Source organism: Paramacrobiotus metropolitanus, unplaced genomic scaffold (assembly GCF_019649055.1).
Source record: "Paramacrobiotus metropolitanus isolate TYO unplaced genomic scaffold, Prichtersi_v1.0 Parri_scaffold0000162, whole genome shotgun sequence".
NCBI lineage: Eukaryota > Metazoa > Tardigrada > Eutardigrada > Parachela > Macrobiotidae > Paramacrobiotus > Paramacrobiotus metropolitanus.
The window spans coordinates 143308-212535 of NW_026570382.1; the positions used below are offsets into that span (position 1 = coordinate 143308).

At 44.0% G+C, this 69228-nt stretch overlaps 8 protein-coding genes across 14 annotated transcripts; 4 read left to right on the forward strand and 4 right to left on the reverse strand.

Annotated features, from left to right (window-relative positions):
- Window positions 1-464: 464 nt before the first annotated feature.
- LOC129600038 (uncharacterized) lies at window positions 465-5410 on the reverse strand. Of its 3 annotated transcripts, none has more exons than XR_008692010.1 (3): window positions 5224-5410; window positions 1998-3840; window positions 465-1942 (listed from the first exon to the last, which is right to left on the reverse strand). XR_008692010.1 is itself a non-coding variant. In XM_055498426.1 (2 exons), the coding sequence occupies exons 1-2, from the start codon at window positions 5288-5290 to the stop codon at window positions 2837-2839; spliced, it is 1071 nt and encodes a 356-aa protein (XP_055354401.1). In that variant the 5' UTR covers window positions 5291-5410; the 3' UTR covers window positions 465-2836. The 3 variants fall into 3 exon arrangements, 1 of the variants encoding a protein (XP_055354401.1); XR_008692009.1 differs by having other exon boundaries at window positions 465-1945; XM_055498426.1 differs by having other exon boundaries at window positions 465-3840.
- A 10144-nt stretch (window positions 5411-15554) lies between these two features.
- Window positions 15555-16214, forward strand: LOC129600069 (speckle-type POZ protein-like). Its single transcript, XM_055498460.1, has one exon. The coding sequence runs from the start codon at window positions 15555-15557 to the stop codon at window positions 16212-16214; it is 660 nt and encodes a 219-aa protein (XP_055354435.1).
- A 428-nt stretch (window positions 16215-16642) lies between these two features.
- Window positions 16643-18546, forward strand: LOC129600042 (uncharacterized). The gene is made up of 2 exons (XM_055498434.1): window positions 16643-16859; window positions 17138-18546. Exons 1-2 carry the CDS (start codon window positions 16802-16804, stop codon window positions 17785-17787), a joined length of 708 nt encoding a protein of 235 aa, XP_055354409.1. The 5' UTR covers window positions 16643-16801; the 3' UTR covers window positions 17788-18546.
- Window positions 18417-20223, reverse strand: LOC129600041 (uncharacterized). 4 transcript variants are annotated; one of them, XM_055498431.1, is made up of 3 exons: window positions 20104-20223; window positions 19455-19760; window positions 18417-19357 (listed from the first exon to the last, which is right to left on the reverse strand). In XM_055498431.1, exons 2-3 carry the CDS (start codon window positions 19757-19759, stop codon window positions 18673-18675), a joined length of 990 nt encoding a protein of 329 aa, XP_055354406.1. In that variant the 5' UTR covers window position 19760; window positions 20104-20223; the 3' UTR covers window positions 18417-18672. The 4 variants fall into 4 exon arrangements, with proteins under 4 accessions (XP_055354406.1, XP_055354408.1, XP_055354407.1 ...); XM_055498433.1 differs by having other exon boundaries at window positions 20093-20223; XM_055498432.1 differs by having other exon boundaries at window positions 20026-20131.
- Window positions 20224-20771: 548 nt separating this feature from the next.
- LOC129600050 (uncharacterized) lies at window positions 20772-22371 on the reverse strand. Its single transcript, XM_055498442.1, has 2 exons — window positions 22116-22371; window positions 20772-22024 (listed from the first exon to the last, which is right to left on the reverse strand). Exons 1-2 carry the CDS (start codon window positions 22165-22167, stop codon window positions 21033-21035), a joined length of 1044 nt encoding a protein of 347 aa, XP_055354417.1. The 5' UTR covers window positions 22168-22371; the 3' UTR covers window positions 20772-21032.
- A 702-nt stretch (window positions 22372-23073) lies between these two features.
- LOC129600048 (uncharacterized) lies at window positions 23074-26415 on the reverse strand. Its single transcript, XM_055498439.1, has 12 exons — window positions 26301-26415; window positions 25815-26031; window positions 25482-25740; window positions 25213-25285; window positions 24942-25074; window positions 24623-24762; window positions 24390-24555; window positions 24204-24313; window positions 24001-24150; window positions 23773-23904; window positions 23528-23697; window positions 23074-23453 (listed from the first exon to the last, which is right to left on the reverse strand). The coding sequence occupies exons 3-12, from the start codon at window positions 25709-25711 to the stop codon at window positions 23294-23296; spliced, it is 1464 nt and encodes a 487-aa protein (XP_055354414.1). The 5' UTR covers window positions 25712-25740; window positions 25815-26031; window positions 26301-26415; the 3' UTR covers window positions 23074-23293.
- Window positions 26416-26999: 584 nt separating this feature from the next.
- LOC129600052 (uncharacterized) lies at window positions 27000-28582 on the forward strand. 2 transcript variants are annotated; one of them, XR_008692011.1, is made up of 2 exons: window positions 27000-27184; window positions 27325-28582. XR_008692011.1 is itself a non-coding variant. In XM_055498444.1 (2 exons), the coding sequence occupies exons 1-2, from the start codon at window positions 27142-27144 to the stop codon at window positions 28347-28349; spliced, it is 1041 nt and encodes a 346-aa protein (XP_055354419.1). In that variant the 5' UTR covers window positions 27000-27141; the 3' UTR covers window positions 28350-28582. The 2 variants fall into 2 exon arrangements, 1 of the variants encoding a protein (XP_055354419.1); XM_055498444.1 differs by having other exon boundaries at window positions 27352-28582.
- A 24007-nt stretch (window positions 28583-52589) lies between these two features.
- On the forward strand, window positions 52590-60905 carry LOC129600035 (vacuolar protein sorting-associated protein 16 homolog). The gene is made up of 6 exons (XM_055498421.1): window positions 52590-53282; window positions 54028-54489; window positions 55734-56236; window positions 57749-58141; window positions 58940-59272; window positions 60232-60905. Exons 1-6 carry the CDS (start codon window positions 52781-52783, stop codon window positions 60589-60591), a joined length of 2553 nt encoding a protein of 850 aa, XP_055354396.1. The 5' UTR covers window positions 52590-52780; the 3' UTR covers window positions 60592-60905.
- The last annotated feature ends 8323 nt before the right edge of the window (window positions 60906-69228 follow it).

Genomic DNA, 69228 nt, shown 5'->3' on the forward strand with positions numbered 1-69228 from the left:
TCAGTGTACAACTGGATCGCATCACAGCGAGTCCAGTCAGGTTCAAGAAATTATGCTGAACCGTTCTATTTCGGGAGGAATTCTAGCCACCAGTCAATATCTCGCTGGAAATCTTCGTCGAGCCTAACTTCATTCTGAGTTGCACTATTGACCAGTGACAATTGCGAAATAAGCCGTCTTGTAAACAGCCGACCAACCGGCACGCATTTGGAGGCGAACATAAGAGAGCCTATTAAGCTTTGCAGTTCTGTACGGTTGCATGCGGTTTTAGACTTCCACATGGTAAGGATAGCAATGATTTCGTTCAGTTTTCCATGCGGTAAACTAAGTGTTTGTGGAACGGAATCAAGTACAATTCCAAGAAATTTCAAAGCGGTGGACGGGCCTTCGGTTTTTTTAGCAGCCAGAGGGACACCAAGCGCTGTGCACAATTTTCAGTAAATTTAATCATAAGCGTGGAGCAGAGTTGCTTATTAGGTGGTGTTGCAAGAAAGAAATCATCAACGTACAGTAGTGCAACATAAAGATATGGCCGCTGACATTCACAAAAATCCAGTGTACTGCATCTGAGATTAGACAGAATAGAAACGGTGAAGAGCGAGAACCGGAAGGAAGTACAATATCGAAATAGTAATAACCACTGCACATACAGCCCAATAAGTGCCAGTCAGCAGATCTGACAGGGACAAGCCGAAAAGCATGCTGAAGATCAAACTTTGCCATGAACGCGCCTACCCCCAGCTTTATAAGCATGCGTACCGCATCATCCACAGTGCAGAACGCAAGAGTATAGTCGTCCTTGCTGATGTAGTCATTAACACTTTCACCTGCCGGCCGAGACGTCCATTAATATGCAGAATTTGCCGTCCGGCTTCGGCCGCACAACTAACGAGTTAACAATGAAGACTGGGAATGGTAAATGGACCCACTAAATGCAATAAGGATATCTCTGTATTAATTTGCGCTTGTTAATGTTCCGAATACATGCGTGCAGATGCAGCATTAGGCGTGGACAAGCTTCGATTGATAGCCGATATCTGTTCCATGTCGTAATATGTGCAGTACATGTGTGACGTACTCCTGATCTGGGTGTTCGATGAGGTGGCTTGCAAGGCTTCGGCTTTCAACGGTGTATTAATATTACTGGGTACTGTTGCTTGCTTTTGATTTGCACTGGAAATCGCGGTGTTCACGTTGACCACACTTTGCGCACCGGTATTGACGACCGGATCGGCAGAACAAGCCGGTAGTGCAGTGACCTTTATTCCAGAGGTGGCACACTTCGTCAACTTTTGCTCCCCCGCTACCAGCGGGGAGGCTGAGAAACGACTGCCCAACCCATGAAGAACGACGGTTGCTGGCGCTGTTGTGCAATGCCGGACATTCAGGTCTGATGTGTCCGAATTCTAAACAATTATAGCACTGAACCACAGTATTTTTCACTACATCGCATGTGCGTTGACCAGCGTCATGCCCAAGTGGTTGCATTAAATACTCAGTATAAACATCATCGTTTCTGCGTGACCACTGCATTGCATCGTTCGGATTACGGCACACAGCTAACCGGAACTGCCGGTCGTAGGCAAGCCACTGGTCAGTAGTGATTCCTTTCAGTACCGCTATCTGCGCGATGTGGTTTACGTACTTCATCATGGGTAAGTCCAGCTCAGGGTATATGGCACACCGATACATTTTCAGCACTGAAAACGCTCTCATCCACTGAATGGAGTCTCGAATCTGCACACTTTTACCGGCTGGATTTTTTTATGTAGACGGCACTTGAGGAGCACAGCTGAGCAGTAGTAGATCGGGAAGATGGACGAATTCCTTTTTGCTGAACAGCTTTGGCAGCAGAGTGTTTTCAACTGGTAGCAAGAGACTCTTAACGTTCTGCGGTAAAGCCTCAAGTACTGCTGCAGCTTTCCGGGTTACGGCTGTAGCACTACTAGTACCAATGAATTCGATCTCAGTAATGCCATCTGTATTGAAATCTTTACCTGGATCGGAAACAGGAGGCATGTCCCATAGGTGGAGCTGCGGTGCATTGACTTTGCCGGCATCCTGGATTCGAATCTTGCGAGTTCCTGGTGAGAAGGATCGAACGCTATCGTCAACAGCAGGGACGACGGTCGCTACCGACGCCGATAGGTCCGAAATTTGCTTTTTAGCTGAGCAAGTTCTTCTTCCACCGTTGGTTTCTTTTTTGTGACACCTTGAGTAACACCCACACGTCTTCCTGCAATCCGCTTGCTTCGCGTAATCCCGCGACCGGTGCCACGTGGTCGCCCGCGTCCAGTTAAATGTGAAATATATACTGTATATATTATATTATATATATGAAATATATATATATATTAAATGTGAAATATAGAGATAAATATCGACCAGTTAAATGTGAAATATCTTGGTATAAGCAGAAATATATAGCTGGAACTTGTGCAAAAAAAACCATGCAAACCAGAACTACATAAATTCAGGATGCAGCCACAACTGTTCTGAGACTTTGAATAACTTAACTATCTGTATGCACGTTTCTGGAGTACAACCCACAACAGGACTGTTGCTAAGCAAAGAGCGCCAGTAGAATACAAAAGAATCACTTCCGCTCAAGAAAATTAACCATAATTAAATGCCACATTTAATTGTACATTAACTGTAAGCGATGTTCTTGAAGTTCAGTGAACGCTGGAAGACCGGTAGGGCTGTTTTTCCAAAAAAAAATTGTTTTCCCCTTGAAGACCAAACCGTGAACTTCAATTAGGGAACGTCTATTATTACTTTGCGCCAGAGTGAAATTAAATTTTGTCGTATTGCTTAACGAGGAAAGGTCAGGCTGTCAGCGGCAGGATAAATTGTAACAGGACGTATTGTATGCGAAATGCAAGTCACCGTTACTATTGTTGTAGGTCAACTCTCGCGCGCAGTCCACACTGAGCATCTCTGGACTTGCACTTTCCTGGGTGAAAACAAAAGGTGAATAGAAGTTGCCAACAACAAATACTTCACCCTCCCCTTTATGGGAAACGAGATGCGGCCTTCGCTTCAGAAAATTCCGGAGCCAGGCAAACGAACAGTCACAATGCAGACGTCGCACTTTCTGAATATCCTCGCTGCTGATCAGTCCATACTCATAGGGTCGACCTCGGTTACGTTGTGCGTACTTTTCTTTACGGTACAACGCAAAACTGATCTCCTTCTCCAGCACCAAACTTTCCAGAGCCGGCAAATCCATAAACGTGTAACGCTCCAGTGTGTCGATGATGGAGGACTTGAAGCATATCATCCGTACTTCCGGCATGCGGGAAAAATCTCTCTTTTTCACATCCAAATTATTGCCATATTGCACTTCGAAACGGAGCAATCTTGGCAAGATACCGGCTTCGAAGACCTTGTAGGTTGTGGCTGACGTATTCGAGAGGACGGCCAGCTCAACGATTTGTTGTCGAATGGGTTCGATGACGTCTGAATGTACCGGGTGGCTTGCGCCGCCTTTTTCTGATAGTAGGATTGTCACAGCACGATTGGGACTAATGCTGCTGATATTACGCGTTAATTCCAGCATGTCTGAACGATTTGCCCCTTGACACTCGAATTTCAGATAAGTTCTGGACATGGCATGATATTTGTAGTAATAATCGTCTTTGGCAACATTGCAAGCCTCAATTTTCCACTCAAGTGAGCACGCCTTTTCTTCACCGAGGGTGGCAAAAGTAATACATTCTTCCTTCGTCAATAAATCTGTGAGGAAAGGAAAAAAAACGGGGACGGTTGGCACTTTGGTAATTCCCCCATCGTCTTGGGTCAACACACTGCAGTCTTGTTCGAGCTCCGTGCCGGAACCTGCGTAGCAGCGCGATTAGGTTACTATTGTGCGAATTATTTATAGACTCTTCATGTAGTGCTTTAAAGCTAACCATAACAGCGTAGCTGAAGAGCAACAAACCTTGTACTCACCCAGCGCGACTACCATTAGAGTAAACAATCTAATTGCAAGTATTTTTAGATACTCCATGAACCATTTCTCTTAACAAGAAATAAATCAGGTTCTTGTTAATTCACATTTGATGAGAATGTAATGTCATTTAGATGAGAATGTAAATTTTAGAGCTGTAAGCATAACTTTTGGATGCTCGCGGCTGCCGACATGTTAAGAGCAAGTTATAATAATCAAGCGGTTTCGCACGAAAACTTCTCAGCAGACAGCAGCTGCTCCACAGTGCGCTACCTGAATAAGCAGTTTGCACCATACTTTAACTTGTTCTGAATTTTACCTTTCCTGAACCCAAGGTGAGCCGCAAACACCAAAAAATTTATTTTAAAAGATTGGAGACCCAGTGGGGAAACCGGGTGTTAATGTATCATGTATTTGCTGCATGTATTAACTATAAAATTTTATTTAATAACCACTCAACGCATACGAATACGATACATGTACATATAGCTACCCACTAAATACATATAGCTACATCGCTATAAACTGCTATGTTCGATTTCTGCGCACGTAGTAACACTTAGAGATCAATCAAGAATATTTTTGTTCAGATGCACTTCCGACAATGGTGATAACGGCAGTCTAAAGTACTTTGGAGGGGACCTTTAGTTTTCCCTTTATACATTACGGGAAACCTTGTGTTCCTCCGCTCATATGATGCCGCACACAATTGACTCTACAGTTTAAAACCCAGTCTACAGCTTTTACACGGTCAGTAATGAAGTTTCATATCAGACATTTTTGGTATCATGTAATCCAAAAATTTCATCTCGACATTCGCGAGCTTATATTAACCAACACTAGTTTTTCGTGGTTTCGTTAATCTCGTTATGCAAAGTATAAAGTAACGAATTATTTTCTGATGCAGCCGCTTTTATCGTCGTAAATGCTTAACCATTTGCCATTTTTTAAAATTGTAATAATTATTTTAACTCGTTCTTCAGTTGAATTGTATTCAAGCAATTTAATTCTTAACGTAACATATAAGCACATCAGCTGACATTATGGACTTGTGGGAACTTTTTAGAACATACTAAAATGTAACATGACAAAGAATTTTTAATTGTTTCACATTATGTATTGCAGTGTGAAATGTTTCTGAATCTCCCTGAATATTTGTACAGCGTATTGCCGCTCGGTAACGCATCTGACCGCTACAATGGGTATCACAAGTACACATATTATAAGCTCTATTATTTAATTAACTGCGTGAACCTTCATTATTGACTTACCTGTTTCACCGGATGTAAAACGAAACATACAAGATATAACAAAAATAAACCACAGTGAGCGCCTCATGACTGAATTTTCATAAAAGTCTGATAAACAACACTCACTCACAGCGTTTGCCGAATAAAAAAAACATACTAAGCGAGTTACCAACTGGCAGTTCACCAACTGTTACTAGTACAGCGTACTATAATTGTACCCTGTCGGTTTTATAATTACAAAATTGGAGCGTTCAGCCAGGAAAGAGTTCTGCTTTCACTCACCTCGGCCTTTCACCTTGATAAAATCTGGAGCAACACATATCAGAAAATATGACCAGGGTACTCATAAGATACGTTATCCGTATACGTTTTGTTGTCGAGTGTAGAAAGCCGTGCGAATTGTAGGAAGACTTATATAGTTGTCGCCGGCACCCTTCCTCGGATTGTTTACAGAGCATAACCTCTTAGTACAGTACTGTACGGCAGTACGCGTATTTTATAGTCCACATGAAATTCAGTTTTATCGCGGTTCAATATTATTTATTAGCTTTCCATGCAGTGTGAATAATTCGAAGAAGGCGGTTAACACCACGCGAAGCGCCCGCTGCCATCAAAGAGCGCGGATGCTTTTCCGACATGCACGGCCCACATGACTGGCAAAGAAAGGTGGAATCACCTTCGACGCTAAATTAGGATCAATACTTTCACCAAAGTCAAAAGACTGTTTATTTTTAAAAAAAGCAGAGCGCTAATAATTAATATAATGATTATGCTTCGTTAGAATGATTGCTTGTAAAGTGGTAAATGGTAGCTATAACACAAGCTGATGCCAACTGTCTTTTTCACAAACAGGGATGACATGGTAAATCGTTAGACAGTTAAGCCTGTACAGTGAATTCTTGTATTGCATCGGTGTCATCACATGTCAAAATTACGACACTGCTGATACATTCCATATTAAATGTATCAGCAGTGTCGTAATTTTGGGCTATGGCTATTTTACCCCAGTATTCTGCAGTGTGGCAAAATAGCCTTTTGCTATTTTGCCCCACACTAAGTTCAAATAGCCTTCTGCTATTTTGCCCCACTATGCGTTACATAAGCGTTTTTGTATTTTGCCGCAGTATGGTCGGCAAAATACCTCGTGGCTAGTTTGCCGCAGTATGAATTACGGTCATCTAGCACGTTGTCGCTTATTTCAGTGCCTTCGTGGGGAAGTGGGAGAAAGTGGGAGGAATGGGAAATTGTCGTTCGGCCACCAACAACTAAAATACGAGTGATTCGGCACCATGGCAATGCTTTGGCGTAACAAAAACTGTGCAATTAAGCAATTGCCAAATACTTTACAATTTTTAAGTAAACTATCGCGTGTGTAACCGTCCAAAACGAACAGTCGTCTGAGACGACCGCCGGTCGTTTCAGCCTCTAAACCGTCCGAAACGACCGAGGGCCGCCAAAACGACCGCCGTAAATTTTGCTCTATCGGTCGTAAACAAAACAAATGAATGTAAATTTGTATACGGTCGTTTCCGCCGGTGTGTAATTTCGTGCCCGGTCGTTTCTGCCCAAGTGTAATTTCGTGTCCGGTCGTTTCTGCCGGAGTGTAATTTCGTGCCCGGTCGTTTCTGCCGCAGCGTAATTTTGTATCCGGTCGAATTAATCAGTCGGTCGAATTTGAATTCTGCACTAATTAGACTCCGACAGAAACGACCGGGCACGAAATTTCAATCAGGCAGAAACGACCTGACACGAAATTACGTTCCGGCTGAAACTATAGTATACAAATTTACATTCATTTGTTTTATTTACGACCGATAGAGCGAAAAAACTGGTAGGGCAAAATTTGGGGCGGTCGTTTTGGCGGCCCCTGGTCGTTTCGGACGGTTTAGAGGCTGTAACGACCGGCGGTCGCCTCAGACGACTGGTCGTTTTGGACGGTTACACGCGTGCTCCCATCCCCAGCCTATTTTTCTGTCACTCTCTCTGAGTGGGGAATGGGGACTATTAGGTCACCTGGGTAGACCGGTGAGTCTGGTTACATCACCCGGTCCGGCGAAATTCTCCGGAAAAAATGCGCAATTTCGCGTCCCGTCTGCTTTGGCTGCTGGGACCGGTTATTGCCGGGTTCATTAGGTTACCCTACTAGGTTACCCCGGTTATTAATATAGGAAATACTCCCCAACGCGATGTTCCGATAATCCGATTCGTGGTTGATTCTTTCGGATAAAGTACCTGTTTTCTGAGGTTCCGCCCGGGCGGAACCTGTCCGGGTTAGTCCTGGGTTGTGGTAGCAGACAGTGAATAAGCGAAATGAGTCAAGAAGCCATCCGTTTTTCCGGGATTTTTGTCCGAGAAAAACCCGTATTTTCATCTCCGACCCCCTGACTGGACATCGAAGTAGCGCAAATGTTTGACAGATCTGTTCAAAAGTTTGAAAAACCAGTTCGTCCGGTGCATTTGGGTTTTACCCGGGTAAGTCCGGTCACCTAACGGCAGCTGATCGTAGCTGTCGGATTTGCTCAAACCTGGATATCCGTCCCGACCGAAACCGCCAATTCATGTCACGTCGCCAATTCAATGTGTATTAGGAAACAGGGGTTGTTAGGCCGCTAATTGTTGATTCGGGTAACTCCGGGGAGATCGATCCGGGTGGCTCCATTTGCCCCATTCGAGTGTGGTAAAGCGGTCTGCTGAATCCACTTTCCTATGTTTATCCGGACAAAGCCCTCGAGCTTCCCTTCCGGATACACCTAATTGGGTAGCTGACTCAGATTTGTAACGGACAACTCGGGCCCATAGGGCTATTCCACCGAGTCGCTACGGGTAAGTCCGGCTAGCTAGATTACCCAGGGTTCGCTGACCGGGTACCTCTATTGTAAGTCCTCCGGTAGCAAAACGTGGTTGAGCGGTCGACTTTAACCGCCCAAAACGACTGGTCGTTTCAGCCTCTAAGCCGCCCGAAACAACCGGGGGCCGCCGAAACGACCGCCGTAAATAAATTACGATCCCGCAGAAACGGCTGGATACGAATTTACATTTCGGCAGAAACGATCGGCTGCGAATTTACACTCTGACAGAACACACACTCCCGGCTGTGCCAGCTCCCGGCTGTGCCAGCTCCCGGCTGTGCCAGCTCCCGGCTGTGCCAGCTCCCGGCTGTGCCAGCTCCCGGCTGTGCCAGCTCCCGGCTGTGCCAGCTCCCGGCTGTGCCAGCTCCCGGCTGTGCCAGCTCCCGGCTGTGCCAGCTCCCGGCTGTGCCAGCTCCCGGCTGTGCCAGCTCCCGGCTGTGCAAGCTCCCGGCTGTGCCAGCTCCCGGCTGTGCCAGCTCCCGGCTGTGCCAGCTCCCGGCTGTGCCAGCTCCCGGCTGTGCCAGCTCCCGGCTGTGCCAGCTCCCGGCTGTGCCAGCTCCCGGCTGTGCCAGCTCCCGGCTGTGCCGTTCCCGGCATCGTAGCGAGTATCCCCCAGCTGATTGCCTGTGACCACCGGGTACCGTTTTAAGTGTAACGACTGGGCTGACGTAGATTGATGGGTAAATCTATCCGACGGTTTTACGTGCAGAACGGCCAACTGGATAAAGCCAACATGACTAAACCGGAAGCAGCATTTTCCGGCTCCGTCCTGGAGTGGTACGAGAACCATTCGACTCTCGAGCGTGAAGAAAGTTGGCCCGTCAATGAATGGCTGGACAGATTTAGCGACCGATTTGCGAAACGCAAGCAGGTTAACGCTACACAGGAGATGAGCAACCACATCTACCGCTTGGGGGCAGGGGATAAAAGGTGGCAGTGGCACCTGCCACTGGCAACTGCCACCGGCAGTGGCATTTGCCACTACGCGTTCTGGCAAGCGATAAAACATGGCAGCTGCCAAAAATTCAGAATTAGCTAGAGACGATTCTGCCATCCAAGGATAAGGTCTAGAGGGAGAATCTTTGCATTTTCCCAGATCGTCTCCATAGAACTTATCCATGAAAACTTCAGCCAGAGTCGTGTGTCCGCGCGTGGACCAAGTCAGGCACAACAAACCGAAATTATGAAAAACAATCCAAATACGAGGGATGCCGAGCCAACTGAATGTCGAGTGTTGGTCCTCTGATCCAAAACTGATAAAAAAATTGAACTCAGCCAGAATAAAAAAATATGTTTCTGTAGTCAACCTATCGAAATCATCAGACGTAGTCACTGTCACGGAATACATCTGTAGTACGGACTAGTACCTGTTGCACATAAACAATTATAAGCAGACGAGCAGCTTGTCTGCCAGAATCATCCGCGCTGGCCTTTCCCCCGTCGTTGTTCTGCCACCACAATCTGGATCGGAAATAAAGCCTTTGAACAATCTCAGACGGCGCTTTGTACGCCAATGCGGCCACAAGTGCCCCATTCATCAGTTAACAAAGGCGCTCCGGCTTGCAATGCGTCCACTGCGGCAGCGGCTCTGATTGCGCTCTCGAATGATTTTCAGCATGTCTTCACTATTTACAGAGATTTGCACACCCGACTACAGCGTTCGTGTTGAACGAACGCTGTAGTCGAGTAGCCTTAGGCATCCGTATCAGTTTAAGTACAGCACCGAATCAAAAATTTGAACGATAGACAATGACTTTGTTAACTTTTCGTTTGGTTTTATGACAAATATAGCATCGTCGTCAAACATGCTTGTTTTAGACTGCGTTTACCTACAGACTACAGCTCAAAGAATAGTCAATTATTCAATAGACCTTCAGGATATGTCATGTGTCATCCAAGGTTTGCCGAATTGGCTGCTCTTATCTGAATGGACGCTTTTATAATACTGTCGCAGTGTCGCACTACCGTGTTTCGGTCATGAGCGGAACTGATTCTGGGTGTACAAATTCTGGATTCTGGGTGTTATGTATTCTGTGACAGCTGCGCTTGCTGAGCAGCGCTTGTTGCACTGAAAAGCGCGGGCACGACTCCGGCTACGGGCTCCATGGATAAATTCTATAGAGTCGATCTGGGATAATACAAGATTTCCCCTATACATGGAACTTGTCGTTGTTTGACAGAATCGTCTCTCGCGGAATTTTAATTTTTGGTAGTTGCCATGTTTTATCGCTTGCCAGAACGCGTAGTGGCAAATGCCAATGCCGGTGGCAGTTGCCAGTGGCAGGTGCCACTGCCACCTTTTATCCCCTGCCCCGCTTGGGGCAAGAAACGCCTGAGCAATACTTCGATGGGCAGGGGATAAAAGGTGGCAGTGGCACCTGCCAGTGGCAATTGCCACTGGCAGTGGCATCTGCCATTACAAGGTCTGGCAAACGATGAAACGTGGCAGTTGCCAGAAATCTAAAATATATTCGGGATGATTCTGTCAGAATCATATACAATCGGCACAAATATACATGCAGAAATTACTGAAACGTGATTGTCTTCGAAACAGTTATGAAGCTGTATGGCAGCTTGGCCAGTCCGAGCCGTCAAAGTCACCAGAAGCCTTACCACTAGTGGTAATAGTATCGGACTACCTCGATCGACTGCTTCGATCGTTTACTCTATCCGTCCGCAGAGCCACAGACCACAGAGTGTGGTGTAGTGCATTTCGGCTTCGCTAAATGCGGCCCAAAGTTTTAGGCCTCTGTTCACTTTACACGTCACATAACATTTCTCTTAACACACTCGCCTTCCATCCATTTTGCCTACATTTAAAATAAATTCTCTTTTAAATAAAATTCGATAATGCAGATCTTCAAAAACGTCTCTAGAATTCAAGTTTACAAATCCTATTTACAATTAATGTTCATCAGGCTTATCTCAACTCATGCATAGCAGCATGATTGGCATTCCCGTTGACACTAACCTCACCGCAAACCGCCTTCCTCTGCCGACCGAGTATCGATCTGACTAACCAAAGCTCCCTAAGAAACCTGAAAATTTACGCTAAATTAGAACTCTCAAAAACTTTGAACCAAAACCTTTGAACAAAAAAAAAGAAAAAATTTGAAGACCTAAGAAACACTAAGAAAAGCTAAGAAAAACGTAAGAAACCTAAGAAATCTCAGAAACCTAGGAATAAAACCTAAACTACCTAATAAATCTAAAAAAACTTATGAAAAACGAATGTTTCCTCAGGTGTCTTAAGACAACTTAAAAGACAATTGAGAACGTTGTGGCACAATAAACCCAGAAAATTTGTTAACGCGAGTCGTGTGACAAATTTATAGAAGCCGAAATAAGCAGTACCCGAATTGAGCTAGAGCATGAGCCGAAAAGAGCGTTGCCCAAAGTGACTGCATCTCGGACGCAAGACGACATTGTATAGCATATAGCATATAGCATATTGCTTTACGACATTCGGACATTGTATAGCATATGCATAATCGAAAAAGGAAAAAGTCGAAGAATCGGATGAGCCAAATATTGCAAGCTTTTTGCACTTCCCACAAAGCGTTACAACGCTTTAATTTTGTGACACCAAATTTTGTGCTGGTCAGAGTGAGCACCGGTCGACATAACTGCGTGTGGCCGAAATTTAACACGGTCGAAGTGATCGAACGCGACCAAATTCGCCTGCGACGGATTTCGGTATTGTGGCAGCTGCCACTTTTTATCGCTTGCCACTATGCTGCCATTGCCAGTGGCAATTGCCAGTGGCAGGTGTCACCTTTTATCCCCTGCCCCAGAGCACACAGCCCGCTAAGTGAGCGAGTGACCGAAGTATCGTTACTGTACAGAGCACACAGCCCGTTAGGTGAACGAGTGACCGAAGTACCGCTACTGCCCAGAGCACACAGCCCGCTAAGTGAACGAGTGACCGAAGCATCGTTACTGTCCAGGGCACACATCCCGTTAGGTAAACAGTTAACCAAAGTACCATTACTGTCCAGCACACGTAGCCCGCTAGGTGGTTGAGTGACCCAACTACCACCAGCATCCATTGCAAGCATTCCTTAGGTTGAAATTTAGTACCTGGTAGACTCAGAGTCGGGATGGAAAAGTTAACAAAATCCCCTCTCAGTCAACGTGAATGCGTCTGAGTGCAGAAAAGCCATAAATTCACTTTTTATCCTATCTGCGTTTTAGCGCTATTTTCAGACCATTTTGTTTCGCTGAAGGAATAAGCTATTAACTAAATAACTTATCGAAATCATTTGAATAACCCAGCCGTAGACTGGGGACCACAAGAAACGCGGAGGCGAAGCCGAGGCTGTTTCTTGTGAACACATAATATAGTATATTCCTTTGCCACAAGAAGGCTGAAAACAACATTTTGATACAGCAGCTCAGATTTGCTGGGCTGTACTCTACTCTGGCAAATACGGTCGGAGGTGCCTTCCCAAAAACCAGGAAAATGCTCGGCATTTCTTGGTTTCTGTAATAGCTGTTTCACATGCTTGCTAAGAACGCATCACATAGCGACGGGCTACGCCAGTAACTGACATTCTAAAATGATATCCGGCTTATGTGTACTGGTTCGTATCCGCTTTTTTTGCCCATTCATTCTGACAAGGACGGTGGAGCTTATTTCCAGGTCATTGATGCTAAAACTACTCGTATCAAGGGCATGTGAGCAGAGAAGCGGCTCACGTAAAGCGACAAAATCTTTCAAAGGATTTCAACGTATTGCGCCGTGGTGCAGTGGTACTGCCTACGCGGATCTAACGACGTAGCCGGGGTTGGATTCCCCCATCGGCGCCTTTTTCAGCCGTTTCTCTGTTTCCCTCGGATTGCGCCCTGCTTAGATGGTAGCAGATCGTGGTTCGATCACGGACCTATGGTATGAGACTGGTGTGCTAACCTCGAACGGGAGGAACAGAGCAAAAACGAATAAAAGGATAAAATGAATGGAGGATGCGGTGAGCCGGAGCCGCCGCTTGAAGGATCGCTTCATCACGCTACGAGGACGTAGCGAAAGCTGCAAAGGGGGTGTGAGGAGAGAAGCGGCTCACGTACAGCGACAAAATCTTTCAAAGGATTTCAACATATTGCGCCGTGGTGCAGTGGTACTGCCTACGCGGATCTAACGACGTAGCCGGGGTTCGATTCCCCCATCGGCGCCTTTTTCAGCCGTTTCTCTGTTTCCCTCGGATTGCGCCCTGCTTAGAGGCATATAATTCTTTGAATGTTTGCAGTTTGCGCTCGGAACTTAACAGTTAACATGACAGAAATTGGTGTAAAATTGAAACTTGTTTAATCGGGAATTCTAATGCGCTACTTCTGATTCCATAGAGCATACTGAATACATATTTGAATGCCATGTTTAACATCGACCACCCCCAGTTTGACAAGCGTTCTTCAGTTGCATTCTGAACAGCTCCGAAATCTGCCTTGCGTTTGTGTTCCAGTCATCACAATGCAGCTAGAATCTAAGAATATCGTTGTGCACGAGTATCTGTACAGTAATCATCAACAGGTAAAGTTTACAATGCGATGGACTATCGAGGATTTTTCACTGCACCGCGGTATTTATGAGATCTTGTTTAACGACGGCATCACCATGGAAGAGCTGGGTTTCGGAAACTGCGAGGGGCGCTGGCGTATGGGGATTATTCCATGTAAATGGTCAGGCATGGGGGATCTTTACGATGAAGACCCGGCAAACTACGCTCAGGCTGTTTACTTATCGTTGACTGATAAGGAATTCCCTGCCATGAAGTACACAGGACAGCAACAATTTCTTGTAGCATTTGAAATCAGGTCAGTTATTTGTGCAAATACGTCGTGATATGTGAAATGTAAAGTAGATTCGTGGACATACACTGCACTTAACCGCATCCCAGGAAAAAATATATTTGCAATAATACGAGTAGTATTTCTTAGCGTTTTCTAAATGACAAAACTTTCGGTGCACTGCATTGATTATGCACATATTTAAAAAAGATCACTTCTATGCGCCAGTAAATTCGCCGCCAAAAATTAAAATTTATACTTTTAAATTGCAGTATTAATGCAGTATTGATAACCCAGTACTGTCACTTTGTAAGAATCCAGCCTCTGTATGATCCCGTTGGTCACCATTTCGTGACCCTCAGAGCGTGCTGGTTCCCGCCACAGAAAATTTCAATTCTGGACACGCTAGGCTGGGAACCAACAGACTGGATCAAGTTGCAAACCTGGATACTCTGCAGTCAGGGTGACGAAATGCGGATTGAATGTCTTTCTGTCCCGCAACAAGGCGGCGGATCGAATAATTGCGGAGTACAGATCTGCATATGCAGCAGCATTCTGCACTGACCACATCCTTTCAAAGAAGCCGGCTGTCGAAACGCAAACTACGTCGACGAGGGTGAATTTCGAGAGCGATTAGACGACGTTGTTCAATCGGAGACGCTGAAGAAACCTCCCAGAAACGAGGTACCAACAACTAGTACTATGCCAGAACCGAGCCGAAAAAGAACCAAGTGACTGTTACCTCTAAGGAAATAGCAGAAATACGAAAACGCAGGAACGTTCCAGAGAGAGTCCGTCTGGATGAAAAAGACGGCGTGCCTGTTATTGCTTAAAGCTGACAAATTTACAGGCAATGTAAAAAAATTTCCAATTCCCCATTTACTCCGGCTTTACAAAAGCCGTCTTTACAAAAGAAAGTCGTAAAGAAACGGACTGTAATCGTAATAAGACGTATGGGTTATGATTAAATATTGTAAAACGACCTTAACAAATTAAAAAACAATCAAATTTTAATTTTGCGGAAAAAATTTCCTGGCGCATAGTAAATTGACTATGCGCCGAGATTTTTCCTGGCGCATAGCACTTTCGTTTAAAAAAACAAAGGTGAGTTTTCTTAGTGGATGCAACATAATGGTAACAGCATTGTTTTTAGAACGGCATTGAAAGAGCTAAGGACGACAAACATACAGGTTTTTAAACTGCGCCGTTGGAAGCCTATTTTGCGCAGTTTAAAATCTAGTGAGCAGATTATTAATTTTGCTCTCCGGCCCGTAAGCTCAGGGCAAAACTATTTCCCGGTCAATTACAGAAGATTTAGTATTTGTAATTACAGGAGCTTATCCTGAACAAAATACTGTAGCGACCCTAACGAGTCAGACTACAGAACTGTTGGTGCACGGCAACTACCACCAACAATGCGAGTAGCTCGTTATGTACACCAAGCCTATGGTCTATTATGTACATAACTTGTGAGGATTGCTACAGCAAAATAGACTCTTTTTAGCTTGTATACTGTAACTAACTGGACGATCTATGCGGCAAATCATTTTCATTCCCCATTGTGAAGTGCCGGCAGGATACTATACGAGTGCGGCTGCTTCATGGGGCCGACACGGCATTATCAACCACGCGGAATTATTCGACCAGTTAGAAGACGAGTCGTTGACTATCTCTTTCAACGTACGGCTCGCGCTCATATCGGAGACATTTCGCGTATGCAATATGCAACCGGATCCAGAAATCTATCGGCAGCAGTTTTGTCGGCGCTTAACCGAAATGCACCATGAACCGGATCTGCACCCAGCCGATTTTGTTATTCGTTCTAGCGAAGGCACAGACTTCCCTGTCCATCGTTGTATTCTGGCAACCCATTCGCCGGTCTTTGCCGCCATGTTGGCGCACGATTCCACGGAGAAGAAACAAGCACTGTGCGAACTGGATGATATTGATGGGGAAAGTGTGGACATCCTGTGTGATTACGTGTACGGTTGCGAATTGGGAAAAGTCAACCGCGATAATGCGGAAAAGATCTTGATTACGGCGGATAAGTACGATGTTGCGGATTTGCGTGCGTTCTGTGAACGGCTGCTAGCCAGCACTCTCACTGTCGAGAAGGCAGCCAGGTATCTTGCTCTCGCCGAGCAGCGTGGATTGGGCACACTGATGGAGGAAGCGCTGTTCCTGCTTAAGACACACCGTACACGGAAATACACAACAGGAAATCATGAAGTGCCGGCCAACGCCTGCCACTGCGGTCCAAATACATCTAAAGAAGACGGCAGAACTCTAACTCTTGCGCCGACGGGGGCTGGATTTTTGGCGGTGGCCATAGGCAGTGGTGCTCTAGCAATTTTCTGTGCAAAGATTAGCAGAATTTTTTAAAAGTGTTTTATTGTGGTCTTGTCACTTGCTTTTGTAACACGAGTTATCGATGTTGATAATACAAAGGTCACCGGATGGAATCTTCTGTTTTCGATAAGCACGTTTTCGAGGCTAAGGCAAAATCTGGAATTTTCGTGTGGTTTTACTATGTTTCGCTTCGTTATGTGTGCTTCTAGAAAACATGATTGACAATGATTGCGTATGTATGTACAGATATTATTTTAATAATAACACTTCTAGCATCGAGTATTTTCTGTAATGAAATATGGCCAAATACGAGGGCAATTCGTTAACTGTGGTACTTTTGCATAAGATTATATCAAAGAGATTGCTCAGTGCGATAGCATTTTAAGTTTTTAACATGCGGTTGCAATTTTGCTTTCGAATGCTGGGACCTTCTTTTCCAACTGTTGGCTGTTGCACGCTTCCCGGTATACATACTCGGTTTATGTAATGGTCCAGGAAAATGATTGTCCAGTATTTTTCTCATTTCACTGCACTGTAGTACGACACACAATACATTTACCTACATCGTGCCTACACTGTTGCCTGTAATTTCGAAGTAATGATTTGTAAACTCTAAAAAAATGACACTCCTGATCTCGTTCGCCTTGATAGCTGCCGGTTTACCTGACTTGTATTTATGTAAGTAGACGAACATAAACACATGAACAATTCTTGAAGCAAACGTTAGCTGTCTGGATTGGTTTACTATATGCTGTCTATATCGTACGGTAGTTCTTAGTTATACAAAAATTAGATGATTAAAAAGTGGTTTAAAACGATTGCACTGAGTGTGCAGCATCTTTAATTGAAAAATTTTAATTCAAAAAGTATCCGTATACTTCAAGTGCAGTATAAAAGAAAGACTTGCTACAACAATTTTGTGAATAATTCAAGCAACTTACGCCTGTAACCGGTAGGTTGGGAGACTGACTGGGAAACCGACTGCTACTCGCCAACCCGACCACAAGCCGTTCAAAACCATTCATTTTCAGCTGTTAGCTTTCCCCTTCGCACTGACAAGCTAACGGTGAAGGAATGTCTACGCTACGCTGAAATGGGACGACTAAACAGTTCTTATGCACCCCTCCGACAAACGTGTTCTCCTTTTATCGACGCTGATGAATGTGAAGATACTGAGGATCCGTCATACTTCAGCTTGTTTAAAAAAACCTACCTCAGTATAGGATGCGGATGGGAAGAAGCCACTATTCTGGGCGAAAGCAACCGAAACGTCAGAGTCATCAGTCCCAATCGCGCTGTGCTTGTTACGCTCAAGTCAGGACGGCATGACGGAAGCAATGTGGTGCACTGTGACGTTGTGAACCCGATTCGCCATCAGATCCTCGATCTGAAAATTAGTGGATGTGATAACAACAATATCACGGCCAAGGTATACGATATGGGTATTTTTCCGAATTTATTGTGTTTCGGTGTCACAAGATGTGCCGCAGTTAATATGCGCAAGCATGACTTTTCGCGCATGCCCCAACTCCGAATAATTTATTACAAGGAAGTTATTATCGAAGACATGGAGCCGTACACTTTCACCGATATAGCACAACTGTAGATCTTGGCACTGGAAGCTGATGTTTTCTACGAGTTGTCACTTTTCGGGTATGATTTAAGCGACGAAAACGTGGAGACTCAGAGTGTGCGCCGGCTATATTGCGACTGCTCCGTTGCCTGGTTTCGTAATTTTCTCAAGGAAAAGCCATTTCTTATTGCCGACAAGGTAAAAGGGGAAGTATTTCGTTTAGGAGACTACTTCTCGTCCCAGGTGCCCCCAGCGCGTTCAATATATGTGCGGGAGCCGCTGAGCGTTGATTGTGCTAAACCGCTGAATCGCAATAATCTGCATAATGGTGCACAATTTTTTTATAACTCGTCGTGTTACCACTTGACTTGCTGAACACTTCAGTAATCGGACAATTGGTGACCCCAAAATCGGAGTCCTTAAGACACAGCTGCCGCCATTCACTTGCATTGCATAAAATTATTGACAAATAATAGCTGCTGTGTTGACACAGTACCCTTGCACATTTGAACGCCCTTATATGTTTTCTCAGTTAATACCTAAGATTTCTGTTTTCGTTTCGTGATTTATTCGTGGATCCTGTTGTATTCGTGGAGGTTTTTTCAGCCTATGCACGCGTTAGCTCTAGTTTAGTCTGCCAGAAAGTTGATCCGGCTGCCATTGTTCTGCACTTTATTTCTTCTCGACAGATGATATTAAAATCAGATATTTTATCTTCGTTTTACAGACGCTACAATGAAGCTAGTCTTACCGCTTCAGCTATGATGATAACCGGCAAATTTCGGATGTTTAGGAATCATTTTCTATTAGGTTTTTTCTCTCAGCTGTAAACACTTGGATGCGACACTCTTTGTAAATTACGCCGCTCTCGTGTGCTCGTACCTTTTCAAACCATTATTATCAACTACATTAAATGAATTAGATGTCGCTGGCATGCTCCCCGATGAACTTTGCCGCCGTAAATTTCAAATCCTGCAGACCTCGCTCCTTGGCAAATACCAGATAGTGCATGGCATTCTCCACGTCGATGGCATCGATCATCTTTTTCTCGCAGTGCACTCGCAGGTCATCCATATCGTACTTATCCGCAGCGTCGTACAGTTGCGGGAGACTTGCAGGCGGAAGCTGCGACGTAGCGCATGAATAGGCAAATTTCAGGAGTGCCTGCAGAACGGGCCCATCGATATCTTTCAGGACGCACTCTCCCGTCAACTTCTCTTTCATCTCGTTTTCGAACATGGCAGCAAACACCGATGACTGTGCGGCCAATATGGCACGGTGCGCGGTAAATTGCTGTTCATCCCGGGAGACCAGTTTGCAGTCCGCTACCTTCCCACTCTCCAGTAAGGCACCGATTCGCGTTACCAGACGGTGCTGGTACGCGGGCAGAAATTCATGATCGGAATTCGCTGGGTAGAACACTACTCTCACGTAAATAACGCTCCCTTCATACAATACATACCTTTCCGTTCCGTAGTAATCATAGCTGATGCTTTGCAAAAGCATCGACAAAGAACGACTGGATAAATCCGTTCGATTGACCATAACGTCTGCCCACCCTTTCGGATCAATGGTTATTTCATACGCATCCCCGTATTGAGCACTGAAAAATTACAAATGCATATTCTTAAAATAGTGTACAGCATGAATTACTTTTTGTTGCGATGTATGGTCAACCGCATTATGTACGAAGTACGAACCCAGTTCCGCTAACGGAGCACTCAATACGCAGCGGCATTTCGCTGACAAGCAGCTCCTTGCTGCAGGCTGGCACAATCTTGTAGAAGGCGGTGTTCGGGGTGGTATTGGTCATAAGTGTCACTCTCCAAGATACTGTCGGGATACCGAAATGCTTTTCCGCATCCGTCACTGCGAATTTCACGGTTGCCGTATATGTCGTTGAGGATTGCTGTGATGTTTTCTCGAAGAGCTCCACTGGGAACTTAAAGACCGAAGTAATAGGGCGAAGACTAACACTGGATTTTAGTAATGCTCCGTCAGCCATTCTGCAGATCAGGATAATAAAAACTCTGACAAAAGTTTTTAAAAATCTGTGCACTAAAAACGGTATCAAAATAATAGTAGCATACAGTCTTTTTAATTGTGGTTACTTACGATATGTCGACAGTGAAACAATAAAGTGTTGCTGTATGGAAAGCTTATTGGGTACAGTAGTGCCGATACGCAGTGGTGTAAGGGGTTATGGGACCGCTAAGTAATATGTATTGTACATATATCGCCCACTGCACAGTATTAACTTTTACGGTTTACCACATGGATACGTGCAGTCATTCTAGGCCGTGAGAAAGTGGCGCCAGTTAAACATCGTAGTCCTTACGAGTAGCAGACCTATTTTCCACTGGTTTCTCATCTTGCTTTATGTGTCGTGCACATCACAACGTGCGCTTTGCCGTGCCCGCATAAAAACGAGCACGACACTACAATACCCACTATAAACCCCAAAGCAATGGCAAACAGCAATAAAAGTCAGAATGCCGCATGCGCTCTGATAACAGAATCGTGCTAACGATTTTGATCTAAATTTGATTTCAGTAGTGATACGCCCTGAACGCCAGATTTTTGTGCTGATTGTTGACATTGTATTCTGTATTTAACGTTTTTTTATTAAAGGCAATAAAGTAATTTGTTGAGCTCAGATCATTATGATTATACTAATGTACGGTGTACGTCTTGCAACGGAAGGACGTGTTGCGTACAATATAAAGCGAATAGAAGTACTACTAATATAAACTTTGCAGACTCGCAGCAAGTTTTTTTCAGCTGGCAGTCATCACATCACGCTTGAGTTGTCGCTGAAATTAATGATTATTTTGGTTTGAGGTACATAATTATCGAAATGTGTGTACTGACTGCTGTATAAATTTTTTTTTCAAGACCTCAAACCTGAGTACTTGGACTCTGGCCCTGCGCTTGAAGGAAATTTGTACAGTGCAGCCATTCGCACTTATACTATTCACAATTTACGATCCGTATTCACGATTCACAACTGGCTTACGATTTACGTTCGTTTTGCTGCAATATGATATTTCACTAAAACAAGAGCGAAAAGTAGTGATACAGTTGAACTAGGACAGACTTTTAGACCATTAAAAAATTGTAATTGGTAATACGGCTTCTTATGAAGCAGTATTACAATTTGCGGGTATTAACTGTTCAGAATCTCCACAATACGACAATCATCTGGGTAAAATCAACGTCTGGAAAGGCGATCACTTGACCGGTCGGTCCAGGCGATTTATTGTTTTGCGTTCACCGGATTAGCATTTGAGGTTATAGCAGGTTGTGTTGTAAGAGAACTCCGTACCAACAGCCGTGTTGTTGAACGTTAACGGTCGCGAGCAATCTACACTGAGAACCGATGGCCGATACGTGACGCTGGTGAGCCTGGTCGGCGATACATAGTTGCCCACAACAAATACCTCCCCTTCCCTTTTCACCGCCGTGAGATGGGGCTTTCCTTTCAGGAAATTTCGGAACCAGGCAAAGGAACAATCGCAGTGTAGCCTCCGCACTCGTTCAACATCTGCTGGATTAAAATCCGCGAACAGGTCACCATCGTCTGGGTACAGTTCATACCGTCGCAATTCGTACGCGATTTCGTCTTCCAGTACCAAACTCTCTAGATTCAGTAAATCCATAAAGGTCCCCGTCTCCAGAGTGCCGATGCTGGAGCGCGTGAAAGAAATCATCTGCACCTGCGGCATCCTTCCAAAATCCCTCTTGTGCATTTGCAAATTTTCACCGTCGTATATTTCTAGCGTCAGCAGATTGGCAAGCAAACCAACATCGTACAACTTTCCGGTAACTTTTGTGGTAGCACATCCGCGAATCTCTAAAGCAATTAAATTATTACGAATTGGTTCGATAACCTCCAGATGTACTGGGTCAGTGGTATTGTTTTTCTCATATATGGAAAGCGTTACCGCCCGATTGTTGACCATTTGGGACACCAGCTGTGTAGTCACAGATATTTCTGACTGTGAATACTGTTTTCTGCATCGTAACTTAAGGTATGTCCGCATTATAGGATTTTCCGTCGGATCGGGTTCGGTTCTATCACAACTGCGGTTATCTTCGACAGGATTACAAGGCCCCTCACGATAGAAGAGCAACCGGTACACGTCACATTCGGTCTTGGTTAGAGCGGTATTGCGGAACACCAACCCTTGTGGGGGACTTGACGCCGCCGAAATTGTTGCATCTGTCTGCAACGTGGAATTACAATCGGTTTCCAGTTTTGGGAACGAGCCTAAAATGTTACCATTAGCGCCGCCCAAACAACAGTCAGCTGAATTGCAAGAGAATACCATGCTAACAAGTGAATCACGAAGGTTGCTTACCTGTAACGACGGCCGATAAAACGAAAAAAAGAATTAAGAAAATACAAGGCATTGCAAAGCTACAAAGCTAAGAACTGTAAAAAAAATGAATAATCCACAGAAAGGTATGATGGGTTAGTGAGCGTTCGCTTCTTCTCTTTGTGTGAATAATAAAACCGGTTCACCGATATTTATATGACAATTAACGAGTTAATTGATGTTAATGTTAGCTGGAGGACATGCGCCCCCGCTCTTTCTCCTTTCCCCACGTGTAGCAAGTTACGTGAGTCCGTGGGTGGCGCTGCGCGTCGCCGTGGCGCTTAGATCAAAGCGGCCGCCGTCTTGCACGGGCATGCTGTTTGCGCTTGGCACTGTTCGTGCGCTCGCACTGGTTTTGCATTTCTACATTGCTGTTTGTCACTGCTCCTTCGAGTCGTGTGCGCGCGAGTGATCTCTGTTCTTTAACCACCCGCCACACCCTACTGTCTTCTTCAGCTGTTATTTCGCACTTGCTCAATAAAGGGGCCTTCGGTTGCGCAGGGCACTGGTCGCTCTCTTCCGCCGACCCCGGTCGGCCGGCTTTTCGCTGACCCACGGTCACCGCACACAGCCGATCACCGAGAGCACCAGCCTCCCAGCAGCCGGGGCTCCAGCGCCCTCAGTGGAGTCCGGAATGCGGTAACATTAAATACTCGTTTACAACTCAACGTTAAACATAAGTTTAGATTGAACCTAACAGAAACATTAAATCATCGGTGCCGTTTTTGACTTTTTCGGCATATTTCTCGGGACCGATGCGTGATATGTCGCTAGCTCGGAATAAATTCACCGAAAAGTACAAGTGTTATTGTTTGCTTAAAACCTCGTCACGTTTGGCATGATGAGTCTGCAAACTTTCGAGATATAATCTTCGTGTTACAAAGTGCAGGACTATACAGATAGCTGTGCCGCCTGTGCTCATAGTCAATATGCTGCAAAAGTTTATGAAAAGGTAACAGTACGATGAAGAAATTACAAACGGGAACAACATGCAGAACTGTTATACAGTTTGGCGTTTGGAAAAAGCAAGTGCAAGTCGTCACTGTTGGACAAAAAGGTTGTTTAATGATCACATTATGGCGGTGTTCAAGTCAGAGCACATGGAAACTTGGCCGTACAAAGAGCTGATCAGATGTATATAAGGTCATTTTTATTTGGTTTTACTTCTTTTCAAATAATTCAGCCACATTGCCAGGCATTGCTTCTATTTTCGTGCCATAGAACTGCTCTATGTCCTTCAAAAAATGGAGATCGTTGTTTGTGACAAAAGTAATAGCACAACCCTTCCGTTCTCTGCACTCCCGACCGCCAAATTCCATCCTGTTTATCGGGGCATAAAAGAAACGCAAGAGATAACGTTAGATAAGGAGGTTGTATTCTGAGCTTATTCTTACCGGTTGATATAGTGATCTCGATTGCTCGGCATATCATAGCTGATGACCAAATTCACCTCCCGTTCGAATACGCTACGTGCATAACGATCCGTGGTCACCACAATGGGAAGCGCACCCTGGCGAAACTTTTGAAAAACTATAACCCGGTCTCTCTCAGGCATTTCTCCATGCTAATCAAACACAAACGGAAAGCGTTTGTATCAACTATATGGTTTTGATGCCAAGCTGAATCTGAAATCACTTACTATGGCGGCAAGCGTGTGTTTCCGCTGTTGGTGGGCAAGGTAATCAACCTCCCGCCTCGTGTTACAGAAAATCACGGTCTGCGGAACATGGATATTTTCCAGAAGATCGCACAGTGTCTGCAGTTTCCAGTCCTGCGAATGCCATAAGAAAGACACTTTGTTTGACATTTGTTGGGGCTGCAGTGACGATTTTTTTAATTTGCAGTACTCTGTATATGCAGACGGTACCTTTCTATCCACTATCAGGAAAAACTGTCGAACTGCGTTTAATGGTCTTTCCCGTGGATCGGCCTGAATCACGATCTGCACGGGATCGCGCATGAAACGCCTTGTCACTTCCGTGATATGTGGTGATATTGCCCGGGTTGCCAACAAAACCTAAACGTGAGCGGTTGATAAAAGCGCTTATGCACACAACAACGAAAGCTAACCTGAACACCTTTTGGCAAGCTTGTTAAAATATCGCGTAGCTGGTCCGTTAAGCCTCGGCTGAGAAGCGCATCGGCATCATCCATCACAACCATTTGGATATCATTCGTCTCTACAGAAATATTCTGCAATCTTAATTATTGGAGGAAGCGACGACTTACGGCTGTTTCAGACGCAGTAGTGCTTACTTAACACTCTTCGTAATATCATGTCTTGGATACGACCGGGCGTTCCAACAACAATGTGTCGGCCTTTGCTGAGCTCCATCATGTCACTCAGAACATTGGTACCACCGACACAAAGACGACACTTCGTTTCCGTAAATTTAGCCAGGTCCAGGACGATTTGCTTAATCTAAAAGATTTGTTGGAAACTACTATGCGGTATTTTATGGAAGAAAACACAACATACACAAGCACACCTCTTCCGCTGTCTCTTTATATGGTGCCACAATCAAAGCTTGGCATTCCGCGCTTTCGATGTCTATTTTTTGTAAAACAGAAATCACAAAGGATGTCTTCTGCCCGCTTCTCGTGTGGCCTTGGACCACTACATCGCGACCTGCAATAAGACATTTTAATCAGTCGTTAGATTAAAACGACCATGCAAATATGTATGTATATTGGGCACCGCAATCTTTTAGCGAAACTTAAGCCAAAAGCGCTTCCTTAGCACGCAGTTTTATTATTGACGGTAAATCTGCATAGTGGCTGAACTTTTCAAATGAAATTTGAAAGTACCTTTAAGATATGGTAAGATTGCTAGCTGCTGAAGAGGATACGGTCTAAAAAACCCACATTCCGAAACGCCTCGAAGGAGGGCAGGCTTTAAATGCATGTCAATGAACGTCTCGGCAAACTCCTCCCTATTCGACTACAAACAGAATATCGTGATTATAAAAAAATAAAGTCAGATGCAGCATATGATGATGAATAGCTTCGCTGTTTCCGAACTTAACGAGAGCCGGGCAAAACTTTTTTAGTAAATAAATCTAATCGAGTAAATACACACTTCTGGTTTCTGGGCATAAGAATCCTGGTTTGCAGAATAGAAATGGCTGTTTCCGCTTGAAGTTTTCTCCTGTCTGCGAAACGACATGCGTAATCGATGTGACCAAGTTCCACGATCAAAGCAAGTGACATTTGCAACATTATCGTAACTGAAAAGCTGAGCTGCTTCATTATAGCTACGTGGTAGGTAAGTGTAAACTATACAGCACGGTTAAATACTGCGCTTAAAATACTGTTTAACACTTTTTTATGCCTATCGACTAAAGTTACTTTGCAGTTTTTACTGCCGCCATTAGGTTGGCCTCCTCGGCATTGAATAACGCCGTATGATGCTGCGCAGATCCCGGAGGCTTTCTTGCTTGGCGTTGTGATGTACTTGTTTCATCCATGGCATCCTGATACTCCGGAGGATCATCATTTTCTTCCTCAGTTTTTCCGGGCGAGTTGGATTGTTCCCGACTGATCTGCTGCTTATCCAGATCGTCAGATAAACGATCCATTAACCCCTAATTTCACTGAATTTAATTGCCTGTGAAGCAGTTAGAAATGCCGTCAGCCCCTGTACGTTGCAGAGCAGTGTGGAAGTACATATGCGCTACGAACCAAATATTCAAAGGTCCTCGCCATCATATCACTCTGCTTTTTAAATACAGCCGTCATGCACACTTTTTCCACTTCGTCAATCCAAGATTTGTAACCCTTTTCGATGTCATCAGGAACGGGGGAACATAACGCGTCCGTCATGTTTGGCAAGGTAGCTTTCGATTTTTGCCGTAACCAGATTAACCGATTTGAAATTTATAACATCAGTTTGTAGATGCTACGAGTACATAGGTGTACGGAGTCCATCGAAGCGGCTGCATTTTATCACTTGCGCTGGGGCTTGAATGTGCTTGGTCATATCGTTTGCCTGGTGTCACTTCAGACTAATTTTAATTAGCTGATTAGATAAATAATTCATTTTCGTTATCCAGAGTATGCTGCGGAGCTCATTATTGAATGTAAATAGCTTAAAGCCTACTAACTGCTGATGTCAGATGATTTCATTCAAAGCCCCTCGCGCGTGCTAGGCTGTTTTACTATACTTACCAAGTACTGGTATTTACCATGTCTGTAAAAATGCGCATCCCCGCAAGTGACCGCAAATTTGATTAAAGATTTAAACAAACGGCACAAAGAAAATTTTTACAAGGTTCTTTTCATCATAATTTACAGGGTCCTTGTTGTCAACGCAATAATACAGTACGAAGGCAACAACTGCTGTTTTATCATACATAATTAAAACATCTGGTACTGCCTCTTATCACTGGGCAGCATATGCAGTTTCGGGACGAAGTGTCTCGGGGCGGTGGTAATAATTGCCCAACAGTAGAGACTGTGTAATTATATGACATTCAACCTTATGGTTCACTGTAGATAGAATTGGGCGGTAGTAGAAGCTGCATCTACGGTAAATAACAATTGCGCGTTACACGACGTGAATCCCAAAGAACGTTGAAACCAAGCAATATGCCACCAATTAAGAAGTCAGCCGCACATATGGTAGATTAATCAACGTATGTATTGTCATTATTTTAAAACGCGTTTTTCTTGTTGTGATTCTTGGATCGGGTAGGATTAAATGGTGTATGTGGGTGGTGCTTTATGGTGGGCGAGTCTTGAGACAAGCGAAAGGTTAAAGTACGGCGCATGCTGATTGTTTCCACAGTTGTTGTGGAACGCTGCCAGCAAGCATGCTGTAGGAACTTGCTATAATTTATCTTGTCTTTACATCGTTGCAAACGCGAACACATAATCTATGTACCGGTACTTGCCGTACACACCATTAAAAACTTCGTTACCATTGACATGTACGTTCACCGGCGAAACGTGATATATAAACTCGTATCATAATCAGTCTTCGGATCCTGAATTTATTAATATTTTCGAAATGTTGGTAATCGGATTATTGTCAGTATTAGCCGTCGTATCAGGTAAGTATCATTTTGTAGCTTCTTGCTACCAGTAAGTGCCAATACATACAAGTAGCAACGCAAATGTGCACTAATCTGTTTAGCTTATATGCACAATTATGAGCAGTTATTATGTTATTTTCTGTTTTCCATAAATGCAGGTGTAACACGGTGACACCGTTACACAGGTTTCGGTACTGATCTCGAAAAAGACTGCAATAATCCCACTCACGACTATGAAAGCATTAGCAAACTGCCAAGCACCGTGATTTCCTTTCCTTTTCAAACTGATTTGCTGACGAAAGAAGAATGCATTGCTTTTGCTACCATCGGGGAAGAAGATGCCTGCAGACTAGTGTTAAACATCGAGAACTGCGATATTACCGTACAAGATTATTACTACAGATATCATGCGGTGTCAAGAACATACCTGAAAGTCGACTGTTATCGGCAAAAACGTTCCGATATGCGGGATTTAACGAGAAACATTAGCAGAATTAGCCCGAACCGAGCTGTCACCATTCTCTTAGTCGAAAAAAGCAACACGGTACATTCTGAAGTTGCTGAACCCATTCGGCAACAAATCATTGAGCTGAGCGTTGAGTCTAATACATCTGTCACCACACGTAAGGTTTACGAAGCCGGTATCTTGCCGAAATTATTGCGTTTTGAAGTGCAGTATGGCTCCGATCTGAGTGTTAACAAGCAGGATTTTTCACGCATGCCGGAAGTGCGGATGATCTGCTTTATGTCGTCTATCATTGATACACTGGAACGTTACACATTTATGGACTTGCCGCATTTGAAGAGCCTGATGCTGGAGAAGGAGATTAGTTCTGAGTTGGCCCGAAAGGAATGGCTTGCAGAGGTTTCCTCAAATCGCACCTATGAGTCAAAGCTCATCAGCATCAACGATGTCCAGAAAGTGCGACGCTTGCATTGTGACTGCTCGTTTGCCTGGTTCCGGAATTTCTTGCAGCTGAAGCCACACCTCATTGCCTACAGAGAAGCTGGGGAGGTGTTTATTGTGGGCAATTATTTGTCGCCCTACGCACTCTCCCTAAGACGTGTGGACCCGCAAATGATGAGCGTGGATTGTGCGCGGGAGCTGACGTACAACAATACTCGCGTTGGCAAACATTTTGCTTACAATACATACTGCAACAATTTAATTTGTAACCTTTAGACGCGCGGTTCGACAACTGGCATCCCATTACCCGGTTCTAATACCGGATCACCGTAGCGTAACGGTACTAATGTAAGCAGTGGAATGCAGTAAATATGTCATATGTTTAACATACTAATTCCGTTGTGAGCGTTGCAAAACGCTCAGATCATTTGCGTACAACATCGAAGGATGTGACATTTCAAGTAAAAGATACTTAAGAAAGGATGTCCGTGATAAACAGTCCGCTTACTGATTACGGTGCTTACTAATATTTAACCAATATTCGGCATTGACTTGTTTCGGTGCCACCCATCGAAATCCGTATTAAAAAGGGACAAGATGAACACTGCAATCACCACGCCTTATCGAGAACCTACTAGAACGTCGAGTGCCAACATGCAAATCGCACAGACACGATGGAATAAGCGTGAAAATCGGTAAACTCCATAACGTACATACTTCAGCACTTTGGTCTACCTTGTAATACTTCCACCTAGAGCAGGAGCAATAGTCTACAGAATAGGTTTATGTAGTCGGAAATGGCTAGCAAAAATTGGTCATAAATACATATGCACCTTAGCAAATTCCAGGCACCGATTGTAAAAAGACTGCGATCCAGTTTATCCATTGCTTAAGCTGCGCTGCAGGACTTCCTGATCCCGTAAGTATTCCGCAACGGTAAGAAGGTACGTGTGCCGACTGCCGAATAGTAAATCGCGCAGGCAAACTGTACTATTATTTCACAATAATAGTGCACGGTACACCAGCAAACTTTGTAACGTATAATATGTATTATGCATTGCAAGTGTTGAAAGTGCGAATATAAAATCTAAAAAATCTAAAATTTACAGTAAATTGTTCTGATACCGTTCTGATGCACGTGTTGCGAGCAAACTGGAAGGAGTTTCCGTTAATCTTTAGCAGAAAACTACTTATTAATAAATAAATAAATAAATTTATTTTCTGTGCATTATTTTTTTGGCATGTGGCGGAAAACAAAGTTACTGCTTAATGAGTTTTCGTTGCAGAGTTATGTTCTGCAATTTTCTAGAAGTCCTATAGCTAACCATATTTCATGTATGGGCGTTGTCGGTATGCATGCTGCGTTCTCGGCGTTTAAGTTTTGAGTAAAAGTAATAGAGTATTCCTAGCATTATTTACATCATCTGAGAGAAAGAGCCAATTCCAGTTCCAACAAACCGGAACCTAACTAAGAGCTTTATTACAACTTGACAGATCTCATTCTCTGTTATTTTGTGTTCTAGACTTCCAGTTAAAGTTTTATTTTGCTATACATACACGTTACAATAACCAATAAAACCGATAACTTAAAACCTATAATTCAATCAGGGTGCTCGAGTTGTCGCTCAAATACCACAAGCATGAGGATTCACAGCTCGGCTTGCTGTATTCAAATTGTGGGAGTTGTTAGACGATCGTGAAGATAATGAAAAACTGATAGTTTATTTTTACAAGCTTTTAAGAATATCATTTTGTAGTATGCAGATGGTTTTCTTGTCTGTGTAGAAGACCTGCAGTCTGCAGATAACAAATACTTAACTTACAGAGTGATACAATGTCATAATATCGTGAACTTTAAGGAACTAGAAATTTTATTTTGTAAAAAACAATATTAATCTGTCGTGACTAATGACTTTTGCCGGAAGCGCACTCAATGCACGGTTAATGTTACTACTTTATGAACTTGTGCAGTTAATTTTTGCGGCAAAAATCATGCGCCTTATCATATGTAGCAACTTTTGCGAAATTGCAGTTTGGGAAAGTTCTGGTCGTAAACCTCGGCAGTGCTGCTGCAGCTAAAGCAAGCATACTCTTTCTGTAGGTGTTTCATAAATATTTTTGTTATTCAAGCTTGCTAAAAGAGCTTCAATATCACTGCAAGCTGTGTTTTGTCGGCGCGACAAAAACATACTGCAGAAAAAATTGAGTAATAAACTAACAGAGAAAAAAACTGATCGAGCGGCCTTATTGCCTTTGTTCGTGTTGTGCAATTAAAACGGAATTTAATAGAAAGCAATTCGGGCAAAACTACATGGGGAATACCGGTGATTTCACTTTAAGCGGATGTGCCTCGTTATACCGCAAAACAAAAAAGCACATGATTTTTTGCCTTTATGCAGTGGGCGAGCGGTTAACGTACGCGTACACTGTGCAGAATGCGCTATACCCTATTTAAGCAGGTGGCATTTCAACTTTTTTCTCATTAAGCAAAGCTTTTTGCGGTTGTTAAAAGATATAAATTTGAATAGCAGCTGTGCGGCTTACTCTACGTAAATATAAAGCAAACTCGCTAGCATGGAGGTTCTCAAGTATATTTGGATGCTGCTGGTACTGGCAGTTGTGGCACTGGTAAGAAAAGTTTCGTCGAATTTTGGAACTCGATCGAATATTCACATGAAAAGATTTACTGTTCCACTACTGACATAACTGCACTTTCAGTTAGTTTTCATCTTATGACTAGTGCAGTAGCAGTACTAGTTGATTCAGGCTTTCTATTACGTATGGCCAACCGCTGTGCTAATTGCAGTCAAGCGTACCGGCTGCCTCCGCCAAAAAAATTTGCAACCCCCACGTCGATGTCACGTGCGGTCATCCTGTCATCGAGCAGGAATCGGAGCGATGAAACCGGGAATACCAGTACAGCGGAACTTATCTCGAGAAAGTGTCTTCTGTACTAATTTTCCTGCTTCGCAAAACGGATGCAGTGGAAAACATGCCACTATGTTCAACTTCAAACGGTCTTTGTATAATTATACAGTAGCAACTAGCAACAAAACGGTTTTCTTAATTCCATTATCTGTATATGGTACTCGTATAGCATGCGCAATAGTTGCACATGTATTAAAAATGTTTATTTAATAAAAGGCGGTTGATTTGTATCGAAATGTAGCGGCTCGAAGTAGGCATGCTGACACTCGTAAAACAGTGCAAAGAGACACGTACTGATAATAATAAATCAACACATCCAAAACTGGGATTTATTTTAGAATTAAAAAGGTAAGCTTAAGTAGCATTTCCTTAATTACAGTTCTCTCCAGTTAATTATTTCGCTCATTACAGCGGTAGCATTTCCTTCAGGAACTGTCAAAGCAAAATACCGTTTGATCCCAGCAGCATTCTTTTGTTTATTATTTTGATTTAAACCTTAAAAATTAATATCGTTATGTGGGGTCAACTTGGTCTTGCAAATGTGGCATTTGGTAAGAGTCAGCGATGGTACAGACGTACAGAAGTGTAGCATGCGACGCCTTTATCTTATAATTATTAACTTCGACAGTTGTGACAATACTTATATTAATTACTTAACTATGGAGTACAACAACTATGGGTACTTTTAAAATCATAAATCTTATTCCGCCCGTAAATATACATATTGACCCATTTGAGTGAAGTATGTCGGTCCTGATACTAAATTTCGTACACAAAACGTTTCGTTTCTTCTTTCTCACAAGATTTTTTGGCATCAAAATTCTCTCCTTTCAACTTTCCACCGACACTCTTTTATCATTGCTGACCTACGTTTTATCAGTTTCATCATTCAACCTAAATTGAACTAAAGTGAATCCAAATATTATGCTAACTTTGGCAATGTGTGATTCGGAAAATTTGCAAAAAAATATAGTTGTAGTATAGGTTGGCACCTTGCAAAGCCTAGCAAAAATTATGCACTTTAAGGTACAATCAGTAGCCTAATGCTGGCCCTAATAAACACGTTGCTGCTACAATTATTAAGTAAAGAATTTACTCATTATTTGACCGTTGTACTCTGTACAGGATTCTAAGCATATTCAGCATGTTCTGAATTAAAGATATTGAGCTATATCCCTAAATTTTTGTTTAATGCGTACACTAAGTGCTACTACCTACTATGTACTCGTACTACGTGTTCAGGTATATTTGCTCATTGTTTAGTACTGCTCATATTTGGGTCCTCTTACAATGCGAAAGTTTCCGACAGGAAATTTTTGCATGAAAACGAAGTTGCCCAAAATAAATAGCTCTCGTAGCAAAAGTTTCGCTCATGCAATTCTAAGCACAAGAGACACTAAATTAATCACTACAGTAAAACAATCGAATAGCAAAGTCAATAAATCACAACGATTTTCATAAAAAAAATCACCAAGAACTGGAATTGGGCCGCCTGCAATGTAAAAAAACCGGTTTTCTACTTCTACAGAATTCGAGAATCCCAAATTTTTACAATGCTGATTTGTTTTAGTAATCACAGAGCAGTGAAAGACACACATACTTTTCAAAATATGGGGGCAAAACCGTCTTCCTGCTGCCGCCACCGACTGGAATTTTACGTTGCGGCTCAACATGGTGTGATTATGTACCGCGCCAGATTTAACCATATGTACTGCCATAAATTTAACCATATGTACTCACATTCGAGCCGGGCAGCGGCAGCAGCGCCGGGAATCGGTTTTCATCCCTGTATAGGTTCACACAAATATAGGGTTTCTGCTGTAACTTGGGGCGTGAGCAGCGTGACCGACGGACAGATTACTGCGTGACCGACATGACCGACAAAAATTCCTGTTGTCTTGAACATAGAGGACCTTCGCTTCGCTTCGGTCGATCAGTACAGCCGCATTCACCTTTCTGCCAATGGGCCCGAATGAACTCAATGGTGTCAATTAGATCAATCGACAACGACGGGTTGGTTCGGCAGATTGGTGGATGAGCCGGAAGATCGGTGGACGAGCTCCGGTAGATTGGTGGATGACTTATCCACCTTTCTGCCGGACTTCGGCATAAAGGTGGATGCGATTCAATGAATATCCATCAGCAACCAACCAACCTTCCTGTCGGTTACAATCGTGCACTGGGAGCAAGCTCATGCCGTCCGTCCGCTTGTGTCAGTACTGGCCAGTCCAGACGGTTCGCTTTGGCAGGGATAACCCGCAATCTCAGTGCCGCGCTTTTGTTGCATTGCTCAAAAGTTTCAGTTTGGAAGCGAGGGCTTCGGCCGCACGGTCCGCACCATGAGTGCATCAGTTACGTCGGTGCTCGAAGACTGTAAAGACCAATCGTCACCCCCCCCCCATGAATGCCAAATGCGGCGCTTGGGTGGACAGCTCGAGAGACACGAAATGAGGTGCAAACGATCAGCCGGACGTCTACCTTAACAAAACGGTATCAGCAAGGAGTTCGCTCGCGCACTAACGATCAGCGGCTTCCTGCCAGAATGGAACCGAAGGGATTAACCTTAAAGGACAATAAAAGACCGCCCTTATTACCCTTGTCCTATGGGAACGTGGTAAGCCTTCCAATCGACTTTATCTGTGTGGATACCCTGGCAACTTCATATATTGACGGCTAAGGCTATTTTGCCGCAGTTTTCTACAGTGTGTCAAAATAGCCTTTTGCTATTTTGCCGCACACTGCGTTCAAACAGCCTTTGGCTATTTTGCCGTACTATGCTCGCAGCTAATTTGCCACAGTAATGGCCAGGGCACGGCCATCTAGAGCTACATTTTCTACTAGATTGAGCTATTGCCGTAAGCTGACTTTGACTTTTCTCGCTGGAATTCGTAAGCGCATTCTCGGGAGGGTTCATTTACAACTGGGACAGAAGATTGTGCATGGATCTGGTCGCGAGCGGACGGTTTGCACTGAGTATATGTTTGCCATGAAGTGCATTCAACGAAAGGTCTGTGGCGTCCGCCAAGGAGTTCATGTCCTTCTTCCGACCGCGGAATCTTGCCATGCGCTTAGCGAACCAAACTTCAACGGCCAGCCTTCCTCCTGTTCGGCCGCCGTTGATTTCTGGTCCCAGTCCGCCGCATTACCGGTAAGAGCCCCACTCACCTTGAACATGAATTCAGCATCCTCGTCGGTATCGGTTCCTTTTTGTTGTCAGGGTAACTGGCGAAGTGGGTTGCCCATCCTTCCGCTTTCAGCATGTCACTATCGAACATAGAAAAATCCGTGTCCGACGGGTAGCCAGCAGCAGCGCTCGCCCGACCATCTGCGATTGGATGATGTTTTGTCGATTCCGGTCAATGCCGGCCCGGTCGCTTCGCTCATCTTTCCGACCGAGCCGGTGCTCTACGTCGGCGTCGGCTCGGCCGCCCCACCAATTGTTACGAGGAACAGCTCGCCTGGCGTGCCCGCGGTCATGGTCCCCCGACACGCTTTCTGCTGTATCCGGTGTGCTAATTCTAGCACCTTTTCTCTCTCCTCACCTCCCGTTTATGGCTAAACAGGTCGTGTCGGCGGCGCGATCGCACTTTGGTCACTCCCTCCGACTGCGATTCTCTACGTCTCGACAAGGTCGGGCCCACCTATATCGGCGGCGACGGTCTTCCTTGATATCGGTCGTTGTGGCTATGACTGTCGTTATCCGGTTGCGACAGCCTTCCAATCGGTCTTGTTGATCCTGTGTCCGATCCCGCATTTGCACTGGAAGTGGTTGCCTCAGCGTCTGTGTTGGTCGGCGTGGTACGTCTTCCGGTTGCCGCACTATCCGTTCGGATCGGCGGGCTACATCGTCGGGTTGTTCCGCAACCGCGGCTGATCACTGTTACCCAACAGCTGGCCGCTGTGCCGGGCCGAGCTGTAATCCGGTCAAGGCAAACTGTTTTCCCGTATCGACGGGTTTTTGCAACGTCATGTCGGGAAGCTGCACCCTAACTGCCAGCTGATATATCGAGCCAACCCGCTGTCCGAAAAATTCCACCAGGCACTGGTTGGACCGTACGGATCGAAGTCGTCGCCCGGTTGTTTGCAATGTCACCTAGAATCCTAATGTCCGTCGGGCCGTTCCGCGGGTTGGACCATCCGCCCGGATGAATTTGCCCCCCTCAAAGTCCAGCAGAGTCCGAAGTCGAGCGATACCATTCGGTCACAGATTTTTCCTACCTGCCTAGGTCTTCTCGTTAGTCGTCCTGCCGGTATCCTCGGCGGTCAGATCGGTGTCGTCGCTGAGTCAGTAGTACTGCTCTCACGTAGCATTCGGGCCGCGGAGGCGTACTCTTAACCTTCGGCTCTGGTTGGTCGGATATACCCGGCTTTTCTGGTAGGTTTTCGACGTTTGCGTCGGCCGCCTACGATGGTATTCGGGTTACCTTCCCTTTTGTGGGGTCGGTTCCCAGGTCGGTATGACTTCCGTCCTTTTTTGGGGCCGGTTGACCGGGTCCAAACAGCCTTCAGTATGGCCAGTTGCTAGTCGGTAAAGGTTTTACCGAAATTTATGGAGTCGATAATTCTTCGTCGATCCTCCTGGGATTCCGCGTCTTCTTTCTCTAAATGAGTTGAGTTAGCTTGGGCTTCTACCATCTCCTGACCGTCCGTCATCATACTGAACGGTTCGACTGAACGGCCCATCGGTGCACCTTTCCGTAAGGTGACAGCCTTGTTGGTGTGGTTAGCCATCCATGACGGTAAATGTCTTTCCGTCGTGCTTTGTTGCACCATCTATCATATCTACTCCGTAAGGTGTGGTGTGCGATTCGCACAGGTACATGAACTCTTGGGTAGGAGGTATTTCTAGGACGACATTGCTAGGTACATCTAGGGCGACATTGATTTCGGGTATCATTCGAGGCAGGATCCTAACTTTCCGCTGCGCCTTTACTCCTGTGGACTCGAAGATGGTCAACTGCGAGAGCTCTTTGGGCTTCGGTTGAACCGGCCATGTCTTGGCGATTCTCCTTGGGATTTCCCAAACAGCTTGTTCGTTGTCGATGTCCGGTTCGTAGACGTCCTTTTTGGTGCATGTAGCCAGGTCTTACGCTTTTTTAAAGTATCTTTGGTTCATGCGTTGTGTTCTGGATATTAATCCTTGCCGTGTCCGTCGGGGGTCGGATGTCGATCCTTATCTCAATAGGTTGGATAGGACGTATTTTCCGCCTTAGAGTCACGAAAGTCCATTGGCTTCCCAATCCGTACCTTAATGGAACACGTCGAATAAGCTGGAAGCGATACCCGTTCATTGTCAATGAACACAACCTGTCGGTCTCGCGGGTTGAAACTTATGGTTTCCTCCAACTTCAGATGGTAGACTTCTGGGCTTTTTCTGTGCTGGTCTGTCTTCTCGGCTACTTGGATTTAGCAATCCGAACCTTCTGTGGGCGCGGTTGCTCCCTCGGTCAAGTTGGCCGAGTTCATTTGTTCAGTTGGCGGTGGTTGGTCGACGGTTGCGGTCGATCGCAAATGGTTTTCTTCGTCAGATCTGCATGCCTCCGTCCCTGGGGCTGCAGCTTGTTCCTGTCCGGTTTGTTCCGGTTGGTTATCTGGTTAGATTTCCGTACGGACGATGGATCGAAGCGCTTTTGTTAGTCAATCATCGAAGGTCGGTTCTTCGTATTCTGATGATTCATTGACCGAGTCGTTTGTCCGGGTTTCATCAGGCCGGCAATGTCGGACTGACGGTCGAATTCTTCGTCGTCGTCTTTCTCAGATTTTTCTGGGTCATCTGAGTCTTGTTGTCAGAGTCTGTGTTCGGTGAGTCGCTCGTGCTTTGTACTTCCGAGCCATTTGACTCGAAGCCTTCGTGTTCCGCGACAGATCCGATTTCAGGGTCAGCTTTCGGCATGTTACTGTGTCTGACGTCTGTGGTCGGTGCACACTGGTCGGTCGTATCCGTCGGTTGGGTCGGTCGACTTCTTCCCTCCTGGTTTTCAAGGTCGGTGAACTGCGGACTTATGTGGCCGTGCCATCGGATGACTGCTGGTTGAGTTTTCCGACTATGGTTTCCGTTCCGGTTGCGGAGGTGCCGATGACGATGATCTGCCGTCCAACCAAGTCATGTCGTGGTGATTTTGTATCACCCGTATCACGCCATTTATGTAATCGTGGCAAATGACACACCGGTCCGGTCTGTTGGTTTCTTCAACCTGGGTCTTTTCAACTGGCTCGCTTTGGCCGGTTTGGAACTTTACCTTCCGTGGGTAATCATCCATAGCTGGTGGTAGAGGGTCTGGGATTCCGTGGTACAGAAGTATCCTTGCCGTACCGTTTCCAGAAAACAGTTGTTGACGATACTACGTACAACTGTACTTGGCGCATATAGCCGAAGAGTGCGCTGCCTAGTTCTTGGCATGGTACCTCCAATAGACTTGGTACAGGAAGTCCATATTCCATGTACTGTTGGTGGATGGGGATTCGTTCGTCCTCCCATTCCTAAGCTTCATCATCTATGTCGTCGATGTGGGCTATTACAGGTTCGCACCTCTGTTCTGCTTCCTGTATCTGGTCGGAAGTCACCACTCCGTTCTGTTGCCAAACGGCCATCATCTCCAACGTCAGTCGGTCGAGAAAACGCTGTACACCTGAAAACCAAGTCCGGTACTTCTGTTGTACCTCTTGCACCAGAGCATCCACTTCTGTGGCGGTTGCCTCTGGTGTCGGGATAAACTTCAGTATCCTCTTAACCGGTCTTAGTCCGCCGGTACGTAGCCTCCTTTCATACGCCAAAATGGCAATGTGCGGCTGTAGTTCCAGACCATAGTCCGATTAGTGTTTTGGCAGTCAAGGCAAATGTTGGGCGTGGATTTCGTCGGTTGCTTCTTCAGGCTATTCGTTTCGCAAAATCGTTTCTCGATTAGCGAAGTTACTGCTCCCGTGTCGCTCATCGCCATTTTGGGCGTCGATCCGATCTGGATTGCGTGTGCCCAGGCTCTGACCGTCTTCGGTTTGTCGTTGTTGACCCTTTCAAAGGTGACTTACCGTACTGACGGAAATTAAGCATACTGGTCCGCAGTCGTGTGTAGCAGATTTTTCTTGCGTCGGCTGCACTCCCGGGTTGGCCGCTTCCTGCGTTTAATGTTGATTAATAATTCAGTCCGTCTGTGTTTCAGCGGTTTCCACTGGTTATACTCGGTTGAGTTTACGTTCCTTCATCGAGATTTCCGTTGGTCTCACGGTCGACAACACGTGGTCGGGGTTCAGGAACGTTCGAGAGCCTGCTAATGTTTTGTTGGCTGTCGCTTTTTGGAGAGGCCCGCTTCCTGCTGCAGACAGTAGTCGGGTGCCCATGCTTCCAACTGGAATGATTGCCATTCCTCGAATCCTCCCGGTTCTTCGGTTAGGTCCACTGCCTATTAGATTTGCGCCGCATCTATCCTTTCGCTTCCGGACAATTCGGGGAAGTTTCTGTTGCCCCTATTTGTGAATCGGTATCTGCATCTTGGCCCCTTTCTTGGCTGCTTTGTTGAGGTTCTTCTCACCGGCAGTCCGGTCCAGCTTCTTTGGCCGGTCCGCACTGCGTCACTTTCTGCGGCAGACGGCGCAAGCGCATTGTTTGCGCTGCGTGGATTAGACAATTTTTGCATTCCAGTCCCCAACGTTACAGTGCCAGATTGAGGTACTGGGTCGGACAGTCTGGGCAATTCATGCGTTCCGGTCCGGATCTCCATTTCGCCGTTGTTGACGAATATACCGAGTTGCGCCGCTATAGCTCTAGCGGCTTTAGTCCCTTCTGTGGAGGCTGCCATCGCAGTAAGGAATTCGTCGTCCGTTCTATGATAATTCAGTCCTAGTGCGTCCAGAACTGTCATTATCCGTTGTTGTAATGGAGTATATATCGGTTGATTAGTGGGGTTACCCTTGTCCGGTGATTCGGTGGGATGTTGGAGGTCAAATGAGTCACCGGGGCTCACCGACCTTAGGCGTTTCCCAGGGCGTCACCCCGAGCCAGCCCGATATTGGCGGCGAGTCCAAAGACTAGCGAACCGGTAACTGTTGTCGCCACTCCAAGGATCCCTGGTTGTGTCCCTGCTGACTATCTCCACTATTCCTGCGGTTTTCGCCACCCCCGTTACAGTGCCGGGACCGGTTTCTGTTACCAACACCCGGCTCTGCTGGCGGGATCGCGGTGGTGACAAGATGCTAGCGCAGCTCGGAGTTGCCAAGCCTAATTGCATGTTGTGCGTGTATCGGTAGTACCACTCGTTGCACCACCAAAGGTTCAGATTGTCATCGTATCGGAAGTTTGCCTTTCCGTAGCGCGCTCGTTCGTGGTTGTTGAACATGCAGTGTCGGCAAGAGAAGGTCCCAGCCAGTGTTCACAGTAAGAACGCTGCTTCCATTTTGTTCGCGTAAGTAGAGATCTGCCGAGAATTCTGTTGTGCTCGTGGGGTTTATTGACCCTGTTGAGCCGATCCTCCACCGCGGTTTGAGAAGTTTCCGCCGCCGTACACTGCTGGTGGCGCTTGGTATCCCGGCAGCATATGCGGCTAATATACGGTGTGGTGGTGGGGTTAGAGTTGGTGCAGGCATTGTATCCCGGATTCTGATGTAGTCACTGTCCCATATCCCCTTACCACGTCGTACATTTTCTTGCCATTGACGAACTGCCTTATGAAGTCGCGAACTTCGATCGGTGTCTCCGGCATTCTGATTTTCAGGGCATCCCGTAGTCTGGGTTCGTGGATGTTCTCCTAAAAGTGGTAGAGTGCCACCTCGTCGGTGATGTTTCGGTCTCGTGGTTTAATGTTTAATGTTCATGGCATCGTAATACTGCGCCGGCATCTCTTGTCAGAAGCGGTATTTTTGCTTGGCCATAGTCAGCACGGCATTAATTTCTTTGTTTTTGTCCGTGAACCGCTCCTCGAATTTCTTCAGCCATACGTTTACTGGCCATCCCCTAGTGGTTCTTCGCTGGCGGTGTTTCTATGCCACTTCTCAGCTTGCCCTGTTAGTCGGGCAACGAGGTCGGTCATGAAGCGAATATCTTTCTCATACCATTCCTGGGCTTCGGCATGTAACCGACGAATCTGCTTGATCCATCCGTCGACCTTGTTTTGGGCGCCATCGAATTCCGGTAGGGGTTAGCTACGTCCGCGGGCACGTGCCCGTATCATTGTCCGTTCAAAGTCCCTGGTACGTCCCTCTCCCTCTTGGTTGGCCGCATATCCGAAGGATAGTGATCGGTTGCCTTGGACGTTTGTAGGATCGAGGTTCGTCCCTGGCTTGTTCCAAGTGCTTCTTTTCCTACTACAGCCATCTCATTTCAGTTCCCATCTCATCTATTGGTAGCATCATTCCTGTCATGTTCTTGGCTGCGTCTGCGCCAAAGTCATATAGTTCGACTTTGCTTGGTTCGAGGTAGGCGATGCAGTTCCGATGCGCTTCGTTTACCTCCTGAGCTTCGGCTGGATTGTGGTTTAGCTGTGCCCGGAGTTTCTGCTCCTTCTTCAGTTCGGATAATTGGTCGGCTAGTTGGGCATTGGCTTGTTCGAGGTCGTGATGGCCGTCCTCTAGTCGGTGTAGGTCTGTTGCTGGCAAAGGGTTGTCTGCCTTTGACCAGTACAATTTCCATCTGCGACTGCATTTGATCGGTAAACTGTTGTTCGTAGTCGGCTTCTCTAAGAGCCACTATGTATCGATCAACCTCGCCACGGTATACCTCGGTTTCTTGGTTTGAGCGATTCAACATTTCTTGTAACTACGCTACTGCCGCTTCTGAGGCGACGAGCGCTGTCTGTGTTTCGGCAAGTTCTCTCTTCAGTTCGAAGACGGCTTCCGTTGACCCACTAGCTTGCCTTTAAGTTGGCCGACTTCTTCCGTGTCGATTCGGCAAGATTGGTCGACCCGCTTCAGTTGGGCGTTCAGCCGATCGACCTCGCGCTGTTGGTCGGCAGTCGCTTTGTTAGCGGCTGCCAGGTCGGTTTCCCACTTTTTCGGTTCGAGTAGGTGGGTTTCGTTAATTTGCTTGATCAATCTCTTCGTACAGAGAACGAGTTTATCCGCCAACACGGCTTGTGTAGTCTGTTGGTGGCATCGTTCACGGAGGTGTGCGGTGTCTTCGATCCGTTCCGGCGCAAGCGCATTGCTGCCGTGATCCATCGTTGCGGAGTATACTCAAGGGTACTTGCTTGGTATCCGCGGGCGCCGTAGTGGCGCGCCACCGGTGTTCGGAAAAATCGGTTTCTTCTACTCTGACCCTTAGTTTGGTTGGCTGGACCCGTGTTTCCCACTTGTTGAGCAGTGAGTTTCCGACCTTCGTGGTCGACCTCTGGCTTGGACAGGTCGGTTGGCTTTTACCGACCTCCGTGGTCGGTTGCTGTTGACCGACCTTCGTGGTCGGTGTAAGTCCGACCTGGTTGGTTCGTGGAGGTCCGACCTAGTTCGTCGGTGGAGGTCCGACCTCCTTGGTTGGTGGAATCCTACCGACTTCCAAGGTCGATTGAGCTCTACCGATTTTTGTGGTCGGTTGCTTCTGACCAACCTCCATGGTTGGTGACTGTTGACCGACCTCCCTGTTCAGTTGGGGTTGACCGTCCTTCGAGGTCGGTTGCTGTTGACCGACCTCCGTCCCAGTTAGGTTGGTCGGTGAAGTCGCCGTGCCCAAGTGGGGCGAGGTCGACTTTCGCTTCTCATCCGTCTGGTTAGGTGATTGGCATCCGATTCCGGCGGCTGTTGAAGCTTTCTCTGGGTCTTGGGTTTTGTGAGCCCGAGTGAGCGCGCTCACCCAAGTGGGACGACTGCCAGTTTACTGTTCCTCCAGTTAAGTCAGAGGTGGTCTGTGCGCCAAGTCAGTGATCCTGACCGGCATGCAGCTGTACCGCACCCATTCCCCCCCCCGCTTGGGTTGGACAGGGCTGCCGAGGCGTCTTCGAACCTGTCATCGAAATCCGAAGTCGGGTTCGAGTCGGCGAGGAAGATCCGCTCGTTACGCTTCTTCCTTGCCTCTGCCGACTCTATGAGTCGGCTGGCGACCGTTGTGAGTCGTCCCGGCCGGCATGCCGAAGTGGATACGGTCCGGCTGTATTACGCCTGGAGTATGTGCTTGGGTACTACTTCATGTAATATCCGGTTGCTTTGACATGGTTGTGAATGGCGGCTCCTGTGGAACACATAAGGCTTTTTGCTTTTGTACCGTATATCGAACAATCCTTTGCGTTGGGATGTTTGATGAGATCAGGAACTTCTGTGGGTTCAGGAACTCCGAGCGTTTTGAAGTCGTAAGGAAGTTTAACGATTTTGGCGCTCATTTTTTACTGAAAAATAAAATATTTTTAGGTCGACCAAAGTTGTTATTTGGTCGAAATTTTATGTTTTAAGCCGTTAGAAGCCGCATCAGGATTTTAGAAATTTTTTCTGACGGTAGAAAATTCGTCAAAAAGAATAGATAAGAAAATGACCGACCTCTGGTCGGTTAGCCAGAGTGGTCAGTTAATCAAAAAGATATCGGTAAAGGTAAGTTTTGGGTCGGTTTCTCCAACAAAATTTACTTTTATCGGTCGAAAATTGACACGGGTTGCCACAGCTTTAAAGGTTTGTTGCGGTTCCGTAGAGGTCGGTGATCCGCTGTTTGGAGGTCGGTTATCCGCCGTTTCTCGGTCGTAGTCCGCCGTTAAAGTTGTGCGTCGCTATTCAAAGCGAAGGTCCCCTTATGAAGACGTAATCCAATCGCGCTGCAGGCTGTCGTGGCGAGCCCGGTCCGTCTGTTGAGATGGGGAAATTACCGTGCGTGCGGGGAAGCTGCTCTGTCTGGCTGCTCTTCTTGTAGGGAAGAGACGAAGAACTGTGGCTCGTTAACAGTGACAGGGATCGCTTTTGCGGTCAACCCGTGTTTCCACAGTTATAAGTTATAAGATCAGGTTGATCAACGGTCGAAGCAGAGGCTGCGTTTGCAGTTAATCTGAACAACTACCGTGGGTTCCTCCGGGTTCTCCAAAAGATGCCTTCACCGACTCCTCAGAGATTCGTGGTAGGAAAACCAGACGATCTGCTTACCATGTAACAGGCAAGCGCAAGGAGATCACAGCAAGTCTTCGTTGATAAATAAAGGCGATACAAATACCGCGTGATATGCGGGAAGAGAACACAGAAGCCAGTCTGGCCTAATATCGATGTGCACGCTAGAAAGTTCTTGAGTGTCTGTCAAGGCGTGAAAGAATGCTGGCGGCAACGTCGTGCTAGCCAGACTGCGTGCGTGATGCGAGGCGCGGACTTGGCTCTATCCAACACGAGCGTATAAACGTTGAGCATACGAACGAGCGCATGAGTTGTACTGCGATAAAGGAACAAGAGAACCAGTATGCTCAGTGTGTGCGCACGCGGTATATCCGCTTGAGTGGAGAGTGCAGTGCATCACACACACGTACAAAAGAGAGGCAAATACAGCATGTGTGCGTGCGTACGCATACCGGCCAAGTATAGCGTAGGTACCACGCAAGCTCGTATGCGTCTCACACTCACCCGGCAGAGCTCGACGGATAGCTCGGTCGACCTTCTCACAGACAACCCGACAATACCGTCACCGCTCGGCACTGTTCAAGCCGGGGTTTCTCCTGAGTCGCCGGTTGACGGCAGCGCGGAATCGGTTTTTTAATCAGATTAAAGACAACTTGACCCGACTGATCCGATATTTCAGGCACCGGTCGGACAGTATTCTGCTGTGACCAGGCCGAAGTACACCGGGTATTCTCCGAAGGCCAAATGTGTGGTGATTGTACGCACAGACCAGAACGTTCGGATACGATTTTCGAAGGAAACCGGGGAATTCTCGCAGGAAAACGCGAAAAGCACTGCGTGGGTAAAATTTACGCTACGCTTTGGAAGCCCGCAACTTACTGGACGGTTTATGAACTTCATCGTCCCGCGGACGTCTGGAACCTATGGATGGTTGCACCAGCAAATGGGATCCCAAAGCATTGCAGTCCCCGCACTACGCTTCCGATTTTTCCGTAGACAGATGATTATCAATAGCTACTTAAATTGTTCTACGTTAACCGGAAACTGCGGCAAAATAGTTACAGGCTATATTGCCATCCATACTGCGGCAAAATAGCTAACGGCTATTGTAACGCAGTGTGCGGCAAAATAGCAAAAGGCTATTTTACCGACCATAGTGCGGTAAAATAGCTAATGGCTATTTTGCCGCAAAAACTGCGGCAAAATAGCCACTTTGTATATTGACCGGACATCCGTGCCGCAGCGGAGGTGGCCGAAACAAAAAAGCTCGCAAAACATGCGTGGCTCCAGCCAAGATATGATTTTATCCCCGCGGCCTTCGAAATATACGGACGCTTGGGAGAATGAGCCAAGAAGCTGGTCGATAAAATCGGACACCTCACAGCGGCCGCTACCGGGCAACCACGCGAGAAAGAATTTTTCCGGCAGCGGATCTCCGCACTAATTCAAAGAGGAAACGCTATGTGCGTGATGGGCACAATACAAGATTCGGAGAAATTAGAGAAAATTTGCTTGTTATAGCCTCTCAAAAGTGTGCTGTTGTTGATGTTTCGATGTGAAAGTGTGTTGCTGTTGATGTTTCGATGTGAAAGTGTGTTAAGGCTCAGAACATCAACTACAATTAAATAAAGAACAACACTTACTGCAGTTCCCGCCAAATTAAATTAATACATCAAATTATCACCAAAAAGCCTAGACTGCATTAACGCTACCCAATGCTCAACTGCAAGGTCTCAAGGTAGCTGCAGAACATGCTCGACCACCGGAAGGAATGCTTGCTGGTAAAGAATGCGGATTTAGGGTATGCAGAATGCACCTGGTGCGCGCTCGCTCCAGGAACCCTGATTCGTGGCCAGGGTGTATATGAGAATGCGAATGCTTGCTGCGTCTTCTTCCGGTGCGGTTCCGTGCGTATCGTGGCGGGAGAGAGCAGTGAGATGGGTTGTGCCTTTAATCAATGTACAAGTTGCTAGAGGGTGGGATGGTGGGTAAAGTAAACACACTAAAGGTCACTCACAAATATTGCAGGTGGAAAACTGAAAAGAAATTTACCGCACAGAGTCTTCAGCAACAAGAAAAGAAAACACAAATTCAGACGCAACAAAAATGACATTCGAATGCAACTCTGCTATAAAGAGCGATATGTGCACAGCAGCGCGATGAACAAAGGCAAAATGGCGTCCGGCAAGAGGTCAGCCAATCACTTGCTTTGGTGATGACTTTGCGGATATGTCGGGAACTTTCTAGAGGGCCAGCGTTTCTCTCAACTGCGTTAACCTAAGTTGTTGTGTAGCGATATAATCGCTAACTTCTGTTGTAGTCTCTGCAATTCGAATCACTATGCGAGGGGTAAATAGCGATGACGTTAGTTTTAACCGATTTTTTTTGTAGTGAGCTTGTGTGGCATGCGTTCCGCAGAAGGCAACGATACCGATCAGTTGCCGAAGCACCTACTAATTCAAACATAAAATGTGCAAAATACAAAGCTTGCCGCAGATGTTTGAGTAAAATTTATTGCATATGACAACAATTTACCAAAGCACAAAGGATAAGGTCATAGTGTATAAATGGGAAGAAAAGCTGCAGACGGAGTAAGGTGTCAAAAACAGTCAGTATCAAGTAAAACTGCCAATTTATTTATGTACAGAAACGTATGCACTCCAATGTATTTGCCCAAATCTGCCCAAAATTTGAAACTTTTGGTTATGCGTCTTTCCATGATGCTAGTTCGATTGGCCGGTCTTCTTCACTGTGGCCCCTGCTCGCTGGATGGATCATCAACTATTGCCGCGCGAGGACAGCGCGGGTCGCCAGGACAAGGAAAAGATACAGAAGGTCCGATCAACTGTAAAAGAGGCATGCAATAAATGTGTGCAGTAACATTCCAGCATTCAAGTTCCACATTTACAGATGTTAGTTACCAGGAATGCTAGCATTACGTAAATACGGTCACTTATTCTATAGTCTTTCACACTGTAGCGATCAAAATTTAAAAGACCAGCGCACGGTATCGAAACTTCGAGTCCTGGTCATCACGAATTTGCATAAGAGCGTACGTCACTATGCATATGCGTAATTGCCGTAGTCCCCATTCCATTTAAGAGTATTATAAATCTGTCATTATTTAATAGTATTACGTAATATTAATATTAATCGATTCATTTTAATTTTTTAATGGCTGTAACCAGACATCACTGTTGTAAAATTAAAGTTGGAAATTATGTACAATATATTATAACATGCGTCTAATTTTGCAATAAATGTTAGTAATTTGTCAGCTTACCAAAGCCATGACCGCCACGACCAACATCATCCAAATGGACCGTAGAATATTCATGCTTGCTATAACAGATGCAGAAAGGTTGAGCCAGGCAAAGATGATTATTACGTTAATTGCCGAAACGTTTGTTTATTACGATGAATATAACTGTAATTACTTGTAATACATCGAATGCTGCTTATATACCATAAAAGATGAACACCAGTTCGATACGCAGCGCACAAGTTAAGCAACAGCGTATTGTTTTGAGATGGAATTGTTTTCAATATCGCTAGAGAACCCAGTTTGTAGGAATTTTCTTAACGATTATTTCGCAGAAAATTTCATTATGAGCGTGCGTTCTGCCGCGTTAAAGTGATTTGTGGGCGCAGCAATCCATACGAAACGTTCGATGTACTGTGCGGCAGTACGTAAGTTTGTTCGCGTTCGTGTTGTTATTGTGCGCCAAATAGCAGATGGTAGTTACAATAATATGTTTATTATTATTTTGCCGGCCCAAGTCAAAATAACCTTCGGCAGTCGAATGTTTATGGCATGACTCCGCATGAGACATGTTTTCTGCGATAATATCAATAACCATCAAAGCTGCCAAAAAAGGTACTGGAATTAGGTAAAAGGTTTTAAGCATAAAAAGCAATCAGTCAGAATCCCAAAGTAATTCAAAACTAAAGGTAATGCATTCGCTTTATACAGCGATAGATAGCATTCTCTTTAACAACTGCCAAACTACGTCAGCAAACATAAGCCGGCAGGCCCGTCGCGAGATTCCTGTGCAATTTTCAAAAAAACCTCCTACAGTCATCGGAAAATTTTTCTGAATACACCATTGATTCGTCGAAATTCTGAACAAAAGTTGAGGCCGATTGAATGTATTCAGACCCTTACAGGCGGTAATTCGACAGCCTGACTTCTGAATTCTGCACTTTCAAAATGCTTCTTACAGCTTTATCATATTTTTTCTAATATTAGATCGCCGTAAAATTCTGAACAGGTTGAGGCCAAATTTCAAAGTTCAAGGTCGTCATATGTCACAAAGTTTTGCTTGAAGAATAGAGAAACCATTTGCTTGCAATACTAATTGTATCACTGAAAAGGCTCGAGATGTAACTGTTGAAATACACTGCTATTTGCACAGTAACTCTGAAATGCAATTCATCATCAACCGTTTTGCAGCAAATCAATGATTCAGATTTTCGATGAAAACTGTAGGTTAAAATGTCTCAACAGCCTCCGGTAAATTTATGGTGAATGTATATAAAATCGGAAAAGTGTATCACGCCGTTTACATAGATTTTATGCTTTTTTTATATATCTTAAGTTTCGAAAGTTTAGGTCGTTCAGTTTTGCCGAGTAAAGGAACCGTCGAAACGGCAAACGTAGGGAATCACGTACTAGTAATTCATACCTGCACCGATCCGCGAGCGGGTTGGTGTGCCAAAATTTTCTCACAGATCAAAGCCACATCGTTTGAAAATATTATTGACAAAACTGACAAAAGCGCCGGGTCAGGCAAATTTCAAACATGACCTTTAAGCGGTACACTTTCTAACCCAAATTATTATGTGGGTCGATTATGTAGATCGATTAAAACATTTACAACTGATCCCCACAACAAAGTATGTGTACACGTGCATAATTTGTTGTGGGTACTGAATGTTCCGGCTTTGAATGTAATGTCTGTTTTAGGTAGCGTGGAACATGAAAATGTCAAAGAGAAACACTTATTTTTCTAAACCTTATACGAACGAGTCCAGCATTAATGACAGGGTTTAGCGCAACCTTTACTCAAAAAAATTCGCAAGGTATGGTGAGCCTAAGACGATGCTAACTATGTAAAACATAAGTTTTGGTCAGCAAAAACCGTTCGGAACCGAAAATACACCGCACTCTAAAGTCCTTACGTCCTAGAGGATAATAAACATGATAAAACTGCAAGAGTGGAAAAGTAGTGTACAATATCTCATAATGATGATGATATTCTACGGTACTACTACAATGATGCCATTTCCTAACTGTGAGGTATTCTCTGGTTCCGACACAATTTTAGCACGGCAAAGCGATATTATTCGCATTATCGAACCCAAAGAACAACCTGCTGGGAACATATGAGCAAAATTTATTTTCTTGTATTCTACAATAATTTGCTGAAGTCTTGGCATGAGTAAACTGTACAAAAGAGAAAGAGCACTGTAAATCTGTTAATATAAAAGGCAATAAAAGCACCATCATATTTGTTGCTCTTCGTGACACATGTACAGAGCAGGTCGTGTATACAGATTGCACAGTATAATAGGTACGCGGTAGTCGGATATTTGTTGAGCCGATATTTTTCCGTCAAAGGGAACTTTTGATATGAGCAATACAGACACAATCCACTGGGTTTGTCCGGGTCGTAGGCAACTTAATTACAATTATCTACTGGTCGTCGGAATTTTTACGGACAATGTTTTTCTGGGAGCACTCCCACGGCTTCCATGTTGGATTGCACTTGGATGCATCAAATGACGATACGGAAGGCGCGGCCACCTGCAAGAATAAAAGTTCGTTTTGAATAAACTGAAATCGGAAAGGTCATCCTAAGGTGATTACTTCGATCGGCGGTCATCAGAAACTGGACAGATCAACATTCAAAAATCCGCTCGTGTAATAATAATGTTGACCTACCAAAGCCATAACCGCCACGAGCAACATCGTCCAGATGCATCGTAGAGTGTTCATGATTGCAAAATGGTTGCTGAGCGGTAGAGCCGAGAAAATGATTGAAACACCGATAACTGAAAATTACTTAACGTTTTGTTTTCCTGATCTGCAATAATGGCTGCTGGACCAGTCTCGCACCTCTTTTTTATATTTTATCGCGATTGAAAACAAAGCGCGCACGGCACAATAACAACCGTGATAGTTAGAAAATGCATTACGACATCAAAAGTGCAGTTCCAGTTTCGAAGCATTGTTTTCAAAAAATACTGTCGTCGAACTATGTTTTTACAAGACTTTTTCACAATACTCAACTCCAACAATGTTTTTAGAATACAACTGCTCATTAAAGAACACTATTCTTGGTGCACAATTCATTGATAATATGCGGACAGTCTAAAGGCGGCAGTGTATCTGTAGATTGTTATTGTGCGGCACATAGCAAACAGTAGGTGGAACAATTCTCCTTACACAACCAAAAATCACCTTCGGCAGTTTAATGCTAAGAACATTAAACAGCTTATTTCGAGTCGTCCTAGAAGACTGCAGAAGAATATGCATGAAATATAAGTAGATTGGTAGTACAATTAACAATACAAAACATAAACACAATACAAAACATATACAATACAATAAAAAAACAAAACATCGATATCAGACAAAACATCGATTAGTACCGTTAAGAGTGTGATTAGTACCATAGTGACGGTGCCGAGTACGTACCGGTATCAGTAAAAACTCTAAGCACAAAATGCTTTCTCAAAGTCAATTAAATTTCGAATTATCCCGTACACGCGAAACACTCCGAAGATTCACGCAGAGGGCGAAATTTGACATCATTTGGATAAATCTTTCAATTTTTAACAATATCTGAAGGAGCGCATTTTTCCGGCTATACATGTAATGCTGACCAGTGACCATGAATCCATGATAAGTTAGATGTCGACCTGATTATTAACGAATTAAAAGTCGGCTTTCGCTTGAAAATTATGTTGCTGCTATTATGCTCCGTAAATACATTTACAGAGTAGCACTCTGTATATACAGATTGATGCTCTGTGAATGCTTTTATGTTTGCTTGGATGCCTTTTTTATTCGACAAGCATGCTAACAATGTCCGATCTGGGCCGGATCCTTGCTGTTATTACTTACACTGTGGACATTAGCATTTTTTTGAGACAGTTCATGATAACGTCACCGTAACCTTTGTGTCTGTGCTGGGCACAGGAACCGAATTTTTCACATAAAAATTTCAAAAATATCGTGGAGCCCCTCACGCACTGCAAGTTCTGGCTGTCAAATATCAATTCAAAGTCGCTTTGGTTTTTCAGCGAGATATGCGGTAATATGTTATGGAAATCAGTTTTATTATCCTGAATTTTAGTATATACTGTAACTATATATCGATACATTTCCGGAATTCATGGTTTTCGGCTTTCCGGGTCGAAGCAAAAGGATTTGTGACTTGCATTTGTGACTTGCATTTGTCAGTTAAAGATTAATTTTTTTTTCAATGGATGTCATCTTTGTTTTGACGGAGTATCTTGAAGTCCGGATAAAAGAGAGCGTAATCGTTATTTAAAGAAATAACTCTGTATTATTAAAACTCCTGGTCTCTCTGCCATATGAAAATGTTTAACCATAACGGCAGTTTTATTACTCGCAACAGTTTATATGAAACTCCTAACGGAATACATTCACAAAGCAACTACCGATCCCGACTACACTATGTGCAACTTTAGGCTGTAGAGTGCCGTGTAGAAGTTTGGATAAAATTGATTGTTTCTCCCATTAACAAGGCTGAACAAGCTACCAAAGGTACCTGCTAAAACTTGAGATTAATGAAAAAAAAAACTGTAAAATATATAGGTAGCTAAGGTAGTGGCTGTCCTAGCCGGTACCAGCAATCTGACGCTGGGGAACTTCTCATATTCTTTATGTACAAAATGGTTATATATAAAGCATTTTGTTTAAAATCCTGCCAAAATCTTAAGCAGCTTCTGGTATTGGTCTGTACACGGTGCCCATCCTGTAGCCGGTCTACTTCACTGTGGTCCCTGGTCGTTGAATGAATCCTCAACGATTTCCGCACGAGGGGGACATGGGTTTCGCGGGGATCCCGGCAGACATCTAACTGATTCAGACGGTTTGATAAACTGCAAATGGATATGCAATAATTATGCCAGATCTTCATGAACATCACTCAAGCCGGCGACAAAGGCACAACATTCGATATTATATAGGTATTTACTTAGCTTATTATTTATTGTATATTTCTTCGTGCTGTAGCATTAAAATTCAACATGCCCTCAGTGTGCGGTAATCTGCGCTGCGTTATATCTCTACTGTGTGATGCCGTTTCAGAGTTACCAAATATTTCCAAAAATGAATGCCGATATTGTGGCAAGTACGGTAACTTTACTGTTCTATTTATTACCTATAGACTATTATAGTTAGCTTACCAAAGCCATGAATACCACGAAGAGCATTATCCAAATGGATCGGAAAACGTTCATGACTGCAGGAAGAGATACGAAAGCGATCGAGTCAAAAAAAAGGTTAAAAACGTCAAGCAGTACGTACAAAATGTTTGCTTGAAATATTGCATCGGCGTGCATATACGGTCTTGTTATATACGTCGCGCGATATAAATAACAAAAATTACTTTGTGACATTTGTTATAAGCATTTGTTGTTTACCATCAACTGTGCGTAGTTCTAATTACAGTTTACGTTAACGTCACGGATTGATTACTATTAATTTATTTACAGGAATTTCCATTCATCCTCACTTGACCAAAAAATTTCATCGAAAACACTAATTTCGGCACATAATTCATTAAACATTATCTGTACACACCGTAGCGCGCGGGTAATGCGCAATTCTGGTCGAGAAAATTGCTTACTAATTGTTTGTTATTACATGCACCGCACTTGCAATGCAGACAACCAAAATATTGTCGTTTTTGCGGAAAACTCCCTATGGCGGTCAAAACATTGTGGCGAGTGTTTTGCAAGAAAACTTGTGAATGGAGCAGCAGAAGAACTACAGTAATCAGTCCAAATGCAATCAGTCCAGTCATTAAGGAAAATGGCCCGGTATACATGTTGGCAGAAATGGAATATGTACATCCTCCGTACAATATCGTAATAATATTATTACTACTCGGATAGTCTTGATTTGGTTAATTATAGTATGAGTATAATCTTTAGCTGCATATAGTATATAATTACAGTACAGTACAAACAATATTTTGCTAATAAGGTGATTTCGATTTGCAGTATTAATTGTTATTTTACATACGTTGGTATTTCGGACTGCACCAAACCTATAAAGTAGTAAGTATTTCTTTAGAAGCTGCATAGGAATTTAAATGAAAGTGTTGATATAGATAAATGATTTTAAAAAATATTAATATAATATAAAAAATAAGTAGTAAAATAACAAAACAACAGCTTAACAACTTTACATATTTCTTTGAAGTTGTTTTCAAACATACTGTACAGTCTGTACTGTACTGTACTCGTACGGCGTGCGCGTAGTCGTACTCCACGACCGATGGCGATGTGCATTTGTGCACAGCCACAGATCTAGTCAGGCAAAATCAAAACTCACCACGGATATTGATTGATTGATTGAACCGAATTCAAATTGTTTTTGTTTTCGGGATCTGAATCCTCGTTTTGCCAGTTGCACGTTCTTCGCTGGGATTTTGCCATTATATTTGCGGTTTTATTGACGTGAATGCTGCGTGTGCCCATGCATTGTTGATTTTCCCATCGTAATCCGACAGCAGTCCACCATGCTGAACTTCACGGACAACTGGAGCCCCTTCGGCGTGGACAGCTACTACCGTCGCCAAGAGCTGTACCAGATGGCCTGGGCCAAGTACAGCATCGACCTGACCGAGTTCGCCCTCATCGCCGCCCAGACCCACGGCGGCCCCATCGCCGTGGTCCGCGAGGAGCGCAAGAAGACCCCCGCCGCCCCTTCACCCGCCCTGGTGCGGCCCCAGATCGTCGTCTTCTCCGCGGCGGGGCGATTACTGCACCAGTGGGTGTGGAACAGCGGCCCCCTGCTGCAGTTGGGGTGGTCGGGGGCGGAGGAGTTGGTGTGTGTGCAGGAGGACGGACGGGTGTTGATCTATGATATGTTCGGGGCCTTTGTCAGGACCTTCGGGATGGGCCAGGAGGCCATGGATGCGCGGGTGGTGGATTGTCGGATTTTTGCCCAGGGCAGTGGCGCCACGGGGATCGCCGTGCTGACGGGCAGTCGACGGTTCTTCATCATGCACGATATTGACGGTGAGTGTCTGGTGTTTCTGAAGCCTGTATTTTAATTATTTTTTATTGACGGAATAAATTCAGATTTTTTATTGACGGTGAGCAGCTGGAACCCCCTTTTGCAGACCTGTGGTTTTAATTATTTTTTATGTGCGGAATAGATTCAAATTTGTTATTGACTGTATCTGGCAACCCCGTTTCTGAAACCTGTGTTGTTTCAGCAGTCGATCGTAGAATGATGGCGTTCTGTCAGTTGGCTTAGCAGAAATTGTCTTCTTCCGGATAGCCAAAAATCAGGCTCTTATTTGTTAACGAAACCCGGATTTGTTTTTTGTAGAACTAAATTTATGTGTTTCAATAAATTATTTTACTCTTATTAATTTAATGTTTTATATTTTGTGATTGTTATAATTACTTAGTGTTTTTTAATTAGACTTATTCTACTGCTTTCGAACCAATAAAGAGGCAATAATTTCTCCATTTTAATTTATTTACGGTTTTTGTTGCATGGAATTTTTTTAACGTTGACAGTATTGATTCACTATTTACCTTAATAACTGAAACCGCCTAGAAGCCGTAACTGGACTAAAATTAATTCTGATTAAAACCTAATTTTGGGGTTGTGAAATGCCAAAAAACCTGAAATATGAATTACGTAATTAATAAAGCACTAATTAACGTCTTTTCCGGTTTATATGCGAGTCCCGTAACCACCTGTTAACCACCACATTTCGTAAACAATTTCGAGTATTTTATTTATCTGTAGCACCGACGCCGATCCTCCGCTCCACCGGCGTCGTCCCCGGTCTGGACGTCAACGCCCCGCCGCCCTGTTGGGCGGTAGTGTGCCAGGAGCGCGACACGCAGATCCTGATCACCCGCGGCTCCGACATCCTGTCCGTGGACAAAACCGGGAGTTTCCAGCCGTTCCCGGTGCGCTGCAGCGACCCGGTGCTGGGCTACAGCCACCTGGCTGTCTCGCCGAACGGAAAGAGTCTGGCGCTGGTGACGCTGAACGGCCTGATCATCATCACGCCGACGGAGGCCGGCGCCCTGGTGGCCTGCGAATTCGACTCGGGCTCGCCGGATGCGCCGCCCCAACAGGTGGCCTGGTGCGGGAATAGCGCGGTGGTCGGCTACTGGGCCAAACCGGATGGGCATGTGTTGCTGCTGATCGGCCCGAAGAAGGACTACATCAACTTCCTGTTTGATTCGCCGGTGCATCTAGGTAAACGGGTGTTTTTTTATGACTTAATTTCTAATTTCTTGTATTGATTTTATTTGTATTTGTATGAGAATTTCTTCACTGTGTATTTGCTAGATGTATTGAACGCATATAATTTAATATAATTTAATTTATGTGATTTATTTGTACATAACTTTATTTATTTATACTTCATTTATTTGTACGACTTTATTTAGTTTGATGTAACTTGTAAGTGATGTAGCTTTTTATGCGTTTAAATAATTAATATTTTCATTTGTTTTGTATTTCCCTTTTTTATATTTGCAGTTATTTCTTAATTGATTATTCATGTACAGGTTGTTGTGTATCAAATTCGAAGATATCGTAGAACGGTGGCAGGTGGTCAATTTCTGTAACATCTCCCATAGTTATGTGACATTCCTCCGCGTCCGGTATAAAATTGCCGGATAAGATACTTTAGTTTTTCTCGTAATTTTGGATTAAGCATTATTGTGAAATGTTTGATCTAATTTTTTTTCGATGACTTCATTTCCAGTTTACTTGTATTTACAAGGTTTTTGATTCGCCTGTGCTTTTCCGGTGTGGAATTTTTTTTGTGAAATTATTTTGGCATTAACTGAATATATTTGCAGTTTCTTAGTGTCGTGCTGGCGGTTTTCTTTAGAAATATCGTAGAATAATGTCATTTAAGTCTCAGTTTCAAGAGCACATTCTCGCGTTCATAACGACATTGATTATGCGACACAAAAGGTTCCTTCGTAATTTTTTTTTGAATTTTGTTTTTTATAAGTATGGTTTAGTGCGGATTTTTTGGCAATGGCAATCTCCCTGATCTGAATTTTGCATATGTTTTGGACGTGTTTTGTTATTCTCGATCTTGCTTTGTCTAATAAATGCCACCGTAGCTTGATGAAGAAGCTGAAAAGTAGTTTAAAACGTTGCATCTAAAGCAAAATAAGTCTGTCGTAAAATATGGCCTGTATAGTAATAGGTAATTCAGATCTCATTAATAACAATTCAAGCAGTAATCTGAATTTAATTAGTAAGAATAATACGAGTACCTTGCTGGACAGATTGCTACTGCGTCAAATTATTTCAAATCAGTTAAATAAATATAAATTTTAATTTAAAAAACATTCACTTTAAAATGCTTAATTTGAATATTTAATTTAAAATATTTATTGTTAAACTATTGAATTTAAAAAAACCGGTAAGACGGGCACGAATGTCTGGTTTCATTTCCGGCTGGTTTTATGTCCGTACAGTGTCGGAAACGGACTGTCTGCGTATCATCTCCCGCGACACCCACGACATGATCCAGAAAGTCCCCGCCACCACGCAAGCGGTGATGAAACTGGGCTCCATGGCGCCCGGGGCCGCCCTCTTGGAAGCGTACCGCGAGTACGAAGCCCTGTCGTACAAGGCCGACGAGTACCTGAAACTGGTCAAGCCCACCCTGGAGGACGCCATCAACCAGTGCATTGACTCGGCCGGACAGGAGCTGGACATCAACACACAGAAGCTGCTGCTGCGCGCCGCCTCCTTCGGGAAGAGCTTCTACGACAGCGCCGTGCTGACGGAGAAGTTTGTGCTGATGTGTAAGAATCTGCGGATTCTGAATGCGCTGCGCTTCTATCTGGTGGGCATGCCGTTGACCTGGCGGCAGTTTGAGGGGCTGAGCGTGCCGGAGCTGTTGGATAAGTTGGTGCGCCGGCGACAGTATGAGTTGGCGTACCGGATCTGTGGATATCTGGAATTGCCGGTGCAGGTGAGGAAAATTAACGTGATTGCGCAGTTGGTTTTATGGTAACGTACGCGGATAATAATCAATATACTGATTGTATAGTCATTATTTATAATAAAGTTATGATTATTATTTTTAATATAGCCTGAATATTACTTAGTTAAAATTAAGTTGTTAGGTGCTGTAAATAGTAAATTGATAGCCAAAGTATATTTTATACAGTCTAAATGTTAATTACTTAAATTTAAATTAGTATTGGGAGTTTATTCATATTTAATAGTACGTAAACTGTTATAGCCAGTAATAAAAATTTGTAACGAGTATCCTTTCATAGTTTGAAAAGTTATAAAACTTAAAATTATCCCAACGAATCAGAAAAGGGATTAAAGCTGTGCATGCTGTAGTTTTTCGCATTAGTATTGCAGTGTGCAGGAAGTTTGGCGTGAGTTTGTAGTGCAGAGGCATGAGTTCTGTGATTTAAAGCCTTGACAGTAAAGAAAAGAACTTGGTACCAAAAACAGCAGTGGGCACCGTTACATAGTGTGTATTCGGAAAATTTTTTGGAATTGTCGTATTTGTTTGTTACTTCGAGATATGTTGGGTTTTCTTATTAGGGCCCCGTCACCGGCTATAAACTCAGAAAAACTTGATCTTTTGCTGAAAGATAGAGGACCACTGGAATCAGCAAAAAAAATTATTTTCAGCTGCTGTGATCAATGGGCCTGGCCAGAACAAAATTTGAAACTAAATTTCACATTGTGCTGTACTCGTAGTCTATGGGAACTATCGCCTATGCTGAATGCAGTATTATACCGCTAACACCGAACAATCTGTACGAGGTCAGTTTACTTTAAATACTCGTTCACCGTTTGTGGAGATGATACAGTTTACACTCATGTTTTGCATCAGAAATTGGATGTGATTTGTGTGAGCAATTTTTCAATCATTTCGAGATCGAGAAGTTACACATGAGCACCGATCTCTCTCGGCAGAAACGAGCTGAAGCCCGGGCTGCATACCATTTGCAAACCCGTTTCACAAGCGGCTGGATTGTCAAATTTATGTATGCTTAAGTATTTAAGAAATACATAAAAATTTTGAGAAAAGCATCTAAAGTTAAACTGGCCTCGCACAGGTTGTTCAGGAACGTTGAAACGTATGATGCGGTATACTGCCCATAGGCTACAGCACAGTGTGGAATTTCCTTCCAGTTCTTGTTCTGGCCACGCCCATTGATCACAGCAGCTGAATATAATTTTTTTGCTTATTCCATTGTTCCCCTATCTTTCTGCAAAAGATTAAGTTTTTCTGAATTTATAGCCGGTGACGGGACCCTGGCTAGGTGTGATGTACTGTATCACAGTTTCATCTACTCATTCGCGGTCGATTTTATTCTGAACATCTGAACATCTTGACCGCCTCACGTCAGCTGTATGTTGCGTCCACTGATATTTTTTGTTTTCAGTGTACTTGTAAATGTATTTATTTAATTCACATTTTCTTGAACCGTTTGCTTTTAAAAACTGCATTTTGCAGGAGGGTTTTGCTAAGATCCTGCTGCACTGGTCGCTCTTTAAAATGAACCAGCGCAACGAGCCGGACGAGGCGGTGGCCCGCGCCATCATCGGGAAGCTGGCCAAGACGCCGGGCATCTCCTTCGCCGAATGCGCTCGGAAAGCACGCTCTCTCGGGCGGAATAAACTGGCGATGGATTTGCTGGAGCACGAGACCTCGGCGCAGCTGCAGATTCCGTTGTTGTTGGAGTTGGGCCGGGAGGAGGTGGCCCTGACCAAGGCCATCGCCAGCGGCAACTCCGACCTGGTGTATGACGTCATTCTGCACTTGAAAGCCAAGATGACGGCCGCCGAATTCCTCATGAAGATCCGCAGCAGCAAGGAGGTCTTCGCGCTCTTCATCAAATACTGCAAAGTACGTGGCGAGTTCTTCTTGTGTTAGTATGTGTGTATGAGTAAATAAGACTGTATACTCGCTTTTGAAGGTTTGCTTAGCACTTTTTCCAGCGCATTTCAGCTTTTATAAATGGTTCCGTATTTTTGTTCGTTCTATTCTAGCAGGATTTTTGGTTGATTTTTATTAATAATTAATTTTTAATTTCTCGTACAGTTGGTTTTGATGACGGCACTATTCTCGTGACAGTGAATCACTTCATTTTTCACTTGGCAGTAGAAATGACAAGAAAATGATTTTTAGTGATTTTTCATATTGTTAATAATTAATAAGATTTGTTGATTTTTATTTTTTTTTTACAATCGATTTTTATTAGCGGCACAATTTCCGAGTAAGATCGCTGTATCTTTTCGGCAAGCATTGATACTGTAATCCGTATTGTTTCTTTGTTACGTTCGTCCAGTTCTTGTAAGCTGCGTTGTGGAGGAAGATCGTAGTGTAATGACCTCAGTTTTGATTTCAAGCCATCATTAGTTTATGTAGTGCTGTATAAATCTGCCGATTACCGTACAGTTTCTAATTTTTGCTGCAGTTTTAGGGACTTTCAGTACAAACTGAAGAATGCAGTACATTTCATTTAGCAGCTGTATGCAAACATTATAAAAGACGCATCAGTTGTATTTTGCTTGTCACTGCAGTGTTCCAGATTCCATGGATTTAATTATTTGAAAATAACATAATAATCATAAATCATGATAATAAAATTGTCAATACAAATGGCATTACTGCAAAAGACTGGAATGATTTGCTTTTCGGTAGGAACTGAATCCCGGGCAGCTGCGCGATTTGTTCGTCCAGGAAGACTGGCGCACGGACGAGGGACTGACGTTTGTCCCGGAAGCGTTCTTTGAGAAACTGTCGCCGGCGGAGCGACTGGCGGCGCTGCAGAGTGCCATGGAACGCTTTGAGCACGGACGCGATGAATTCAACAAGAAGATCACGGAAGACCAGATTAAGCTGATCAAACAGCAGAATAAACTGGAGGAGAAATTCAACCGCGGCTACACGGGATTAACCGTGCACCAGACGCTGGAGCTACTGCTCAACGATGGATTCTACAAGATGGCCGACGATTTGAAGAAAGACTTTCAGGTATTAATTGGCAGAAATTTACCAGTGTTAATCGATGAGATACTAAACTATTTCCTAGATCACCGAAATACGGTTGACTATTTTGCTTCCCTTTCGCTGTACTTGTATAATAGAACGTCAATACAGTACTGTGTATACAGTATTGTATAGAATTCTATACATAATAGCTGGCGTTGCTGAATCTCTTTCAGAATTTATTTTTTTTAAAGATTTTTATTGTGATATTTCAGTTTTGGTTTATTTTGATTGTGAATTAATGTTAATCCGGTAATCTGTAGGTTTTTCAGTTTACCGGTGCTCTTACGTAATTCTTAATACAGTGTTTCTTATTATGTACCATGCTGTGTGTACTGCCATGCCATGGAACAATCGTAGTGTAAAGGCATTAAACTGTGGTTTCGTGAGCCAAAAGGATGTTGTAATAGCTTAAATGATACAGTTGCTTTAATCGTAGAATCTCTATGCATTTTTTACCGTGGAAACATCTTTTTTGGGATCGGTTTGAATCTGATAATATTTTAATGATACATTTACATTAATAATCGCTCAAAATACGACAATAAATCTCATTACTGTGTAAGATCTTCACCGTTTTTGTATTGATTTTTCTCGCATGCCGGTTCCGTTGCCGTGTGATGTTTATGAATTGGTGTTTATTTTTTAAGAAAAGTAACTTAGGGAAGTGGTCACCTTTTGAAAACGAGACATTATAATATTTATAAAACTCAAATTGTTCTCACGCTTTTGGAGCCACGCAGTTGACATAATTGAATATATTTATAAATTTATTTGCACTTCTAACTGAAGGATAGCGGATGGAAAAGAGTGGGTGGGTGGGTGTGCTTTTTGAACTGTATTTAAAGATGTTTTATTTTTCTTTCTGTAAAGTTTTTGGCGTCGTTTATCTTACCTTTTTGGGAATTTATCTTTTGTTCGAGGCAGCATTGTTATGTTGCTAGATCGCGGATCGGCATTTCTGGCTGGTGAAGATCGACGTGCTGGCGCGGAACGCCCACTGGGAGGAGCTGGAGAAGTTCTCCAAGAGCGTCCGCAAACCGCCGGTGGGCTTGGAGCATTTCGCCGTGGCCGCCTTCCGCTACCACGGCCGCAACGAGGCCTACAAGTACGCCATGCGGGTGGACGAGGAGAACAAGCTCAAGTGCTTCGTCAAGATCGGTCTGCTGGAGGAGGCCGCCGAGTGGGCCATCAAGCAGAAGGACGGCGAGGGCCTGAACAAGGTGCTGGAGAAGTGCCGGCGCGATGATGTGGCGCTCATCAGCAAGATCACCGCCGCCAAGACCCAGCTGGGTTTAGCGTGAGGCAGGATGTTGTTCACTTTGCACACCGAGTGTTGCTGATGACGGAGTATTTATCTGTGATTTTCAAGTCGGAAATTGTCGCTGCATGTTTTTAATTTTTTTACTGAAACGATTGTCTACATTCGTCCAAGTAATGGAGCATTCCCTCGGTGACCTTTGGTTTTTTAACGCCTTTTTGAATAATTTGTTCAAGTAGGTCAATAAAGTTTTCTGGTATGTTGAATGACAAAAAATGTTTTCATTGAAATCATCGGCTTCGCGTTATTTAAGGTCACTAGCGTCACGGAAACAATTAAATTGGTTTAATGTCGAAACTATGGGCGCGTAAATTTTATTCTTAAGGGAAAGTCTGGTAACTGGATAAAAACACTTGTTTACAAGTAGAGTCAACGCGAGCGGTAATTACAGTAGGCGCGTTAGGTTATCTGTAGAGAAATATCTCTTTTCTGGAGCGCAGTGTGTTGAATTGTGTTCCTTCCAGTATTGGTAGGTTGTTCATCCGCCTAACACTGATTGGCAATGGAGATCAGTTGCCCCCAGGCATTATAGCATCCACAGCTCATGTCCAGGAAAAACAACATACTGTACTTGTAACACTGTGCCGGCTGATAGCATTAGTTTGGAATACGTTTCTACAGCGTCACGGGCGGCGTGATGTGTTCTGCAATCTGCACAATATGTTTTACGCGTATTGTGTGATAAGAGCGTAATATTCTGGGATGCACCAGAGTACCGCTTCTTTATCAGTGACGCGTCTTATTTCCGTAAACAAACCGCCCGTTAGCGAATTCCGGTTCCGTGAGCAGGGCATAGCCTTTCTTGGCCTTTCTTTATTTTGCGCATACTCCTTCCCCGAATTGTAGTTTTACACTCTGCTGCCACTAGACTGTTATAAATAGAAAAGTAAACTGGAAGGCCGGAAACGAGGTGCCAGGGTTTGCGTTAACAAATAATTCGAGCGAAATAGAAATGTGAATTGGACCAGTTTGAGCGAAGCGCTAGCTTGCCTTTATAAATCAGTTACGGTGGCCCGTAGCCGCATAGGCTGCCACATGATTATGTCCTGTTTCTCAAGCGTATGTTTCTACTAATTTTTTTACGGAGCAGAATGTTCGTAATTTTGATTTTTTCATTGGCAATGAGATTATGTCAGACGAACAAGCCAGCATGTTTGTCCACGTTTTATTTAAGCATCAAAAGTCTTATTTCTTCGGTTGTATCATTATTTCTCTCGTTCGCGTGACATCGGCTTATACCGTATGTCGTAGAGTAATGGCTTTCGGTTAGGGCCTCTCGTAGGCTGCAACTCTGTACAGGGAATAGCCAAGTTAACATTTCAAGTACTTAAACAATGTGCACCAATTTTTGTGAAAACGTGCTGTACCTCGTTGAACCAAGCAATGTTTTTTTAATTACTTTGTACCTTTGTAATTAAGTGGAGTTGCTCTTTGATTACAGCACATCGCTGATAATACCTGGCTGTTGAAATGAGATTCGGCAACTTTGCATGGTAAATGAAATCTTAGATTTATTATTGTTCATCGCACAGTTCGTATTCGACAAATTTCGTATGAATTTATTCTTATTATTATTAATAATAAAAGGAACTAGCTGCGAGCTGCATTTCTGGTTAGTGGAAATCGATTTGCTGGGGTTAACGCGCACCGGGCGGAATTAGAGCCGTTCAGATATGAAGAGTACCCGTATAAAGGCGTCCTTCTTAAAAGTGCTCTATCCATATAAATCGGTAAATATTTTTGCTGCATTGCGGCATTGGTAAGCGAATTTTTTTATGGAGCAAAATGGTTAAGTATCCGTAAATAAAAGATGCTGCATATTACAGAACCAGTTTTAAAAGTATATATTCGTCAAAGCGCTAGTCCACACATTTTTACTGGATACTACAGAGTACAAAAGTCTGTTAGAGGACAGTATTACTCCACTGAGCATGATTTTAGCAGCGGCAACTGGACGGATTAAAATATGTGTAAAGGAATTATTTCTTCACTTTAGCAATTCATAACACTGGAGATTAGTTGGTTTTGAGGGCCAAAGCATGCACAGGCAAGATTCAGCGTTCCCGTACACTTTCCGCCCTTAATATAGCCTTTGCGACGACAGTTGCGTCGGCACAGGAATCCAAACGGACATCCGCACATTCCACCGCGGGCATCGGCAGAAACTTGCATAGCGGCAACATCCATGTCGTCCACGGTGTTCTCATTTACCTCTACAATAAGCACTTTTTGAAAATATTCGACGTGAAAACGACTAATTTCGCCAAACACAACTTAAACCCAGAAAACTCATGGCTCCGTAGCGAAATAACCAAGCAAATGCGCCAACAGCTTTAACCCGACAGTTGCACGACCCTTACGCTATACGTCTAAAGTCTTCAAGGAGCACTACCAACTATCAAGTACACTTCATAAAATCTCACTGTATGCGGCTTTTCTAACAGTACTTTGCATACATCGTAATAAAAATTTGCTAAGTGTATGGATTTGGACAAATGAAGCTGATGCAAAGCTAGAAGTGAGCTCATACCAACGGCCATGCAGGCGACGATCAGGATCGCGATCGCGGCAAGAACGAGAAACACACTGTTTGGCTGCATTCTCCGGAATTTCGAAATAATAATGTAAAGGTTGTGCGAAATAGTAACCTTAATATTTTGATTTTAATGCTGAAAGTTAATAATTAGGCAGTAGACTGAACTGTTTGACTAAAGCCTACGACGACTCGTTTTATACTGTGGTGCTTGCTACCAAGGCTGGGCGAAGCTATTACCCGAGCAGGTGACCTCACCGGGTGCTTGCGTGATTCCTTAATCTTCATCAGTAACAACGTCTGTAAAATAACCATTCATAAGATCCAGACGGCTACAGCGTCCGTTCCCCTTACATATCAAACGAGATACGAGAAAAGTTAGACAAGCATATAGCAATCGTGGGAAAGAGCCGAAAAGACGCCACTAATTGCTGTCAATATAATTATTACAACTTCTGGTTTCTTACCGTAATACATACTAGACCGAATTTGAACAAACGCTATTTAATTTTATCCCGCGATTTGATAATCGTAATCTCGTATTTGATGGCGACGGACGTGTAAGCCGTCCGTCCATTCTGATGGTTACAAATTTACAAAAGCTTAAGTATGTAGCTGATTAGGAAGCGGCATTCTTGTACTCGCTGCAGTACTGAGTTCTTATCGCAGTAACACGCTGCCGTGACCTGACGCTGGATGTGTATTTCTCGTTATTGCTATGACTGTATGCCATGCTCGTAAGCTCAGTCCGCCCTTCGTCAAATTTAAACTTATTGTTAGTTGATTTTCTTGACTTCGTCTCCGTTGTTGGTTTCCCGGTAGTAAAAGACATTTTCCCAGCTTATAGATCCGGTGAGCTGAGATAAACAGTAGGAGGCCCGGCTTAACAAACAGTTTGGATGCTAAAATAATGAATAACAAGCCGAATAACATACGTAGTGCACAGAAATAGTCGTACTACGAAAAGCGTAGTTGTAATCGAGCCATTTATAAACTGCAAATTATCAGCTATGTACTATATATGTACTAATTATCAGCTATGTCTGTTGGCTATGTACTATATATATTTTTTAATAATCAACAGTTTTTAAATGGTCGCAAAGTAGTTACTTTACAAATACGGTAAGAACCAAATAATTCGTTTTCTGATCTTCGCGAGTACGATTATGCACTTTTTTCGGGGTTGCGCTCTGTTGCTTGCATGCCGGTAAAGAACCAGTTTTTCCATATTACGTATCCGTCGTACACTGTCAGTTAATCCATACAATTTGCCCATCTGTCATAATTATAACGCGAAGTGCATCCAGGAGCCTGTGCAACGAAGAGCTTCTGGGACATTAGCCCATAAAAAAGTCGCAAAGATAGATTGTATTTTAAATGTAAAGTTGTCTGCGATTTCAGATCGCTTGCCGACCAGGATAGTTGTCAATAATAGGTCGCACAGTAACTTGTATGCGCTTCCTAGCTACACCTCAAAGCCTCATATAGGAATTCTTGTAACTGAAAATACTTGTTTTCCGTCAGTGACAACACTTCAGTATGACTCTTGAACGGGCTGTTCTCCGTGTACATCATCACTACGATGTAACCCTGCAGAGCACTAATAAAAGTCGTATCGATCATGACTTGACTGGATTTCCGATCGGTATCAATGTAAGATCACTATGAATATAATTGTGATTTCGCGCATATACTGTTATGGTCAATTAGATCGTTCCCGCGCTTTTTGTTTTGATTCTTCACAGTCTCACAACCGTCAACACCGCTAGTAGAAAAAAGTAGCGGGGAACGCTAAACTAAAAGTAAAATCATTTAACAATCACTGCAGACAATTCACGAATTAAATCCTGTAATTCCCAAACGTGCCGCAAAAACTTTCTAGCCATATTTTGCAAATCATTAAAATGATTAAGGAAATTGTCACAAACACAACTGGATACGCATAACCTCTTAATACGTCAGTTTCTTTATTCATCCGTTGCTTTTCGTTTCTTCGGCACTGCACCCATAGGCCATAGCATGCATTCGTGTTGTGTAGAGGGTGATCAGCTTGTTGTTCATCATAGACTTTTTTCATTGAGAATATGACTTTTTCTATTGGTCTCCTCAATGAAAAAAGTCATATTCTCAATTTAGTTAACGCACTGCATACCGCCGTTCTATGGGATTACTCCTACGGTAGTATACAGTGTCGGATTAAAAGAAGTACAAACTCATGTGCAAGAAGCATCGTTTTAACACATACTTCTAGTTTTATCTTAAATTTATAAGCGATTCTCGGTCTAAACTCACTGATGTCCATTCACGCCATTTGAATGTATGTTCCTTATGCGCTCTTGCAAAGACTTTTCATTCCACAGTACAGCTTTAGTATCCGCGGACCGGCTGGTCGGTTTCCTCTGTACAGAGAGTGCGATGCCGCCATTTCTGGCTCCTTGAGTTACAGCTTAAGGGAAATAGTCCTGTACACGGTGTTAAAAATGGGATACATGCATTAAAACTTACACTTTCGCGCACTCCGAATCACTTTTTTGTAATACTTTATGTCATTCCAAAGCTAAATGATTTGTATACATTGTTCTGAAAACCGTTTGCGCGCGCAACATCTGGTTGCCGAGATATAGCATACTAAAATGGGCGAAAATTTTGAATGCATTGTTGTGGACCAAAAGTCTGATTATTACCCGATCTTCTTGAAACTTTGCTGTAAAAGACACATAGCCATAAGGTCGTAAGTGAACCAATATCAGATCCATAGCAATTTTTTCCGATTTTCAAATGAATTTCAAAAATTTTAAAATTCATTTTAAAATTATGCCTTTAGGCTGAAAGAAGTTTCGGTAATGGTGTTTGAAAAACGCCTATATTTTCGCTAACACTTTTAATGCATTTCGCATTCAGTGTTTTAGTAGACACCTTTCGGTATTGCTTTGTTAGTCAAGTTGCGCATCCTTGATAATGTTTTTATATGCATTCATTTTTTGTAAATTTTGTTTACATCTATTATTAATTTTTTTCTTTGTATTTTGTATTTCTCGGTTATTTTGCGCGTTTGTATGGTATTTTTCATTAAGTACGAGTATGTTCGAAGTTCGAATACCTTATTAAAGGGGCAGGCGTACCGTACAGTATTATTGCTTACACTTGTACAACACCGCGTTAGAAAAATGCATTATTTTGAATTATACCAATGCAACCGTTTTAAAAATTTTTATTCGTCAAAAGTGAAGTACGAGTACTTACACACACTACACGCTGACAATTGTGAGTGAACGCCTTATAAACACTAACAGATTCCACTGTGCATGCTTATATCGTATTCAATCAACAGTTGGACGAAAAAACGGCTCTTCACAAACCGAATGGACGCTGTCCATAACAACGGACGCTGGAATATCTGCACAGAAATTACTTTATCTATCCGCGTATGACATAAGTATTCTTTCAAAGTGCATTCTAAGATTCGATTGGTAGCATTTTCTCTGCCAGTCTAACACTCCATGACCATGGAGATCAGCTCGTTCTGTGGGCCGAAGCATGCACAGGCGAAATTCAGTACTCCGGTACACTTTCCGCCCTTGTAACCTTTTCGCACACAGTTCCGCCGACACAGGCGTCCAAACGGACATCCACACGGGCCCCCACGTGCTTCTGCGAAAACTTGCACATCGGCAACATCCTTGTCGTCCACGGCATTCTCATCAACATCTGTGGCATTGTTAAGCAATAAGACAAGGGTTGATTTGGCAAAAATCTAAAGTACCCACGATTCAATAATGCAGCCGTGATACGCTCCAGTGCTCACGTATTTAGCATGAGTTAATGTTTGACCTTTTGCCTGCACGCTTCGGACATTCCTCGTTACAACTGTTCTCTACATGTATGTACTTGCTTCGCATAAGACGCGACAGAAAACTAGATGGGTCACGCAAGGTCATAACGAAGAATTACGAAGTTATTACGAAGAAGACGCGACAGTCATTACGAAGAACGTGCGTGGCTTAACCTTGAACATACAGTAGAGAAATCAGTTTTTACTGGCAGCCATGCAAAAACCCATCACGAGCGGCACTGCAACCAGGACGAAAAACACGCTAGTTGATCGCATTCTCAGAGATTAAAAACTTTAAACTTTAACAGATTTAATAACTTTAAAACAAGCACAACTTTAGAACAAAGATGTCTTAGTGGATTAATCTACAGTTAGTATTCACAGCTGATGGACAAACTGAATTTTCGACTGGCCGGATCGCCTGAACAATCCTTTTTATATGCGAAACTTGCTGCTCAACCTTGATGCGTTTTAACGCACGTATTTCAAGGAGCCGGTGCCTTTTCGGCTCAGCTAATCAGCAGAACGTCGGTAACCATCCAGCAGATCTAGACAGCGAAAGCGTGCGTTGCCCCCTGAATCAGACAAGTTAGACAACCTTTAGGGAGTCGCGCGATAACGCCAGAAAGCGGTCCTTTAATTCGGTCAACATATTACAGCTGTGGGTTCCTCCTGATAATGAGATTGATAGTAACAGCTTTTTAACTTTGTCCCGTAATTTGTTAATGATCACCAGGCATTTGGGGGCGACGGACGTTTTAGCAATCCGGATATTATGCATAATTATTATAATTATAACTTAATGGAAAATAGAAAGCTGATAAGGAAGCCGCGTTATCGCATCTGCTGCAGTACTTTGGCTCTTATCACACAATGCACAAAATCATAGTTTGCAACACTGCTATACGTGTACTGTGAACAGGCAGGTGGTGCTAAGTACTTGTACCTGTATCTTGCGTATTTCGTTCGATGCTACTCGTACCTGCACATGCTGTATTAGCCGGCACAGGCTCTTATTAATAGTGTTAGTCCAATTATCGTGTCAGCGACTTTTATTCAGTAAACAATGCAAAAAAAGCTGACAAATGGCAGTTCAACTTGTAAAAGTTGACAACTTGCATCTTTATACTCTTCATTTTATTAATTTTCCACTGTTTCCAGAGTCGTTAGACGAATTCAGGAATTTTTTCAAGCCACTGCACTACGACTAACCTAGTCACAACTCCCAAAATAAAACTGAGCAAAAACGACCAGAATAAAACTCTAAAAATATATAAACTGCTTCCTCAAATCACTCGCGCTCTCCCGACCGCCCCCGGTGTGCATATTCCCCCCGCAAGTCCCTACAATCTCTCCACCCACCGTGCTGGTACTGACATTGACAATCCCGCTGTCCGATCCGCCGGCGCCCCGTCACGCTTGCACCGTCCCGATATCCTGCGTGAAAACGCTGGAGGATAACCTGATTTACCGCGTTGTTCCAGGCGATGGCGGCCTAAAGTATCCGGTATTTCAGGACGTATAAAAGCGGGGCGAAGGTCCCTTTCAGCAAGCCCGGAGAATTATGCGGGAGGTTCGGTGATGATGGTCGCGGTTCGACGACGTTGCCGCCCGCGGGGTGCTGGATGGGTTTCCCGCCCACGAGGACGCGGTCGCCGGTGGACCTGCGCGTCGGCGTTGGTCTACTCGTATAAAGCGACGCCGGCCGCTGTGTGCATAGGGCCGTACCTTTTACCGTACAAGGTTTTCGGGTCCAGTGGATCGCCTTTAAAGAACAAGGATTTATTTACCATTTAATTCGGCGTTTAATTTCATTTTTAATTTATTTTTTTAGTTTTTTTTATTATTTATTTTTTTAATATTTTTATTATTTATTATTTATTATATTTTTATTATTTATTATTTTCATTACGTACTCGAAATTTGCAAGTCACTGATAATATTTGATTGGTCAGTATTTCGTTTAATATTTTAATTTATAAATCAGTACTCAACTTAATTCGTAATCTGCAGGTTCTAACAGATTTATCATTTATGTACTGCACTGACACCCTGCACTTGGAGAAATTTTGTACAGTATGAGCAGCACGGTGCTGTAGACAGGTGGATTTAAAGCCGATTGCGTTCAGCCAATAGCCAGCAGTCTGCATGCAGTTGCAAGCCGTTGTGAGACGAGGCCTCACTAGCGTTCACGCCCGTGGCGCTAGGCGCTACGCCTTTGGATTTCGTGTCTGTGTTGTGTCTCGCCGCTGATT

What these genes read in the sequence shown, in the direction of transcription:
- LOC129600048 (XM_055498439.1), bottom strand. Translation starts at nt 25,711, where the DNA reads ATGGATCGTTTATCTGACGATCTGGATAAGCAGCAGATCAGTCGGGAA. An exon ending in GATATTACGAAGAGTGTTAA is followed by an intron (nt 24,314 to 24,389) that starts GTAAGCACTACT and finishes ATATTTCTGTAG; the next exon opens with AGACGAATGATATCCAAATG. An exon ending in TCCTGATAGTGGATAGAAAG is followed by an intron (nt 23,905 to 24,000) that starts GTACCGTCTGCA and finishes TGGCATTCGCAG; the next exon opens with GACTGGAAACTGCAGACACT.
- LOC129600041 (XM_055498431.1), bottom strand. Translation starts at nt 19,759, where the DNA reads ATGGCTGACGGAGCATTACTAAAATCCAGTGTTAGTCTTCGCCCTATT. An exon ending in TGCTCCGTTAGCGGAACTGG is followed by an intron (nt 19,358 to 19,454) that starts GTTCGTACTTCG and finishes GTAATTTTTCAG; the next exon opens with TGCTCAATACGGGGATGCGT.
- LOC129600052 (XM_055498444.1), top strand. Translation starts at nt 27,142, where the DNA reads ATGTTGGTAATCGGATTATTGTCAGTATTAGCCGTCGTATCAG. An exon ending in AGTATTAGCCGTCGTATCAG is followed by an intron (nt 27,185 to 27,351) that starts GTAAGTATCATT and finishes ACCGTTACACAG; the next exon opens with GTTTCGGTACTGATCTCGAA.
- LOC129600038 (XM_055498426.1), bottom strand. Translation starts at nt 5,290, where the DNA reads ATGAGGCGCTCACTGTGGTTTATTTTTGTTATATCTTGTATGTTTCGT. An exon ending in TTTTACATCCGGTGAAACAG is followed by an intron (nt 3,841 to 5,223) that starts GTAAGTCAATAA and finishes GCTGCTACGCAG; the next exon opens with GTTCCGGCACGGAGCTCGAA.
- LOC129600050 (XM_055498442.1), bottom strand. Translation starts at nt 22,167, where the DNA reads ATGCCTTGTATTTTCTTAATTCTTTTTTTCGTTTTATCGGCCGTCGTT. An exon ending in TTTATCGGCCGTCGTTACAG is followed by an intron (nt 22,025 to 22,115) that starts GTAAGCAACCTT and finishes GTAACATTTTAG; the next exon opens with GCTCGTTCCCAAAACTGGAA.
- LOC129600042 (XM_055498434.1), top strand. Translation starts at nt 16,802, where the DNA reads ATGACACTCCTGATCTCGTTCGCCTTGATAGCTGCCGGTTTACCTGAC. An exon ending in TTTACCTGACTTGTATTTAT is followed by an intron (nt 16,860 to 17,137) that starts GTAAGTAGACGA and finishes TGTAACCGGTAG; the next exon opens with GTTGGGAGACTGACTGGGAA.
- LOC129600069 (XM_055498460.1), top strand. Translation starts at nt 15,555, where the DNA reads ATGCAACCGGATCCAGAAATCTATCGGCAGCAGTTTTGTCGGCGCTTA.
- LOC129600035 (XM_055498421.1), top strand. Translation starts at nt 52,781, where the DNA reads ATGCTGAACTTCACGGACAACTGGAGCCCCTTCGGCGTGGACAGCTAC. An exon ending in TGATTCGCCGGTGCATCTAG is followed by an intron (nt 54,490 to 55,733) that starts GTAAACGGGTGT and finishes ATGTCCGTACAG; the next exon opens with TGTCGGAAACGGACTGTCTG. An exon ending in TCTTCATCAAATACTGCAAA is followed by an intron (nt 58,142 to 58,939) that starts GTACGTGGCGAG and finishes GCTTTTCGGTAG; the next exon opens with GAACTGAATCCCGGGCAGCT.